This window comes from Petaurus breviceps, unplaced genomic scaffold, assembly GCF_028583685.1.
Source record: "Petaurus breviceps papuanus isolate PSGF00001 unplaced genomic scaffold, PetGlider_PUasm1.0 90887, whole genome shotgun sequence".
NCBI lineage: Eukaryota > Metazoa > Chordata > Mammalia > Diprotodontia > Petauridae > Petaurus > Petaurus breviceps.
The window spans coordinates 1,995,157-2,047,839 of NW_027187370.1; the positions used below are offsets into that span (position 1 = coordinate 1,995,157).

Here is a 52,683-nt window from a genome sequence, read left to right on the forward strand (position 1 = left end):
TCCAGCATATTGTTGCACCCATGCCCACTTTTCCACTCTCATTGCTGCTTCCTTAAATCAGTCAGTAAACGTTTATACTAAATGTACAAAGGTACAAAGAAACACAAAAGACAGTCCCTAACCTCAGGGAGCTCACAATCTGATGGATACACCATACAAATAACTATGTACAAACAAGCCAAATGCAGGATAAATAGAAAGTAATCAACAGAGGAAAGGGGGATTGGGAGGGGCTTCCTGTAGAAGATGGGATTAGTTGTGACTTGTAAGAAGCCAGGGAAATCAAGGGGCAGAGATGAGGAGGGAGAGCATCCCAGGCACAGGGGACAGTCAGAGAAGATGTCTGGAACTGAGAGATGGAGAGTCTTGTGCTTGGAACAAGGTGAAAGCCAGTATCTGGAACAGAAGAGTTCATGGGGGAAGAGGAGGGAGGGCTAAGGTGTAACACAACAAGAGAGAGGACTAGGGCACCAGGTTATGAAGGACTTTAATCTCCAAACAGGATTTTGTATATGAACAAACTGGAATTTATTAAATAGAAGTGTGGTATGATCTGGCCTGTGCTTTAGGAATATCTCTTTAGTGGCAGAATGGAGGATGGATTGATGTAGGGAGAGACCTGAGATAGACCCACCAGCAGGCTGTTAAAGTGATCCAGGTGTGAGGTGATGAGGCGCCTTAGACTGGGGGAAGTGTCAGAGGAGAGAAGGGGACATATTCAAGAGTTGTGGGGTGAGATGAGAAGATGTTTTGTGAAGGTGAAATCCATAGGCTTGGCCACAGACTGGATTGGATTGGTTCAGGTCCTTATTACCTCTTAACCAGAACTTCTGAACCAACTTCTCTCTTTTGCAATCTAATCTTTACACTGATTACCAAAATAATCTTTTTAATATAAAGCTCTGACTACATCATTCCCCCTTCCCTAGATTCTTTTCTGGCTTTCCATTACCTATCACCTAAAATGCAGGTTCCTTAGTTTAACATTTAAAACCCTCTTAATCTGGTGTATCCTGCCTTTTCAGTTTTATTTCATTTTCCTTTTACACTCCTCCAGAAACCCTGCATTCTGGCCACCTGGTCCCTAGTCCTGCCTTATATATTCTTATAGGAGCAGGCTGTCTTCCATATCTCTGCCTCCAACTTCCTTCATGTATCATGTCCTCCATGAAGCCTTCCTGGCCCAACTCAGCTGAAATTGATTTCTCCTACTCCAGATTTCTCTTAGCATTTTTCTAGGCCTTTCCTCATTCTTACCCTATTCTATCTTGTATAATAGACATTTGTGTACATTATACACTGTTGCCCTAGTTAGATTGTCAACAGATTAACTAGGGGGACTATGTTGTTTTTCATCTTTCTCATCTCAGTGCCCCTGTGCTTTGCACATAGCTGTCTTTTTGAAAATGTTGAATTTAGTTGGATTAAGTTAAGTGGTGGTTGGGGCTAGGGTGGGGCTAAGGAATTCAGGCCACCTCTGGTCCAGACCTAGAATTCTAGAATCTTATTGCTGAGAGGGGTCTCTAATCAGCCTCATTTTACAGATGGGGAAATAAAGACCCAGAGGAGTGAACTTACTTCCCCAGGGTCACACAGCCAGTTAGAATTATCTGAGCCCATATTCCCTAATTCCCAATACAATGCTCTTCCCACCGTTGTTAGCTTTTTTTGCCCCCAAATGGCCCACATATGCACATACAGAGCTCTGTGATACTTACTCCCTGCAGTGTGTGGGAGCCAGGAGTTTTGAGCCATATTGGGAGATGGGGGAGATGACCTAGTTTTTCTCCATTCACATCACAGAGCAAGAGAAATCTTCCCTGTGGAGGTAAAGACACAGTGGGGGGAGGGGGTGGCAGGGGGGAGAAGAAGGCAGGTACTGCATCAAGAACTTCTCTCCTGCATAAAGTGAAAACAAACTTGAGAAGAGATGAGCCATTGGGTGGGTGGGGAAGACTCCAGCTCAGATGGGTTTCATCTCCTTTAGAGAATCAGAAAATCTCTCTTATTTGCCCAATTAATTCTCATCCAGCTTTTAATATCCTTCTCACAGGTGTCATCTCATCCTGGGGATGAGGGTCATGGGGATAGAGGCCAGATTCTTACATTCCATTTTATTTCTCACTGATCTACAAATGAAATTTCTCTGAGTCCCTATCCAGATTTTTAAGACAGAGAGTAGGGTTGGGGTTGCTAAGAAACTCTTTGTTTTTTTCAGGCTGGACCTGCAAGGATGACTGTAAGTATGAATGCATGTGGGTCACTGTGGGCCTCTACCTCCGGGAAGGTTACAAAGTTCCTCAGTTTCATGGAAAGGTGAGTTGGAAGAAAGAATGGTGATGGGTGTGGGGAGAGAGCCTTCTGGTGAGCCGGGGAGGGTGGTGGGATGGAGTATCGTGATCTAGGAGGCTACAGTGCTAGGAAGGGGGCTCTAGGCTGTGTGTTTCTTTTTGACCTTGTTCTTATTTCTGATGGTCCAGTGGCAACTCTGTGCCCTGGCCCAAGCCTGGGAAGATCAGATGGGTGAGCTGGGCATGAGGTTCATTAGTGCCATAAGAACACAGACCTTTCAGGCATTTAAAAAAAATAAGAAGAAAAAGACTTTATAAGTAAATATGACTTTCTCTACCTGCCATCATGCTTTGAATTGTTTCTCCAGCAGTGGAGGTGGGTCATTATTATAACTGGTGATAATAAACATTTATCTTAATGATAATTTGATAAGTATTAAGTAGCTTCCAAAATGGTCTCACAGATATAACCTTTCATTTGATCCTCAGTGAAAACATGTGAGGTAGACAGGCAGATGCTGTGAGATGAGGCCCATTTTACAGATACGGTACAGTATGGAGAAATGGAAACAGAAAGGTAACTGTGAGCCAGTTATTGGGCCACAGCCACACAGCTAGTAAGTGGAAGAGCTCAGATGGGAACCCAGGCCTCGTGGCTCTCTGTCCCTGTCCTTCCCATTGCTCACCCCTGGTCTATTCCAAGGGGAACAGTTTGCAGCCCCAAGACAGGCTCTTGTATAGCTTACAGGAAAGAGTAGGGACTGAGGCTGTGAATTTGGTCAGATGCTTTATCCTCCCAACCCATCACCCAGTAGAACTTTTCACTTGGGGAGAAATACCCACAAATGTGTCTGTGATGCAAATTAATTGAATAGAACTCCCAGACCTGTTTATAGGCCCCAAGCAACATTGCAGGTTTCTCATCTACGAACCAGACCCAAACCACTGCAAGAAAACCTATGAGCATTCAGGACTGAGACCAGCTAAGAGACAGAAATGTAGAAGAGAGGCCTCCTGTTTTCCTGACGATGGCAGAAACTGTGGATGTATGTTGCAGCACCCAGGCGATGCATGACTGCGCTGCTTCTTCCTTTTCAGTGGCCATTCTCTCGGTTCCTTTTCTTCCAAGAACCAGCCTCAGCTGTGGCCTCCTTCCTCAATGGCTTAGCCAACCTGGTCATGCTCAGCCGGTATCGGACCTCTGTCCCAGCTTCCTCTCCTATGTACCACACCTGCGTGGCCTTTGCTTGGGTAGGTAACTGGGCACTAATCCACCCTGGGGCTTGATTCCTTATAGAGGAGCAGAGAACTCCTGACAGGCAGCAGCAGCATTGGGGATGGGGGTGCGGGTGTTGGAGACAGTAGGGCAGGCTGGAGTTCCAGACGCCCCAAAGAATGCTGAAGAAAAGAGACTCAGCTCCTGCTGTGTAGGAGCCCTTTTTTCTAAATGGGAGGAAATGCCAATAAATGCAAATATGCAAAAAAAAACCACCCCAAAATTCAACTTGATTGAATAGAACTAAAACACTTTTTTGTAGGTACAAACAACTGCAAATGAATCTGTGAGCACCTAGAGGACTGAGGCCTAGTAAAAGAGTGCCCAGGAAGGTAGGGTTAATTAGGAAAATCTTACTGGGAAGGAGGCAAGGAGATGAGGGCAGCACTTTGGAAGGAGGGGAAGGAGATGGACACTTTTAAAGCCCCCCCTGCACTTTGTCTCCAACCTGCCTGTCCAGGCTTATTGTCCCCTACACCCTCTAACATGGCTGCATCCTAGCTTCCTTACCCTTCTCTGAATTCCATCCCCAGCCTCTTGTCTCTGCCCCTGCCCTGGCTTTCTTGCATGCCTGGAATGGATTCCTTCACTCCACTTCTTAGAATTTTCAGTTTCATACAAGGTTTAATGAACTGAGGCAATGTCTTCCTGGAAACCTTCCCTCCCTCCTCAGGTTTTACTACATGTATTTCTCTGTTTAAATGTCTTATTGTTCCAGCAGGACATTAGCTCCCTGTCAGCAAGGACTTTGTTGTTCCGGATTTGAGGCACAATGTAGAGCACCTAGAAGGACCTTAGTAATTGCTTGTTGAAGTGCATTCAGTGCCAGGAAAGCATGGCATAGTGGACTGAGAACTGGCCTCAGGGTTAGGACAATCTGGGTTTAGGTTCTACCTCTGATACTAGCAGTGTGCCCCTGGGTAAGTCACTTACCCATCTGATACTTAGAATCTGGTACTATAAATTAAAGAGAAGGTTCTGGCCTACATTCATTAAGGGAGTTTCCTATACTGTATTCATGAAATCATAGATCCAGTCCCCATTCCTATTGTGTGCAAGTCCTGGTTGCTAGGTACTGGAAAAGGTACAAAGTTTAGGTAGCTTCTTGCCCTCATGGTATTGACATGTAAGAGGGATGGAACCCATTCAAAAATACTGTAATACAACATAATCCTTGAGGAGAGGTCACAAAGGACAGGGAAGTGGGGGACAACGTGTTGTCTAGCCAGGTTTTGTGTATCCAGTCCTAGTGTTTCCTAAATTCTCTAGTCGCACATTACCAACTTCTTCCTATCGATCTCCCACCAGATGTCCTTTAGGCATCTTAAACTCAGCATACCCCATTCATCATTTTCCCCCCTCCCTCTCCTTTTCTAGGTCACTGCCATCCTTGGAAGCAATCAGGATCACAGCCTGTGACCCACCCTTGACTCTCTGTCACTCTCCTCCTCCGTATCCAGTCAGCTGCCAAATCTTGTTCTTTCTTTCTGCACAGCCTCTTAGATTTTTTTCCTTCTCTCCATTCATATGGTCACTTCCCTATTTCAGGCTCTCACCACCTAGACTGTTAGCTCACCTTCTTCCTAACTGGTCTCCTCCTTTCAGGTCTCACTTCTCCAGTCTGTCCTCCTCTGACCATGTGTAGCACCAATGCAATATTTGCAGCGCCCATGATCACAATAAAGACCTAAAGACTGTAACTATAAGTAAACTTTAGCAACCACCTATTGTCTCCTATTGACATTTAAATTCCTTCATTGTCTTGCTCTAGCTGACCTTTCCAGATCTGTTATGTGTTAATACCTTTAATATACATTATTTTAGCCAGACTGGCCTATGTGCTATCTAAATCTTATATAGAGCTTTCTGTCTCCTCTCACCATGCCTTTGCCAAGGCTGTATCCTATACCTGGAGTTCTCTCCTTCCTCCTTTCCCCCCCTATTTTTCAGAATTCCTGGCTTCCTTCAAAACTCAGCACAAATGTCACTTCTTCCTTTCTCCAGGTCTTTTCTGATCCTCCAGTTGTTTATGTTTATCTGACGTAGATTTTGCATTTAGTTTTGTGTGTATGCATTGTTTTCCCCAAACAGCTAGTAAGTTTCTTGAGGGCATTGGAAATTTTGTTTTTTATCTTTGTATCTCAGAGCCTGGAACATAGTAGGCATTTAATTGATTAATTCTTTTGGCTGAAGCACAGAGTACCTTCGGGGAATAGAACAAGATAAATCTGGAAACCAGGGGAAGTAGGAATGCCAGGTGCTGTGAGGTCTGGAACCAGTCACTGAATGTATTCACTAAAGTTCCTATATGTGCCAGGGTAAAGACTGAATTTTTCTCAGTAATCCATCTGGAGCCATTGCAGAGCTTTGAGCAGATGAATGATAGGGAGAGATCAATGCACAAGGCAGATTCTTCTGGAGGCAGGATGCAGGATGAATTGGAGTAGAGAAAGACCTAGTAAGAAGTGGTTGCAGTAATCTAGGTGGGTAGTAGCAAAGGTCTATATTAAGATGGTAGCAATGGGAAGAGAGAAGAGAGTACAGATACAAGAAATATTATTGACAAGGAATGAATGGGTCTTGGTGATTGGCATGAGAGGAACCATCAGAGGAAGCGCCAAGGTTTCAAACATGGTGAATTATAACCCCACTGACATATGAGGACAGAAAGTATGGCAAGTTTTAAGGTGAAAAAGCTGGATTTTTGATAATGTTGAGTTTGAGGTATGGATGGGACAGCCAGGTGATAATAGCCTATAGGGGCCTAGAGCCTGAGAAGGTGGTGCAGAGCTGGAAAACTGCATTTGGAAATCACCTGAGGGGGGATGATAATTCAAGCTGTGGGAGGGGGTGAGACTGCCAAGGGGGAGAGAGAGCCAAGGGCAGAACCCTGAAGAACCCCCTCCCTGAAGTTTTCTGAAGAAGAGAAACCATTGGGAGAGAAGGGTTGACTAAATGGGGGTCTCAGAAACAAGGGACTGGGGAGAGACTGTAGATGGAGAGGGCAAATAGTATCAGAAGCTTTCAAGAGGTCAGAAAAAATGTGGACTTTATTTTTTTCCCCTTTTTTCTTTTCCTTTTCTTTTTTTCAACATTCACTTTTGTAAAACATTGAGTTCCAAATTTTTTTATCCCTTCCATTCCCCCTCCCCAAAAATGAGGGTTTCAAAGATGATTGGATTTGGAAAAGACAGTTGTCAGGGGAGCTGTTTAATACCAAGGGGTTGAGGAAAGGGTGGATGGTGCCTTGTACCTAGTAAAAACTCAGTAGATAGGGGCAGCTAGGTGTCACAGTGAGTAAAAGCGCCGTTCACAGAGTCAGGAGGACCTGAGTTTGGATCTGCCCTCAGACACTTAACACAAAAAAAACTAGCCGTGTAACCTTGGGCAAGTTACTTAACCCCAATTGCCCTCCAAAAGGCAAAAAAACCCAACAACTCAGTAGATGCTTGTTGAATTGAACAAGTGGAATCAGATTTTTTGAAGTTTGTTGATGAAGGGAAGGAGAGATGGGATAGTCACTGCAGCTGGTACAAGAGTAGTCAAGGAAAGACTTGAAGAGATCTGACCATGTTTGAAGTAGGATGGAGCCAATAGAAAGAGAAATAGGATGAGAATGGTAAGAGCTCACATTTACATGACACTTTACATTTTTTGAAGTGTGTTATATCTATCATCTGATTTGATCTGTTCAGTAACCCTGTGAGTAGGTGCTGTCTTTATTCTCATTTAATAGATGAGGAAACAGGATCAGAGATATTAAGTGACTTACTCAGAGTCACACAGATACTAAGCGTCGGAGGCAGGATTCCAACCCAGGTCTTCCTGCCTCCAGGCCCAGCACCCTAATCCCTGCAAAGACCAAATCTCCCTTAGTTTTATCCCTTCTATACCCCTTCCTCATTCTCCTGGCTCCAGGACTGAGCAGAGAGGTCCTTCAGGCTCACTGTGTCCAGCAGGGTCCCTAGGGTTAGAGAGTTCTTAATCCCACCAGGGCAGAGGACTGAGAGCAACTGAGAAATCCAGACCAGGTTCTGAATGACAGTTGGGAAAATGAGGGAAGCCTTATCTCCGAGGACATACGGAGATCAATATGTGTTAGGCCATTATAACTTCTCTTTTAGATTGATGGCCAGGGGTAGGGAGAGAAGGTGGTCAGGGAGAAGAGGCCTTGCTGAAGGGCTTCATCTGTGCCCATGTCCTCCGCTCCTTCCCTGCTTTCAGGACCCCTTAGAGAGGCCGCCTGTCTCTCTACACCTGCCTCATTCTGTTTCTGCCTGGGCTGTTTTAGCTTCTCACACCTTTACTTGTCACATGAGAACAAAGCATTCCTGCTTGTGTTCTCTCAACCCAGTTCTCTGAATTTTCCACGTGAATCATAGGGCAGGAAGGGACTCCTTGGGGTCCTTGTCTTCAGGGAGGCCAGTGACTAAGTATTTCAAATGGCTACCTGGAAACTCTTGAGTCTTTCCTCCTGGCTTTAACATGTTGGGGACACCCCCCCCTCCCCAGGACTCAGATTCTTTTTCTTCCTGACCGTGAGCATTTTCCTTTTTATTTTTTTTTTTAAAGCAATTTTTAAAGTTAAGTAACTTGCTCAAGGTTACACGGCCAGTTATTTCTGGGTGTGGGGCTTGAGTATCTGAGCTCAGATTTGATCCCCAGGCCATCACTGGAGTTGGTGCTCTTACTCGCTGTGCTACCTGGCTGCCCCAGCATTTTCCTTTTTAAAGGGATCAGGTCTTTGAAGAGAATGAACCCTGACTTCTTGGTGACAACCCTGAGATTTCCAGGGATAATGAGATGGAAAAGTGGGGCCTCTGTTCGACCAGCCTTCAAATTGGCTCATCTCAATTTGCTAAATGCTTTATTAAGATTTCTAAGACTGGGACCTGGAGAATGCAGAGAGAACTGTCATTTAAATGGGTTTCATAATTCACCTTCCTTTTTTGTCTTAATCTTTAGGCCTTTGGTTGGTTTCTAGAAGAATAAGGGATTTTATTCAGTGTAGAGTGTCATCTGAGCAGATTATTTCTAGGCTGGGACTTTTGGAAGGACCAGGGTGTTACTGACTTAAGGGGGAACTGGGAAGGTTAGTACAAAGGAATTCAGTCCTCTTCTGGACTCTAGAATCTGGGGCGGCTAGGTGGCGCAGTGAGTAAAGCGCTGGCCCTGGAGTCAGGAAGACCTGAGATCGGTTCTGGCCTCAGACACTTAACACCCCCACAAAAATACTAGCCATGTAACCTTGGGCAAGTTACTTAACCCTAACTGCCTTCCAAAAAGGCCAAAAAAAAACCTACTACACAGACTCTAGAATCTTCTTTATTAGAGTTTTGTGGACCTTGGTCTCCTCTGCTGTGGGGCTGAAGCACATCTTGTCTTGGAAAAATAGCTATTCCTATGTTGTTATCTCCTTGTTCTGAGTAAATCTACACCCTTAGGCCCAGAGCTGAACATCATCAGGCCATTCATAGCTCTGACTGAGTTGCTTTTTGGTCTGGTGGGATTGGGAACGCCCTCTGTCCCCAGGGACTAAGGCCAGGCATGGTGGGCATCCCTGCCCGATTCTAGAGCTGGGAGATGGAGAAAGGGCCCTAGAGGCATAGTACTGCCTTCACCTTCCAGGTCTTCTTTTCCATCAGCCAATACAATCCTCCCCTTTAAAAAAAGAAGAAAAAGAAAAAAAAGAAAATTGAAATTTTCTAGAAAAAGAAATTGAAGGTGAAGACTTAAGGACCTTTTCTGAATGGACCTGCAGAGGACAGACCTCTGCTAAGACAGGAATCAGAGGCAGTGGTGGACTGAGGATTTAGCAGGAAGGATGGAGGTTAGACCTTAGAAAGGACTTCCCAGCTGTCCTGTGTGGGAGATGTGACCACTTTCTCCCCTCCCCTCCGCCAGAGCTAGGGGTGAGATTCGGTGGCCTCTTGGAGGCAGGCATTCCGGATGACAGCAGCCTTCATATTTAACATTCTGACTCCCTGCTTCCCAGGCACAGAGCTATTTAAAGATCTGCTTGTCTTGAAGGGAGTGTTGGTGACAATCCTGAGCACTAGGTCTTAACACCAGGGTTTCACGATTCTTGATGGCATTGAGCACGATTTTCACCCAGCAATTGACTTCATTATTCTAGTTTTTTTTCCCCTTAATGGTCTTATTTTGCAGATGACTCAAGCAGGCTGCCCACCCCTGTCCTGCCCTCCCTGTTTCGCTGCAGCTCAGTCCCCCTTGATGCTGCTGGCTCTGAGGTCTCTTCTCCATGGTGTTTATGCAGAGCTATTGGCGCCTGCTGGGCCCCCTGTTATTTGATCTCCTCCAGCAGGGCCTTCTTATTGGCAGGGTCACCTCATCCTCAGCCCCCATTCCCCCCCCCCCCCAACTAGGGGTGGGGCACGGCTGCTAGGATAGGAGCTTTGGTTTGGACTGGGGGCTTTGGGCTCTCTCATGGCTGCCCCTCCCTGCCCTGAAGGGGAAAATAGCCAGAGCCAGTGACCCCCTCCCTGATACTCTCCAAGCAAAGTGAAATAGAATCTGTTTCTACCAGACTGGGGTGGGGGTGGGGATGGGGAGTTAGGGAGGGGGAGGGTTCGAGTGTTTGGTTCCACACCCTTGACTGCCCAAATGCTGGGCTTTGGGAGGACTCTTGGTCACCCAGACGTGAGCTAGAGTTACAGTCCTGGAGAGCATCTAGTCTGGTCCATTTTACAGCTTAATTGGAACCAGGCAGAGGTGGTGTGACTTATCCAAGGTCACATAGAGTCTGTGGCAGTCAGGACTAGAACCTGAGTTTTAAATGCCTAGGCCAGTGCTCTCGTCAGTCACCTCCTCAAAAGAATGAAACCTTCCTCATGGTAAGGATACACCCTGAACCCTAGAGGTGGAGCAGGCCGTGGGCCTGAGTGGAGCCAGGAGAGCAGCAGTGCTTGTGTGCCCAGTCCTGCCCCTGGGCCTTCCTCCTAGCAGTGTGTGCAGACCACACTGATGAAGGGGACCTAGCCCTGGGTTTGACTTCTGATGCCCCGGGAGGAGCTAAGGTCATCCTGAAAGCCCCCAATTCCATAGTACTTTCAGATTATTGAATGCAGTTCAGCCAGCATTTGTGAAACCCCTACTCTGTACCTAGGGCTGTGCTTGATGATGGGGAGTCAGAGATAAAAAGGAAGGGGTGTGGAACAGGGAGAGGTGTCATGGTTCAAAGCCTGCCTCTAATTGGGCAGTTATTTCACCTCTGAGGGCCTCAGTTTCCTCATCTGTAAAATGAGGGGTTAGACTACAAGCCTGTAAGGTCTGAGTTGGAGAAACTGAGCCTCAGAGAGTCCAGGTGACATGGTCAGAGCAGGACTTGAACCCCAAGGCCTCCTCATTGGTCTTGTTACTCCCCTGGGAAGGGGCCCTAAAGAAGAGGGAAAAGCCAGACCAATCCTCCCACCAAGTAGAGAGGTATCTGACCTTTCAGGCAGGCACAGCGAGGCACGGCAGAGCAGCAGGTCTTTACGAGTGGGAGCGGGAGGAGCATGGGATAGGAAAAGCAGTATTGCACCGTGGGGGGTCCTAAGTCCAACCCACGGAGAAGACAGGCTTCTTCTTCATTCTCAACCTCAGTCCGTTTCATGCCCCCCCTTCCTGTAGTGGTTAACAAGGCAGTTGGGTGACTGCCAGCCCAATCCCTGCCGGCTGGCTCCCTTCTTGGCTCTCAAGCATCATTGGCACCAGGTCCTCTGTTCTCCTTCCAGATTACACCTTGTCTGCTTTGGGAAACCTGCCCTACCTGACTTTCAGTGTCCCTGCTCTTCCTTCCAACCTCAAGGCCCAGCCCCAGTCACCTGTCATGTAGTGACTCCACCCTACCTCCCTCCCCCATCCCCCCCATCCTTAGAAACACAGCTTGGAAGACACCTCTGCCCCAATCAGATCAGCATCCTCAGTTGCCCACCTGGTTCCAGACAAGATGCCATCAAAATCCTCACTGTTAGAACTTTGCCCCCTTTTCCTGACCATCCCCAAAAGAGGTGGGCTGGGGTGGAGGAAAGAGAAAATTAACCTGGGGGAAGGGGGCATGAGATCTGTGCCGTGGTGGCCTGGGGGATGGTAGGGACCTGCCTTGTGATGAGGGAGAGAGAGTGGCTTAGAGTTATTGAAGATCTGAGCCAAAGGGAACTTTCAAAACCATCTAGTTCATCCCTTCTGGAAAAAATGAGACCCAAGAGACCCAGTGTCCTAACGTGCCCAAGATTACCCTGAAATGATATCTCTCAAGTCCCATCTATCAGTCAACAAGCATTTATGAAGTGCCTGCTGTATGTGAGGCACAGGGATCCATTCTAACATCTAGTGCTCATCCTGCATGTTGTCTTGAGCCCCCTGACACACACCCTTGGCATCGCAGGGCAGTGCCTGCCTGGCTTAGAGGAGGTCTGCCCACTCCTACTCCATCAGCATGTTTCTGGGTTTCCTACTCCATGGCCTCGAAAACTCCCACAGTCCGACCCTGTGTCCTCTTGTCTGTCCTTCATCTTCTCTGTCCTTCCTTATGTGAAGTCATTCTCATCACCCCTTCCTCTCCCCTCACCCTACCTTGTGTCTGTTCTGCCTTGGTTTAGCCCCTCTGCCTTTTCCCCAGCCCTGCCCCCTCTCCCCACCTCCAGGTCATTCTCAGGCCCCCACTCAACTTTCCTTGAACTCAAGGCCCTACTCTTCCCTGTTGTCACCTTATAAAGTAATTCTGTACTGTTAACTTTAAAATAATCAGTCCCATTTGCATGATGTTTAGCACCTCGTTCCTTGTAATTAATTTTCTAATTAATCCTCCTTGTCTTCCTCTCCTCCCCCCAGTCAGCCCACTTCTCCCTTTTGTCAGTGCCCCTTCCCTCCTCCCTATGGTCTCCAGTCTGGGCTCTGGTATATCAGGTTGGGCTGGCCTGGCCTGGTTGGGCTCTTCAGTATCTTTTGTGGTGGGATCAGCTTGATCTTAAAGCCTGACACACCCCAAGCTGACTGCCCCCCTCCAAAAAACCCCAAAAAACAGACTCCACCCCGGCATCTGGCTCCTTACCCCTAGCCCAGAAGCTGAGGTCACTCATCTCCCCCAAACCTGTTATCTTTGGGTGGAGGGAGCTGTCATCGACCACTGCCGGGGAGAAGAGGTGTGGCCCCTGGGGGCTGTTGTCTTAGAGGTTGGGTAACTTGGCAGTCCTGAAGAAACAGGTTCCCAGGCCTGCACAGGACCATGCCAGAGCTGCCTCTGGTATGTTCCTGGCTGGGGGAGAAGATGATGGAAAAGAACCATAATTGGGGCTAGGGATTTCTATAGTAGGTCCAAGAATTGGTTCTGAAATGGTCCTTAGCCATTTGGAAAACAACTAACTTTCCCCAGGCCAGGAAAAGAAAAGCTAAATGTTTGGAATAGAGGGTTGTGGGCAGATGGAAGGCTGTGACTGCAATAATGTAAACCACTCCCCCACCCCCAAAACCTGAAACTGAAAGCTGAATAAAAGGAGATAAGAGGCCCCAGCCCCCTCCTTTCTGTGTAGAGATGGGAGCCTCTGGGTGTCAGACTGCCTCCTCCCCCTCCCCACTGCCCTCCCTCTTTTTGGTATGGGTTTTTTTATAGGGATAGCTCACTGGGCGGGGGAGGGGGAGGACTCTGAAATGAAAGTGAAATAAAAACAAAGGTTATCAATAAAACTTTTTTTTATTTCAAATGTGAGTATGTAGAGGTAAAAGCCAGAATAGAATGCTATGTGTGAGGTGGGGAGGCCCGCCCTGAGACAGAGACTTTTGGAAACATGACCTGAGCAGTGGGAGACTAGGCTGGAGACTCTTCCATTAAATGGGGCCAACTCTAATCCCCTGCCCACTGTACTTACCCCAATCCTCAGGTCTCGCTCAATGCCTGGTTCTGGTCCACAGTCTTTCACACAAGGGACACCAGCCTCACTGAGGTGAGTACCCTTCTTGTGCCAAGGTAGGGGCTGGGGCTGGACATCCTTCCTAAGCTCTTCTGTCCTCATGTCCCAGGCTTATGTTCTCATGGCCCCATATATTTCCCGCTCTAGATTAGGGGAGTGGGATTCATTCCCCAGCTGACTGGGAAAAACACATCCACATTCTTCAGAATATTGCCTGCCTGCTCCCCCATCCTACCTTCTCACTAGTGAGGGAAGCAGGTATAAACTCTCACTCATCTTGACACATTCCCCAGAAAATGGACTACTTCTGTGCCTCCACGGTGATTCTACATTCCATCTATCTGTGCTGTGTGAGGTGAGTGTCCCCTCTACCACCAGTAAGGCCTACCCAGCTGGTCTGGGAGTGAGTTCAGATGAGGACAGATAAAATGAAAAACGCTTCTCATGATTCTCCACCCACCCTTTTCCTTGAGTTGGTTCATTTGACAAGCTCTTTGGCACCCACTGCCCATTTTCTATGCCCCTTCATTTTACATCTAGGTCGTCATCATTGAAGGGGTACAGGGGAAGAAAGAGTAGAGTAGGGCCTCTCATATGAAGCAGGCAAATGAATGAATCCCAAGGGAATGGGTGTGAGGTCCCCTTTTTCGGCTTTTTCTGTGTTAGAGGCATCAGTGGCACTCAGTCCAGTGGCCTCCAGGAAAATGGATGACTGGATCTGAGTGACTCTATGGTGGTGGTGGGGGGGGGGTGTCACAGGACTCTGGGGCTACAGCGCCCAGCTGTGGCCAGTGCCTTCGGGGGGTTCCTGCTGCTGCTGCTAGCTGCCCACATCTCCTACCTGAGCCTCGTCCACTTCGACTACGGCTACAACATGGTGGCCAACGTAGCCATGGGTGAGGCTGGGCTGAGGGTAAAGTGGGGAACCATGTGGAAGGCAGTGGGGTGTTGGATTAAGAAAGAGAGAGAGAGACAGAGCAAGACCCTAGTTTGAATTTTGTTCTTCCAACCTGTAGAAATGACCAGTTGGGCTTCAGTGGCAGAGACCCATTGAAATGGGGCAAGGAGAGGGTTGTCCTTCTACTGGGGATATTTGATGACATGGGTTTGAAGTGAAGATGGAGTAGGCCTGGGTGGAAGTTGTGGGGGGCATTCTAAGAAGTAACTTGTGTGTGTGTGTGAAGGGGAGGAGGGTCATGGTATAGGAGAGGAGAGAAATGGGTTATAGAATAAAGTGAAGCTGCAGAGTCAGGGGAGCCGGGATTAGAGAACAACTAGGGCTTGGAGGTCCAAGAAGATGTCCAGGAGGGCTGAAGGGCTCCTAGGCACCCTCACCATTTCCCTGTGGTCCTCTTTCCCCAAGGCTTGGTAAATCTGGTGTGGTGGCTGGGCTGGTGTCTTTGGAACCGGCCTCAGTTGCCTCACGTGTGGAAGTGCGCTGTGGTGATGCTTCTGCTACAGGGGCTGGCTTTCCTTGAACTGCTGGACTTCCCTCCCATCTTCTGGGTCTTGGATGCCCATGCCATCTGGCATATCAGCACTATCCCCATTCACTTCCTCTTCTTCAGGTTGGTGCCCACCATGCCTATCTCTCCCTCTCCCAAACTCATGCCCCATACACTGCCTCCACAGGAGACATGCCCATCTCCCTTTGTTAGACTCCTATGCCCCAGCCCCATGGGTGCTGCCTTAGCCCACTCCCTGTTTGTATCTCTCATGGACCAACTGATTTCCCCTCCCATGGAAGACACCAACCACTTACTCAGCTGGACTTCCCCTTTCTGACAGCCTCCTCATCTGCTGCCCAAGTTGGAGGATGGAAGAGTTCTTTCAGTTCCATCCTTAGAGGTTCATGATGTCAGTCATCCCTCACCTCCTCCTTTCCAGAGGATCCTACCTTTTCCTCCTGGGCTGATGAGGAAGGCCTCAGTCCCCCCATTTTGCCCCAGGCAGAAGAGTAGTGGGATTGGGAGCCCAGGTAACACTGCCCTTCCCTTTTTCATTCCCACAGTTTCCTGATGGATGACAGTCTCTACCTTCTCAAAGACGTCTCAGTCCCACTAAAGATAGATTGAAGGGGTGGGGGACAGCTTTACTTGGCCCTGGCCTCAGCTCTGGCTGTTGGGAGCTACAGCTCACGGGGTGGCATGGCTCCTTCCCTTTACTCCTTAAACTTGGACTCTGCTCAGCGGTGGAGAAGTGACTCCAGCACTCTCTGCCCCTTCCTCCACACTGTTGCCCTCTCGCTGCCTTCAAAATACTGTTGGACTTGAGCTATTTCCCTGTTCCCTCACCCACCTCCATTCTTCAGACATTGAATGGGGTTAGTGACTGAGCCTGATGAGCAGTTGGCACACTCTTCCACTGACCTAGAGAAATCGAAAGGCAGTGAGTGTGCACCTAGCTTAGGTCCTCAAGGTGATCTTCCTTCTGCCCCTCAAAATGCCTGCTCCACCTGCATTCTCAGTGGGCTCCCCCACATCTGTTTCCCCTGCCCTCATGGGAAGTGAGTAGGGGCTTTCCCTCTCAGGTTTTTTTTTCCAACAGGTGCCCTCCCCCATGGAACCACTAGGTGGCAATGGATGCTAGTTGTCTAGCATATCCAGGTTGGGGCTACTCTTCTCACACCCCCACCCCCACCCCTAGGAGAAATACAGAGGACCCATAGAGTGTGCCTAGAAGAAGCAGGCCCCTGCTTTGTCCACACACTCAGGAGGAGTCACCACCTTCCCTTTGCAGGGCCCCAAACCCATCTCCATCCCCCAGCCAGGCAAAGAGCCAGAGAAGCCCAACCACTGTTTGGCTCATTGTCAGACTGGCTCATTCTCTTGCTTCTCAGGGAAAAATGGGGTGTGAGTGTGTGCCTGAGTATAGATGTGAGTGTGGGCACGTTCATGAGGATTCAGTCAAACTCAGCAAAACGTGTCTTGAGCTTCCTAGCAAGGCACCCTGCTAGGCAAAGAAAGCCCTGCATTTGGGGATGGGAGTGTATAAAGGTTTTTGGATGAAGGGGGTGAGGGGGTGTTTGTATATCCTCCCCTAAACCCTCCTCTCAGTCATTACCCTCTATTTCCACCCAAAGCTCAGCACCTTGCTTCCCCTCTTCATCCCTTAGTTTGTGCAGGGATGACTCTAGTCCCATGAGGGACCCAGACTTGAGCTAAAAAAGTAGCTCTCCTTGAGGACTGTTCTGTTACTTAGCTTGGGTGCCACCAGATCCCCAGCCTCCTTGCTAGCACCAGTGCTAGAGACCATCATCTCTCTGATCCCCAAGTCACTTAACCTTCCTGACACCCCATTTCTTCATCTGTAAAATGGGGGGAATGATCCCTATAGTACCCACCTCACAGGGCTGTTGTGAGGCTTCAAGGAGATCATGTATGTAAAATGCTTTGCAAAGCTTAAGCTGTTCTCTATGTTATTTTTGTATTTTAGAGAAGAAGGGCCTCAAGGAGAGGGTGGGAAAGATAATTATTCAGGGAGGGGAGTCTTCCTGCTCTTCCCAAAGGTGAGGCCTAGGGGCAGTGCCAGCACAACTGGGCTTGAACAAAGGTGACTTCTGCCAGTTGCTGGCAGCCCTGGCACATTCCTGTGGTACAGTGGCACTTTTTAGGTCCCAGAGACTTTACCTCCCAGAGAAAGACCTAGTGATTGGGGGAAGTTAGGGCTCTTTCTCCTACACCTCTCATCTCCAGTTTGAGGAGTTTGGGGCAGGGGATCCTGTGTTTGTGCCAGTGACAATGAAAATATATGAGGAGGGAGGGAGGAATGCCTCTAGTAGACCAATTCAGTCTTGCTTTTCTAGACCAGTGCTAAATGTGAGGGAAGAGGGAGGGAAAGGAAAGAAAGGAACTGAGAACAAGGGTAAATATGTAGAACCATGGACATAAGGGAAACTAGAAACAAGGGGAGATATATTCAGAACCAGGTGAAGGTTCGCTAACTGTTGAGTATTTGCCCAAAGTAGAGAAAAAGGGAGGGTGCCCTGTGTCCCTCATTTTAATCTCCCTCATCACACCCCCAAGGTTCCTTTTCGATCCCATGATTTTCCCTAACCTGTCCCTTCCAGCCCCCCCCCCCCCCTTTTTCTTTCCTTCCTCACTTCCCCCATACCCCTCAGCTTAGGAACAGTAAGGAGGCTGATCCGATGTTATTCAGACAGCATGAAAAAAGAAAAATTTATTGAACCAGGATACTGGGTTTTTGTGCCCTTCCTCCATGCCTAGCAAAAAGAGAGGCTTCCAGACAGCAACTACAGACAGCTAAGAAGTGGGGACTATTATTTTTTATTGTGCCAGCCCAGGCATCAAGTACAGATTCTGAAATGAATGGGCACCAGACATTGGATATCTCATGCCTTTCATGCCACTATCTTCTTTGCCCACACAAAGAAGATGCCTTTGACATCATCCACACCAGTCTGTAGGTGTGCAGGCATGGTATATGTTCGGAAATCTCGAACCTGATACCCACTTTGACTCAAAGCTTCTTTCACCTCCCCCTCCTTAATGGGCACCACAGACAGCTTGGCTTCCCCTGCCAGGTACCAGGACTCCTCCAGGGCTCCTATGAGCAGGAGGTGTCCACTGGGTCTCAGCAGGGTCGTGATGTGGTCCAGAGCCCTCTGGAAGCTGGCATGATCAGGGCTCACTGCCTCCAAGCAGAAGGATGAGACCAGGGCATCAGTGGGCAAAGGGGCTGGACTCCCAGGACCCAGTGGCTGGGGCTGGTGCACATCAATGGGCAGGATCCTCTTCACTTTGGAACGAAGTTGGTGCTCCTTCTCTTGCCAGGACTCTCTGTGCAGGGAGATAGCGATGGGATGAGGACCCAGAGTAGTAGAACATAAATAACCCTTCAAAGTGCCTTTTCTCAGTGTCTTGCTCTGCCAGTATGTCCCATGGATGTCCAAATTCCAGTCTTTCTATTACCAACAAACTTTTTCCCTTCAGACCTGTCCTGATCTGATTCATAGCTCTTTCCTGTGTGATAGGTTTTACTGTTCATAACCAGCTTTCTTGAGTTCCACCTTGTGTCTGTTTCTTGAGATGAGATGAGAAATGAGATGCCTGACGTTTCACCATGCCAGTTATACCCAGTTACTGACTTCTTTCTAGTTCTTCATACCTAGTGACTACCCATGGTTAATCTCATATTTTTCTTACTATACCCATGTAAAGGCAACAGACAGATCCACCAACATCTGGTTACATCTGTTCTCTACTCCCTCCCTTCACCTCACATCTGTCTCCTTCCCCTTCTCCCCTCACGTCTCAGGTTCCTCACTCATGTTTACCCCACCTATGGCAAGTCACTCACCCTTTGCCCTCGATGAGGCAGACATGTTGACTGTAGAGGCTCCAGTCAAAGGCACCCGGGTCCTGTCGAAGCCAGACCCCCAACTCCTGGCGATTCACCTCCAAGAAGTCAGTCATAGTGATGTCCTCAAAGTGGGCACAAGCACTAAGCAGCTGGTACACGGTGGGGCCAGAGCCAATATCGATGAGGCTATGGCCAGTCACCTCACCTATGGGACCAACAGCCAACATCTTAGTCACAGTGTCCCCCCTCCTTGGCTTCTGTCTGCTTCATTCTTCACCTGTGCAAACCTCCTCTTCTAGGTCGATCCCCATCTTCTCTACTTCTCCCTGTCTCATATATTTGTCTCTGTCTCTGTGTATCTCTGTTTCAGTCTTTCTCTATTTTTGTCTCTCTCACCTTATCCTCTCTTTTTCTGTCCCTTCCCCCCAACCTCCGTCTCTTTCTAAGATTTTTTTTCATGTCTATTAATCTGTGCCCATCTGAGTTACAACCTTTCTGCAATTCTGCCTGCTTAGTTTTGCGCTCTCCTTACCCTCTCAAGCCATGCCTCAGTTTCCCCCGGCCCTTGCTGCTCACCAGTGGCAAAGGTTTCGGCTAGACATCGCAGTTTCCAGGGTCCCACGCCGTCTGCTTGGCGCAAGTCCCCTCGAGGGGGTCCATAATTGTTTCGGAGATAGGAGCGAGGATCGAACCGCTGGTAACTGGCGGCCACCGCCTCCCTACCTGGGTCCGAAGTTGCCGCAGTCACCGCGTCTTTATCCTCGATGCTCATCGTGCCTCTTGCCTGCCTGATCTCTCGCTGAGGTCAGGGCTATATATCTCTTGCTGGATCTCCTCACCCCGGTCCCATCCATCTCTTCCCCAACCTAGCCCGGCCCAGTACAAGAAATGTGGAAGGACGCACCTCCCCCTCCCACACACACACTCCCCGCCCTACCTCATCGCCCCCCCCACCACGCTGGACTGGAAGGATGGGCTGCCCCAGGCGACAGTCCCTATGCTTGTGAGCCCATCCATCTCGCTTAGTGTCAGCAACCGCTGAAGCACAGGGTTCAGGTTGAGGGGTGCGGGGATGGGGGAGGCGGGAGGAAGAAGGAGGGACGGTGCATGCCCGAGGCTGAAACACCGGCTCCAGGTTCTAATTGCACTTGGGATGTATCTTCATGGTCAGCTCCACTGCTCCCTCCCACCCAGCCCACCTTCTCGATACTTCCTCTCCAGTTCTTTCCAATTCAATTCAACCAACATTTATTAAACCCTTACTATATGCCAAGCACGGTACTAGGTACTTGGAATAGAAAGACTAAAACATCCATCAGTTCCTGTCCTGAAGGAGTTTGCATTCTCCAGCCCCCACCTCTTCAGGTCTGGCAGTCTACTCTCTGTTCCCCAGTACTGAAGCCTCACCCTCTCTCAGGGGCTGTGGAAAGAGCACTGCTTTTTAAGTAATGATTGCACTTCCAGGAGTCCAAGACCCTTCAGACATACCCTTCACTTCGTCCTCAATACAATCTTATGCTTTTTACTATCCTAGATTACTATCTCCAATTTTCTATTGTTGTTTAGTCTTTTTCAGTCGTGTCTGACTCGTTGGGCCCATTCAGGGTTTTCTTGGCAAAGATACTGGAGTGGTCTGCCATTTCCTTCTCCAGCTCATTTTTCCCATGAGGAAACTGAGGCAAACAGGGTTAAATGACTTGCCCAGGGTCAGATAGCTAGTAGGTGTCTGAGGCCAGGTTTGAAGTCAGAGAGAGATGAGTCTTTCTGACTCCAGGTCCAGCACCTTATCCACTGTGACACCTAGCTGCCCAGTTTTCTGTACACATGAGTTTCAGAGAGTTGGTGAAAGGGGCACACAAGTAAGTGTCTTGACCTTTCCTACTAGCCAGTTCCCTATCCATTACCTTTCCTCATCTGTAAAATGCAGGGGTGGGATTGTGGGGGTAGTTGTGGTTATTGATTAGGGGTCTCTTACGGTTCAAAGTCCTCAGAACCTGAGTCTATAAGACTTCTTCCCATTCATCCTACTCCTTCAGTTCCTCCCGTTTCTCTTCCCTCAGAATCTTACTATTAAACCTCAGTCTCCCTTTTGCCCAAGTTTTTCCGTCCAATTGCATTGTCCCCCACCCCCATCCCCCTTTTAATTTCTTCTGCCTCCAAGTGTCCCTGGGCCAATCCCTCCCTCTCTCCTCCCTCTAATCTCTCCCTCCTCCCCCTTCCTACCCAGTCCCACAGGACAGTCCGTTCCTTGGTGCCTCCTGTATCCTCGCCTCTGTTGCCCTGGGCCCCAAATCTGGCCAAATGGTGTCTCCCTTATCCACCTCAGCCTCCCTCCTACTCTTCGATGGCTATTATGATAGGGGAGTCAGCAGGGCAACCATGGCCTGCCAAAGCAGAGAATTGAGAGTTAATGCAGTTAGCAGGCCTCCGGGCCCCTCTGCTCAGATCCACTTATCTAGGCCTGAACATGGGTCGGAAGGGGCACAGGGGTGGAACTGAGGGCAGAAGGTTCTGTTCCAGACTGGGAAACAGGAGGGTGGGACCCTGGCAACTCCAATTCATCAGCAGCCAATGAGAGGGGGGATGGAGGACATGAGAATTCTGTTGATTCAAGTGACGAGTAGAAAAGGCTTGCTGTTAGGGGTTCTCCCATTCTCTAAGGGAAGGAGAGATAGAAGTAGGGACCACCATGGAGAGAGAGACTCTGGAGGAAATGAGAGTATCTTTTGAGAGGGAAGAAAAGGGAGGATAGGGCTAGTGCCTCACTGCTATTTGGAACAAACTCTTCTGTTCTTAAGGTTTTGTTTTTTTTTCTTAGAGCTAGTGGGGAGCCTGGATGCCTAGGTCCCTTCTCTGAGGCTTCTGGTCTCCTAGGGTTTTCTGGATTTATTTCTTAGAGCTAGTGGGGAGCCAGAATGCCTAGGACCCTTCTCTGAGCTTCTGGTCTCCTGGGTTTTTCTAGATTCCTCCTTCTGCAGGGAGAGGGGCTACCCAATGTATTCCACTAGTCACAGCTCAATTTCCCTTATACCCAGGAGAGAGGGAAGGCATATTTTGGCCAGGCAGAATCATAGAATTTAGAAGGGACCTTAGAGATAGATGTAGTCCAAACCCTACAAACTGGATAACTGAGGTTGAGAGAGGGAAAATAACCTTGCTCAGGGTCACACAGGTAGTAAATAAGAGAGCTGGGATTTGAACCCAGATTTTCTGACATTGAATCCAGTATTTTTTCCCTTATACTCACTCCCTTCTCTGAGTTGGGCCCTCCTAAGCATCCAGATTGGCCTTTCCTGCCCTGCCTTGTGTCTAGAGCCCCCCATAAGCCTTAGATTCCTTCCCCAGGGCCTAGACTTTCTGTCTCCCACCTATCTGAACAGTGTAGGGGCTAGAACAGTGGTTGCTTGGGGGTAGGAGGAAGATTTGCTGTGTGTGCGGGGGGAATAGTGAGAATATTCTCTTCCTGTCTGCCCTCCATGGCTGGGACATGAGTCAATATGACATCTGAGCACCCTGCACCCCCTGTGCCCTCAGGTTCCCTGAATTTGTGGGATCAGGACATAGCTGGGTTCCCAGAGGAGGCCCAAATATTTAATTCCATCTTCCTGAGGTTTTCCTTAAAAACAAGGACTAGGAGTCACTGACCCCTGCCTGTCTCTATCCAGCTTGACCATGGACAGCCCTAACATCAGTTCTTAGGGATTAATCTTTCCACCCATTTTTCCAGGCTCTTGGAACTCTCTGCCTGTGTCCAGTGTGGGGGGAGGTGTCGGGGGAGTGGGGGTGGGGTGGGGAAGCAGGCAGCTGCCCCTATTTACAGCTTTGTCCTTGTACCCTAGCCTTAGCGCTGCCCAGAAGCCACACTATATTTAACCTAGGACCTTGGCAGGAGCTGAAGGGCCATTTGCAGATCTGGACATCAAAAGAGTGTGGGCATTAGTGGGCTGGGCAGATTTAACCCCATGCCCTGGGGCCGGAGGGAAAGGCAGACAAATGCAGAGTCAGCTTTCACTTTTTATTTTAGCACTAACAGATAATGCTTGGGTGGGACCCCAACATTGCTCCCCCACCCCCGTCTCTTCCCATTGGGGCTCCCTTCTCCAGTCTCACATCCCCCTTCCATCTGGTCTCTTTCAGAGGGCTTTCTAGTCCCCCATTTACATCGCTCCTTTTTCCTCTAGATCCTGGTGTTCAGCCACCTAGTCTCCCATCTAACTCTTGTCAGCAATTTTCAGATGATGTTGATGTACCCTAGTTCCCCATCTTTTTACTATTGCCTCCTCCCTCTGGGAGCTCAAAAGACCCGCATGTCCACTTTTCAGCTCCCACTTCCCCAACCCAGCTCTGGGCTAACTACAAAGCTTTAATGACCAGCCCTCCCCTCCCCCCAGGTCTTAGCTGGGTAGCACCCACAGCAGGATGGGCATAGGAGTCGGGGGAGAAGGGATTTCACCCCCAGAATCCCCTTCAGCCTCTCTGTGCTTCCTGGGACAGGGATCGGGATAGAGAGCGGCGAGGGGCACCTGGCTTGCCAAACTGGGGATGGCTGGCGGCCACCACAGGAGGCAGCTCCTTTTTGATGTCAACCACCTCTCGCCGGTCCAAGCACTGCCCTCCCAGAGCTGTTTCCAGAGCCAGGAGCTCCCGAAGCTGGATGGGGGTAGCCTCGCGATCTTCCTTTAAGCCCACCTTCGAGGGTGTAAAGATGGGCAGAGGCAGTGTCCTTGCATACGGCAGCTGGTATTCCTGCAGCCTCTGGCCGAGGATGCCCATCCGCATCACCTGCAAGGGTGAACGCTGCACCAGCGCCTGGCACTGCCCCTGCCGGTGGTATGTTTCTCGGTGTTGGGTATCTTCTTCATGCACAGAACAACTGGAAAAAGAGCATTATGTGGGGAAAGGAGAACCCTGGGGAAGAGCCTTTATTCCCAAGGGTGAGAGCCTTATCCATCACAGGCTGTCTGGCTCTCCTGGGTCTGAGTGCCTGTGTGTGTGTGTAACAGCAAGGCATCCCCTTGGTGGACGTGGTTGAAATCACCGCTTATGGGCATCCCATCTGGCCCAGGGAGAGGAGGTAAGTTTTAGAGTAGGGCTGAGGGGACACTTACCCCTCCTCTGGCCGGGAAGACAGTGTCAGATCCTTCCATTCAGCCCAAAAAGTTTCCCTGCGTTCTACATTCTCTTCTGATAGCTTGCAGCTCAACTCGAATGCAGCCATGGTCACTCTAGGTCGGCTCTCTCTCAATCTGGTCCTCTCTCTGATGCTTTATATAACCCCTGCCTGCCACCACCACCCCCAATCTATTTTCAGGCCCATTGCGAAGGAACTATATCTGGAGCCCAGACTCAGGGAAGGAAGGGGGGGGCATAGTGGATAGAGTGTGCATTTTATATGAGGGGGGCAAAGGAGGGGCAGGGATCATCTACTTTCAACTTCTAGGGGCTGGGACAGGGTTAAACATTGTTCCCTCTGACTTTCCCAGGACGCCCCAGGGCTAGAAGATGGGATAGAAGTCATAGATTTGGCTTGGTATCGATTGCCCAGTCTCCTTTTGGGGAGTGAGGCAGGAGACAGACACTTCTGGAGCCCTCAGCACTCCCAATGCACCTTTAGAGGCCAGCCACATGCATACGTCACTGGGGTCCCTGCCCAGAACTGCTGGGAACAACAGTCTTGCCCTCTCTACCGAGGGAAGTTTGGGGACGTGTTTGTAAACAGAACAGCGCATGTCAGACTCCAGTAGCGCCCAGTCTCACCTCTAGGAGTTGGCAGGCTTCACACCCAAATGTCCTCCCGACCCTGACACGGTTCTCTGCCCTATGGGTTACTTAAAGGGGTTAATGGCTCTGTGTTCACAAACCCCTGGGGCCATAAGAAAAGGGGCATACTCCCCTGTTGCCCAACAGTTCCCTCCAGAGAACAGTAACCAGTTTAGGTCAGTGTTCTTACGCCTGTCCCCTTCCTTAGAGAGGCGGGGGAGGGTGGTGGTGGTGTTAATCCCCTTTCTGGTCTCCTGGGCACTGATGACCTTTGTCTGTTGTTTGTCTTTCCTACGGCCAAGCTGGGCCAAAGCAGCTGTTCCCCCAGGCAGTGCCAGCACTGGAGAGTGGCCCAGTCTCTGGGAAGGGCAGCATCCCTCAGCTCCACTTGCTTGAATATGAGGAGGTGGGGTAGCCTGGCCTTGGAGGAAGGATCAGGTTTAGGTTTTCCCCCTATCGCTACTGAGTTCTTACTAGGACCCAGGCAAGGCTATTCCCTCTTAGGATCTTACTTTTGTCCCCTGTAAAAATAAGGGGGTTGGACCTCTCTTAGATGCCCTCCAGCCTTGAATTCTGCTCCTCAGAGCAGGTGTTAATTGTTCTTCTGTTTCAGCTAGGTTCAGATGTCTGTGACCCCATTTGGAGTTTCTTGGCAAAGATACTGGAGGGGTTTGCCATTTCCTTCTCTAGTTCATTTTACAGATGAAGAAACTGAGGCAAACAGGGTTAAGTGACTTGCTCAAGGTCACACAGCTAGTGTCTGAGGCCAGATTTGAACTGAGGAAAAGATGAGTCTTCCTGCAGCATTCTTCCCACTGCACTACCTAGCGATGCTAATGCACAAGGACCTGGAGGGGTGATGGTGGGCATCCATGGCAGTGCTCTGTGGGCAGAAAGGAGCACAGATCATAGCTTTAGAGGAGGAAGAGGTCTTAAAGGTCATGAAGGCCAATCCCCTCATTTGCAAGGAGGGGAGAGTTGGAGAAATGTCCATGGCTCCCCAGTCCCTGTAGGATCAACTGCAGAGCCCTCTGTTTGCTGTTGGTCCCATCTTATATTTCCCACCTTATTCTCCATTACCCCCTTCTGTGAACTCTATAGTCTGGCCAGATTGGCCTGTTTCTCGAACCCAACACTCGGATCTCCTATCTCTGTGCCTTTGCCCAGGCTGTTTCAAAGGCCTAGAAGGCATTCTCTCCTCTCCTGCTGTCTCCCTCCAGCCCCCAGTCCCACTGCCAGCTGTAGTTGCCTGCCTGGTCACAGGTCCTACCCTCTCCAATGTCAGTGGCTTGAGAGAAAACATAAGAGCAAAGGGTCTTGAATCCAGACCCATAACCACACCTACCCGTGCTCAAATAGGGTAGTTTGTCCAAGCACGTGGAGTAGAGGAAGGGCAGACATTCTTCCTGGACTAACCAAACCCTGGGCTCAGAGACTGAGGGGGTCCCAGAGACAAGAGTGAGCAGTGGCTGAAGCTCCTCCCCATTCTCTGGATCTCCTTCCCTGGCCTCCTGGCCCCACCCCAATGACTGGCCCTTCTCCCAAGGTCACTCCAACAAAAGGTCAGTCAGGATTGTTCCATTCAGGTTTTTAATGAGCTGGGGCAAAGGCCCTCAAGGAAGCACTAGTGGGGGGAGGGAAGGGGAGGCAGGTATAGCACCCAGGCAGGCAAGGTCATATCCCCTCCCTCCACCAGTTCTTGTGGAAAAAAAGAGTCCCAGACTCTTTAAATAATTGTTATAAAAAAAAAAAAAAACTGATGAGAAATCTGGGGGACCAATGATTCCCTATTCCACCCATTGGTTACAGGGAGCGCCTGGTCCTATAACACAGGCCTGGGCATACTGGGGACACCTCTGCCCCTCACCCAAGCCCAGACCTCTATCATACCGGATACTGCTGAGGAGTCAGGAGGCGTTGCTCTCCCCTCAATTATGTCCTGCCCCCCTGTGGTAGGACATGTAAATACCAGCAAGATAGACACACCCCTGACCAGAAGAGTGAGTCCTAGAAAGTCTCTCCACCCCCTGCCCCATAACACTTTTGAAAGCTGGTCTTTGAGGGGCTGGGGCTCCCAAGGAACAGTCTGGCTCTGGGGGGCAGGGGAAGGGAGGAGCCCTAAAGCCCCCAAGCCCCTTGCCCAGGGCAGGCTTGTAGTCCTGGCTGAAGAGGAGGATGTCTCTAGGAGTGACGGATGGCCCTGCTGCCCTGTTGATAGTGATGGTTAGAGGGCCACTATGCTTGAGCACATAACTCCCCAACCCGCTGCCGGAGGTGGAAGGCAAATTCAAACATGGTGGCGGCCAGGCTCTGCTGAATGAGGTATCGGGGTAGTCGGCCCTAGTTTGGGGGGGGAAGAGAGTCACTAGACAGGAAGGAGTTAAATGTCTTTCTTGTCCCCCTCCTCCCTCCAGGCTTAGAGAGGGAGAGAGAAGGGGTCCTTGCAAGTTCTCCACCGAAGGATGCTGAGCTCAGGCTCAGACAGCATGGGCTGGGGTACCTGGTGTCAGCAGGGGGCCCCTGCTGGCCAGGCCACAAAGGGAGGGGGTTAGGTAGTTGAGGAAGGGGCCTAGCTCTGAGAACATGCTGAAGCCCCCCCCGGAGCTGAGAGGGGGTGGAACATTCCCAAGTCCCAGTAGGGTGGGGAAATGGTACAGGGGACAGAATGCTGTGCTTCTATGGGACAGGGGTCTGGATGACATTCACATAGTCTCACTTCTAAGGTACCTTGAGATCTGTGTTGAGGACCCAGACAAAGGTGCAGACTCGAGGGTTGTTAGGTGACTTGAGTACAATGAAACCACCAGGACCATTCTCACCCCTGGGGAGTAGAGAGGTAAGAGGGTAAGGCTCAGGCTGGGCACACACACATATCCCACCTGAACCCTCCCCCTCCTTGCCTCACTCATGAACCTGTGCTGGGGATGAGGGAAGAAGTGGTGAGGTGCTTCTGGGGAGTACCCAAAGACCCCAGACCCAGGGGTGAACCCAGGAGGCACTTGGCAGGGGTGAGACCCCCACTCTTGGTTCCTTCACACGAAGCTCTAGCTTAGCTCATCCACATCTCTGTTCCAGCATGACTCGATCCCAGCCCCAAAGGGACAGTCATTCTTGGTTACCCTCTTCTGAAGTTTGGGGTCTCCTGTCATCAGCCTGGCTTTCTGAGGAACATTGGCAGCAGGACTGCAATAAGGGCTTTGTAAGTTCAAGGGCCAAGGAAAAACTTAAGGCAGAGACCCAAAGGGCGGATGGACTCCAAGAGCTGTTTGCTCCCTCATTGTAGGCACTGAGGTTGAGACAGGAACAATGCTAGGGCTTAATGTGCAGGAGAGATCTCTAAGTAAAAGTGGGATGATAGCCTGGAATGGCTGACAGTCAAAGATTATGCCCTACTCTCTTCTGTGCCTCTACATAAAGAGAGACAGAGAGATGCCCAAGACCATGAAGTAGGTTCCTGCAAGTCACACAGTGGAGAACAGCTTCTTATGGCCTAGGTCTCCCCCAGGGGTAGACACTCTTCTTTCTCCAGTCACCCTGGGTTCTTGATGGCAGTATCTGTTCCCCCCTCTCCTGCCCTCCCTGAGAGGCTGCCTACTCTAGTCTCCACAGTCAGGATTCCTGACTTCCCTCAACCATCCCCCTCACTGCTGGGCTCCTGCAATTGTGTCACGGTGACCAGTGGAGAGTGTCCAGAGACATTAAGTGGGTGAGTGGTTTATCAAGTGATGTCCAGAGGATTAGGGAATAGGAACATAGGGCAGGGATTGGGGGGTATTTAAAGGACATTAATACCATACAAGTTGCCCTGCAGTTCTTGCTGAGACGCACCTGGGGACAGAGCCATTTTGATCAGAGAAGGAACTGGCTGAAATGACCATGAGGGCCTCACCTGACATATTTGTGCAGTGGGGGCTTGGCAAAGTGGGTGGTAGAGATGCCTGAGGAGAGGTATCTGTCCCTCCGCCTCTCAATTCGCCGGACATTCACAAAGTCCCTAGGAAAATAAAGGAAGTAAGGGATAAGTATAAGATCAGGAGGTCACACCCCAAGAAATCAGGGAAGATGAAGGCTGCAAGGGGAGCAGTCAGAATGGGGGATGGGGTGGTGATGGGATTAAGGAGATGGAAAGTAAAGAAGAGAAGGGAGATAGGGGAGAGAGAGAAGCAGAAAGTATGAGTGACAGAACATGAGAATTAGGGAAGTGGCTTGATTGGAGAGGGAAGGACAGAATTGGATTGGTCCCCTCCAGCTCAGGTCTTATGATTCTGTCCAATGAGGAAGCATACAGAAAGAGAAAGGCAGGAAGGCAGCCTTTACCTGGGGGAGACCACACCTCCTGCAGCCCCTGAAGATACATCATAGGTGATGAGAGTGTTGTCATCTACTCGATAAAGGATCTGCGGTTCAGGAGACAATCAATTTGACCCTTTATCAGGCATGACCTCAGGGCTCAGCATTTTAGTGCTGAGAGGAGGCTGCAAAGGGAAGGACGAGGGTCCCAGCACTTCTGGCTTCATCGAAGATTAGGAATTGAGGCCTATTCCCTCCATTCCTACCCCAGAATTTCCCCTCCACTAATCACAGGAAGAGTTTCCTTCTTGGAAGGTGAGCAGTTGGGGCAGCTAGGTGGCACAGCGAATAGAGCACTGGTCATGAAGTCAGGAGCATGTGAGTTCAAATCCAGCCCCAGACACTCCACACACTTACTAGCTATGTGCCCTTGGGCAAGTCACTTAACCCCAATTGCCTTACCTTCCCCCCTCAAAAAAAAAAAAAAGGAAGATGAGCAGTCTAAGGTCCCCCGACCAGGGGGGAGACTTGGGAATCTGGGTGAGATGGCCCTTTGGTAGATTCACCCCCAGGTAGACTCACCTGGCAAGCGTTCACGGTCTTGTTCCACAAGACCATTTTCTCAGGCTGCAGGATGACCTCCTGGTACACCAGTTCTGCTGGACACTGCAAGAATGCCTGATGGGAGAGGCAAAGGCAAGCATACAGCTTACCTGCCTCTAAGCCCCAGGGGACCAGAAAACAGTGGCCCTGCTTAAGCAGTCCCATTGGCCCATCTCTTGATCTCTCCCATCTATGAATCTCAAAAAAATAAAAATAAAAATCTCTTTATGTCCTTATATACTTTCTCCTTGATAGGATTTCAGAACTGGGGAGGACTTGGGAGGACGTTCAGTCCAATCCATAGCTAAGTAGAAATTCCTGTTACCATCCCCACCCTCCCAACCTTCAAGTGGTTACTCAGTATCTGTTTGAAAACCTCTAGAGGATGGGAAACTCACTACTTCCCCAAACAGCCCTTTCCACTTCTGGACAACTCTTACTTGTGAGAAGGTTTTCTCTTGAGTAGTCTGAAATCTGCCTCTGCACCATCCACCCATTGATCCTGGCTATGCTTTCTGGGGCCAAGCATAAAACCAGGCTCCCTTCCACATGACAGCCCCTCAAAAATCTGAGGACAGCTAAGGACCCTCTTTGGGGATCCTTGATCAGATGGTCTCCGGGACACTGGTTGGTCTGGCAGGTGCTAGATGCATGGCTAGTTGTGTATTTAGGGGTGGGGCTGCAACTGGGATCACCTCTCACCTTGAGGATGAATGTCTTGCCGTGGAAAGGAATTTCAATAGTGTACACTGTGTCCCCATACTCCTGGTGTAGAGAGGAAAGGAAATTGAAGAAAGAAGACAGCAATAAGGGGAAGGGTAGCTGAGGATGACTGTCATGGGGCTGAGAGATGAAGAGGAGTAATTACGGAAGGGAAGGCAGGGGCGGGGTTTGGGGTGATGGTAAGGCTGGCTGGGCAAGGACCCAGCAGGGAGAGAGCATTCCTGGCTCAGTGACAAGACCAGCTGGGACACTCCACCAGAGTCAGCAGAGGACTCCTCTGCCTCTTCCTATGACATCAGAGAGAGAAGGGAGGGAAGGCTGGAATCCAATCTGGGGATCACAGAGAGCATCAGTTCCTCCAACACCCAGATGGGAGGCATGGAACTTATTTTCTGGGGTAAGACTTCAGCCTTAAGATAGCAATCCTGTGCCACCACTGTCAGTCCACTTTCCATGGCCAGAGCCTTACAGCTCCCTCACCACTCCCACCTCACAAAGCCAGGGCTCGATTTGGGCTCACGTTATTCTTTTCAAACTTCCAGTTCTCTTCTTGAGCCAGGATCTGGTCCACTACCTCCATGGCTTCCTTCCCCTGCTGGATATACTCCCGATCCTAGTATGATCCATGTGTGTGTTACTCAAACAGGTCCAGACAATGGTCCCTTCCCACTCCCTTTCCGGAAGAGGCAGGTGGTGGGCAGAGGAGTGGTGGTGGGGGGCAGAGAGAAGAAAGGGAGGAAGGGAGCCTGGAATCTACAAGGAAACACAGTTCCTTCTCTCCCAGGCTACTCCAGCCCCCAGCATCACTCATTCTCCCCTCTGTAGAACAGATCCCACTTGCCTTGGCTCTCTTCATTCTTCCTCATATTTCTCCCATCAGACTTCAATGACTAGAGTTCAGTGACAACATGGACCATGCAGCCTCTTTTGTCTAAATCCCTCACTACCCCTAGCACTGCCCAGGCTGAGAAGGAACAGATATTTGACTATTAAAATACTTTTGACCCAAGACCTCTTGTCTAAAGCCCCTTCTTAATCTGTCCCTCTCAAAGACAAGTGACCCTTTTCCTCAAGGTCACTCAAGGGGGCCAGGTTTGGGGTCCCTGGGTAGGGTAATGGTGAATACCTGGCTAGAGAAGCCTTTCCTCCCAGCTCCTTCATCATCAGATTCATTGTCAGAGCCTAAAGAAACCAAGTGGACAGAGGGATCAGTGTAAGGGGGAAAGCATGGATATTCTCCCTTTGGAACCTGATATGAAAGAGGAACTCTAAGATTGCCTCCCTTCCTTCCCCTGCCCTCCCATTTCCACATGGATCCAATGACTGAAGGCCAGCTCCCTCCTCACCCAATCTCCAAGAGGGCTAGAGGAGGAAAGCAGGGAAAAAGCTACATGTCGAACCTGCAAATGACTCTGGAGGAGAATAGAACTGGCCTTCCGACAAAGCCCCGGGGAAGAGCAGGGGGCCCCGGACAGCAGCAGCCTGGGCAGCCAGATACCCTGCGGAACAGATCCACAGAAGCTTTGTTCCCTTTTCTGCAGTGCCTTCCCCATCTTCCCTTTAGCACAGTGCTAGCCCCAAGTCTATCCATGGAAAAGCACGGGTCCCACACTTATCATATTTTTTTACCTATCCCAGGCTCTATGGGTGACAGTGACAAAAAAAAATGGCAAGGGAAAAAGACTCTGAACAAAAGGAAAACCAGGAGTCTGACAGCCACTGGTGAGTGGCCATCAGCTGAGACACCTGGGAGAAAAATCCCAAGACTTTTCCAGCTGTCCCTAGATTCCTCACGAGCACCAGAAGGATTTCCTCCATAGTCATGGCACTCTTCCCCAAACTTACTCTCTCTCCTACCCAAGACACCTTCCCCCCTGGCCCTGCCAATCACTGGATCATAGGATTTAGAGCAAGAAGCAACCTTACAGAGTCTATCCAGTTTCCTCATGTGAAGATGAGGACACTGAGGTCTCGAAAGTAAAAGTAAGTTGGCCAAGATGACCCAGGTGGAAAGGGGAAGAACTAAGCTTCAAGTCCAGCCCTTGTGACTTCAATCTAGTGCTCTCCCCACTCTATTGTGCTTCCTCCTCCTGGAACTCACATCGCTCCTCCTCTGCCTCCTGTGTCAAGACCTTGAAGTCAAAAAACCAGGTCTCCAGCCAGGCGATGACGAAGGAAACGATGGGGAGCACATAGCCGAAGGCGCCTTTGCTGAGCAGCTGAGGAGAGTCGGCTGGGCTCGGTGAGGGGGTGTCCTGCCCCACCCCCAAAGCTCCACCCCTGGGAAGGCCAAACCTGGCCAGCTGTGAGTGTGTGTGAGGATGGGCCCTTTCCCTGATCTCAACAACTCAGGAGCACTCTGATTTCTCTCCACAGGGGGAGATGGGCTGGCACTACAGCAGGAGTGCCTGAGGTTAGACCTAAGGGAGAACTTCCCGATTATCAAAGGGGTGGGGATTCCTGAAATGGAGTAGGCTTTAAGAAAAGGACAGGAGACAGAAGAGGAGTTTGCTGTTAGGAAATCATTGGTCAGGACCCCAACCCCAATTTACTCAAATACAAAGGGAAAGGAGGGAGTGAGTCCAAGTAGATTGAAGCACCAGAGGGCATCCTTTGGCAACCTTTCACCACAGCCCCTAATATAGCACCCCTAACAAAAAGGGGCATATTTCCAAGCTTCTTCCTCTCTAAGATTCTCATCCCACCCCCCACAAACCCCATCTAGGATCACTGACCTGAGAGAGGATCACTTTGACAATGAGGAAGGCACTGGATACGAGTGTGGTAATCTGGCCGGAACAGGGAGAAAAGAAGCCAGGAGTTCAGGCCCCTCTTCCACCTGTTCCCCCACTCCCACTCCCCTAATGCCAAATGGGACAACGTATTCCATGGAAGGGCCCCTATATGTGAACTGGGCACGGGGCTTAGCATCTTACCGCGATCACCCACCAGTGTCGAAGCCTCAGCACGGCGTAGCCCATCAGCAGCCCCGAAAACCGAAAGAAGGCTAGAAGCTGGAAGAGGGGGCCATGGGTGGAGGTAATTCACACTCACGTGTTAGATGAGAGGGCAATATGCATCTCAGTCCTGTACTTGGTGTTCCAGGTGATACAGGATCGGACATGGTGCCCATCCCCAACCAATGGGGCTTACACTCAAACTAGACATGAATCTGTCCCCTCTCTCACTTCCCAGGTTCCTCTATGATGAGCAGGTAAATCTGATCGACTTTGTCCTCCCATGGGACTAAGGGGCTGGGGCCACACACTTCCTCTAAGCAGCTTTCCCAAATAAAGCCTGTCCACTCCAGGAGAGCCCCTGGCCCTTAAAGAGGTCTATTTACATGGTCTATTTACATGGTCTATTTACATGGTTGGGGGAGGCTCTGTATGTCTTCCCCAGGAGACTGGGAGCTTCCTAGGGGCAGAGGCTAGGTGTTCCCCCCCTTCCCCCCATCAGACTGGGAGGAAAAATGCTGAGTGAAAGGGAACAAAGGGAGAGGGAGAAGAAAAACCCAAAGGATGATCTGAAAGCCACCAATGGGCTGCTTCCTCCATGCTTGGGCCACTCACAAAAATATCAAAGAAGGAGGTTTTGAAGTTGTAGTTGATGATCTCTTCCTCTAGATTCTTCTTGATGCCCGTCTTTGTCTGGGGGTGGGAAGCACAGAGAAAGAGATGGTTAATTGGCTGAACCATTGGCCAGGGCTGGTTCCCTTGCCCTCTACTGCCCTAGACTACTCATCCCCCAACCCCCCCAATGCTTTGTCTTCTGCCAAAAATGTCAATGGGGAAAAGAAACTTGTGGTGTGAGCAGCTTAGTGGCAATTTCTAAATCCTCTCCATGACCCCTGACAAAATACCTAAACCAGGGGTAGGGAACCTTTGGTCTTGAGGCCACATGTGGCCTTCTAGGTTCTTGGGTGTAGCCTTTTGACCAAGTCCAAGTTTTATAGAACAAATCCTATTATTAAGGGGATTTGTTCTGTGAAGTTTGGATTCAGTCAAGGGCCACACTTGAGAACCTTGAGGGCCACATGTGGCCCTGAGGCTGAAGGTTCTCCACCCCTGACCTAGACCCATATGTTTCTGAAGCATAAAGCAGGCTCATTGAATAGGCAAGCAGTCCTGCACAACTCAAATCCAAGAACCTATGGCTCCAGGGTCACTCAGCTCCCAAGGAGAGAGAGTAGAAGGGGAGTCTGGTGGCAGACTGGGGACTTTTGTTTCCAAGGCAACCCAGACTGGCAGAACCAAATTTAAGCAACCTCTTGAGTTTATATGTGTGAGAAATATGCAAGATTGACCTGAGGACAGAAGAGAGATAGCGATGAGGAGATGTGGAAAGCCTCTCTTCCCCCTATGAGGATGTAGGAGGTATGATTCTTAGGCCCACCTCTCATACAGAAGGACATGGTTCCGATCTTAGTGAACACAATATTTGCATAACTTAATAGCCCTCCACCTTCCCAGCCAACAATCCATCTAGGGACTAAGAGGGGACTTGAGGGGAGGCGATGGGGAGAGGAAGGGTGCTGGGTAGTGGTTTCAGACAGAGCCCCAGGTGGTAAATCAGTTGATCAGATTTGCATCTAATGGGGAGAATCCATCACTCTGCCTGGTCGGTCAGGTGTTGTTCTTCTCCCTCATCCTCAACGACGTACATGTGGTTTAATACAGTCAGTTTTCCCCTTTCCACTAGGAAAGGACTCTGGGGAGATGGAGCCTTCTCCAATTTTGGCTAAGATACCTGGACTGGAAAGTCAGTGTGAGAGAGAGGGCATATGGAGGGCAACCCAGGAATGATGAGAGCCCAACTGCATGAGAGGGGTAGAGTCTGGCCACCACAATTCAAAGGAAGCTGCTAGTGCGAGGAAGAAGGCAGCTGCCCCCATCAGCAATGCCCTCTGTAGCACAATGGATGAAGCAAAGACCTGGGAGTTAGGATGCCTGGGCTCCAGCCCACTTACAAGATCTATGACCTTGGGCAAGTCACTTTGCCTTTGTAGGCCTCAGTTTCCTCAGCAAAAATGAAAGCACCACAAGCCCAGATTACCTCACAAGGTGGTTGTGAGGTACAAATGAAATCACATGTGGAGAGCCTTTGAAAACTGTGAAGTGGCACAAGAACTGAAAATCATGTTATTATTCTCCTCCTACTTCTCTGAATCTTCTTCCTTCTGAAACCCATAAACTAGAGCTGCTCCTAGAACTGTTCTCAGCCCTCTCTGCATGCTGACCCCTCAGAGAAATCATTTTAATTTGTTTTATTTATTTACCATCTCTGTACTGATGATAGATCTGAAATAAGGGGACCCAGGTTCTAATCCTGGCCCTTTCATTGACTAGACTGCAGCCTCTGAGGAACCAACTTCTCTCCTGGGGCCTCCCTAACCTCTCCTGGTCTCTAAGGTCTCTCCCAATTTCTTAACTCAAATTTCTGTCTCTAATCTTAACCTGTCCCAAGAGCAGAGCTACAGACTTGGGGGCTGCAGAATCCTCCCTGGATTAGCCGCCTACTCTCCTCAGTCATCCTGCTTCCAGGCTAACCTTTGGAAAATCCAGACCATCCAGCCCTCCCAGACTAGTATTACTAAAGCACAGCTCTCAACAAATTGGCCTCTGTTCAAATACCTACCTGCTGCCTCCAAGATATCTCTAAATTAATCTGTCTGGTATTTACAGCCCTTTACAATTTGGTCCCAACCTACCTTTCCAGTTTAATCTAACTCAACTCTAGTCTATTACACAAATAATCAAAAATTACTCTATTTGTTGTCTGCCAGATGTACCACGTCCATTCCTGACTTCCCATCTTATCACCCTCATGCTTCTCCCTTTGCCTAAAATGCTTGGCCCCTTCTTCTGCTTGGTGAAGACCTGTACATCTTTTGAAGCCCAGCATCCTCTGTGAAGCCTTTCCCAGCCCACCCTCACCACAGTAATCTCTACTGTCTGGGCCACACACTTCACCTCTCCTAGACCGGCTGCCAGTGAAAGTTACCTTTGTAATTTATGTATGTAAAGTCTTCCTGGAACTCTGGCATGCACCTGCCTGAGTATATGCCATGTTCCCAGAGCCTAGGTCTTGCATGCAGAGGGCACTGATAAATGTCTGCTGACGTGGTAGTCACTATAAAAATGAACTGAGTTTAGCCCATTCCTCCGGCTTGGGGAGGATGGAGTCTAACAAAAACTACACTGATGAAGGTTTCCCTAGGGAGAAGGATGAGATCAGAGCAAAAAGGGGTTGGAAGAAGAGGAACAGAGAACTGGGTTTTAGAGTCAGGGAACCAAAGAATCGTAGAAGAACTGAACTGAAAGGGACCTCAGAGATCCGACTCCCTCATTTACAGAGGAGGAAACTAAGGTCCAAAGAAAGATGTACACAAGGGGGCACAGGCAATTTCTAGATCACCTGACCCTGACCTAGCACTCTCTACATCACACGATTCTTTTACTTTCTAAGATATTTTGCCTCTGTTCTTTCATTTCATCTTTAAGCCTTCCTGGGGTGGGGGGTTAAGATGCTCTCTCACTGCTGATAGATTAAGGTACAGAGACACCAAGGTCACATAGCAAGTTTCAACAACATCAGGATTCAAATCTAGAGTCAAAGAATATGAGAGATGGGACACGGGGAGGGGGGAAATTGACAATCTCCACTTCCATCCTGCCCCCACTTTAAAAGTTAGCTGAAGCCTAGAGAGGTATGGCTGCCCCAGGCACTAGGCCCACCCACGCACATTCAGCTCAATGATCCAGAGCAGAGCAATGAAGAGCAGGTCGAAGGTGACGAAAAGGCAGAAGGTCCGGCGGACATCAGAAATGGCCCTGCGCTTCTCTGGGAGGGGCAGAAAGAAGGGTGGCTGGAAGCTCTGGCTTCTGGGCAGTGACGAGCTCAAGGAGGCCACAGCTGGAAGACTTTGTTCCAAGTCCCGTGATGAGTTGACAGGCAGCTTGGTCATCCTGGTAGGACTTCCTCCCCCTTCACTGGAGGGGAGGAAGAGCTTTCAGCAATGTATCTGTGGAGGTAAATGGGGGAGATGCTAGAGAGAACAAGATTGATCTGCTGGGATGGACAGTGACTGGGATCCAAATTTGGGCCCTTGGCACCTGTTGATACCCCATTAAATGGCCCCTAGTTCTATTCCCTCTGCTTCCTACAACCCTTCCCCCACAGCAGCTCACCAGCCCCCCTCCCTCCGCTATAGTCTTCTAGAGACAACACACAGTCCCCCCCCACCCCCGCCAGTTCACAGCAACTGCATAATTATCAGATCACACAGAGTCCCTAGAATTTGAGAATCTTTTTTTTTTCTTAGCAAATTCTATTATATCATAACCATCCTCACCCTCACTATTGTCCCTTGGGATCTGAGCTTCATCTTCTCCATACCCACTATCCCCAATCCCTTCCTGGGACACTCCCAAGAGTCCAGTCCAGTCCAACGCTGGCCTGGCCATTGTGCTCTGCCAACAGCCTGGCCCCCCTCCCTAGGAGGAGGGAGCCCAAGCTCTGTTCTTTGTTTGCTGTGGACAAAGCCACATTCCCTTCCTCCTCTCTCCTGGCAACTCTAGGGGTGGGGTGGAGGGAGGACACTTCTCAAAGAATTCTTTAATTCCTTATGTGAGTGAAGACCATTACAAGAGAGGACCAGCCTGCTAACAGTTGGTGGTGAGGGTAGAGCAATGTAATGTATAGGAGATATCCTCTGCCTCTCTCCCATGGTTATTTCCTTGATTCTGGAGGAGGAAGATGGGGACAGCATACATATCCTCAAGGTCTAGCCTGTGAAACATCAAGGGTGTGGGGCATGGCTCACCAGGGACCCCAGTCCAAGACACTGATAATATCAGCACCACAATCCAACATTTTCTTAGAGCTTTATATTTTCAAAGTATTCTCACATACAGTATCACACTGGGAGGAAGCCAATAATGGCTCATGTTCATGTAGCACTTTTATGTTTACAAAGGGTTTTTACTTCTCTGACTATCTCCTTTAAGCCACATGGCAGCCCTGTAAGGTAGGGACCATTATTACGTCTATTTTATAGGCAAGGAAATTGAGGTTGACCAAGGTAAAGAGACTTGCCCAAGGGTCACACAGCTGTTAAGTGTCTGGAGAGAGGGGGATTCTCTGACTCCAGATCCAGTAATTCATCTGCTCTGCCCCAATGCCTCTTGGGTACTGCAGGTACTATTATCCCCATTTTGCCGATCTGGAAACTGAGGTTTGGGTAGGTTGAATCATCAGCTCAATATCTAGCTTTTGCCTTGATCAAGAGTGTCTGTGTCTATAAAGTAGTTTTTGGGTAAATTAATTGGTATGGCACTAAATATATAATTTAATTTAGGTAAAATTACATATTTAGTGCCATACCAATTAATTTACCAAAAAACTACTTCATAGAGCTAGAAAAAATAGCAACAAAATTCATTTGGAAGAATAAACAGTCCAGAATATCAAGGGAATTAATGAAAAGAAATGCTAGGGAAGGTGGACTAGCTATACCAGATTTCAATCTGTATTATAAAGCAGCAGTCATCAAAACTACTTGGTACTGGCTGGGGAATAGAGGAGTGGATCAATAGAATAGATTAGACACATGAGATTCAGAAGTCAATGACTATAGTAATCTATTGTTTGATAAACCCCAAGACCCTAGTTTTTGGGATAAGTCACTATTTGACAAAAACTGTAGGGAAAACTGGAATATAGTATGGCAGAAACTGGGCATAGACCATATATCACCATATACCAAAATCAAGTCTAAATGGGTGCATGATCTAGGTATAAAGGTTGATACTGTAAGCAGTCTTGTAAAACAAGGAACAGTTTACCTGTTAGATTTGTGGAGAGGGAAAGACTTTATGACTAAACAAGAATTAGAGAACATTATAAAATGGATAATTTTGACTACATGAAATTGAAAAGCTTCTGTACAAACAAAGCCAATGTAACCAAGATTAAGAGGGAGGTGGGAAATTGGGAAAGAATCTTTACAACCTATGTCTCTGACAAAGGACTCATTTCTAAAATATACAGAGAATTGAGTCAAATTTATAAGAATACAAGTCATTCCACAATTGATAAATGGTCAAAGGATATGAACAGGCAATTTTCAGAGAAAGAAATTAAAGATATCTATAAGTACATGAAGAAATGCTCTAAATCACTATTGATTAGAGAAATGCAAATCAAAACAACTGAGGTACCACATCTCACCAGTCATATTGGCTAAGATGACAAAACAGGAAAATGACAAATGCTGGAGAGGATGTGAGCAAATTGGAACACTAATGCATTGCTGGTGGAGTTGTAAACTGATCCAGCCCTTCTGGAGAGCAATCTGGAATTATGCCCAAAAAGCTATAAATACTTTCATATCCTTTGACCCAGCAATACCACTCCTAGGGTTATATCCCAAAGAGATCATAGAAGTGGAAGGAAGACCCATATGTACAAAAATGTTTATAGCAGCTCTTTTTGTGGTGGCAAAGAATTGGAAATTAAGGGGTGCCCATCAATTGGGGAATGGTTGAACAAGTTGTGGTATATGCATGTTATGGAATACTATTCTGCTATAAGAAACAAAGAGCAGACGGTCTTCATATTTACCTAGAGAGGCTTATACGAACTGATGCTGAGTGAGAAGAGTAGAACCAGGAGAAATTTGTACACAATTACAGACACAACGTATGTGTGATGACCAACTTTGATAGACTCTTCTCAGCAATGCAGTGATATAAGTCAACCCCAAAAGATTCATGATGGAGAGAAATGTGTGCATCCAGAGAAAGAACTAGAAAGAACTGAGTTTATATCCAGATGGAAGCAAAATACCTGATCTTTTTCCCTTTCTTGTTTGGTTTTATGTCCTCTTTACCATTTTCCATTCCATCTGATACAATTCGTCTTTATAACCTGACTAATGTATAATGTGAAAGTATTTATAGATCCTATACTTGACTATATACCACCATGGGGGGGGAGTGGAGGGAGGGGGAGAAAATGTGAAACTCAAGGAATTGTGGAATTGAATCCTGTAAACTAAAAGGAAATAAACAAATTAATTTAAAAAAAAGTTTGGAAAAAAAAAAGAGTGTCTGTGGCAGGAGTAGTCTGAAGGCCGTAGATTCCCCACCCCTGGTCTAGGATCTCCTTAGAGATTCCAGAAAGCAATGATACCACCTGAAAGAAGCCTGATGCTCCTTTCTCTTTGTCTGGCACACAAAGAAGCAGCTATCCCCAACTTCAAAAGGGGATGGTTTAGGGGGCTATAGAGGGGGAAGCTCAGACAGAGAATGAAGGGTGCTGGGATTCAGTTTAAATAATGTTCTGTGGTGAATGGTCAGTCCAGGAAGATATGCTACAACCTCTTCTCTCCAGTTCTCCCTCACTTTCCCCTAAAACTATTTCTGCTCCACCTCCTTCCAAAGGGATGTAATCTGATGAATCATAAGTCAGGCATTACAATGACCACATTGAGGATCACCTTGTAGGAGAGGAAGGATGAAACTCTGGATTTTCTGCTCTTGATCTCAAGGTGCAAGATCCAAACAAACTCCCTCTAAAAGCTCATTCATCCTCAGGGCCACTCAAGGTAGGTAAGGAGAGAACAGAGAGACAAGCAGCTGGACTGCTACCTGGGATTAATCAGGGTCTGCTTCTCCCCTTTCTTTACCATACCCCTGGATCTCCCTCACCCTCAATAATAAATCATGTGATAATGGGTTGGGCAGGGGGTGGGGGTGGGGGAGGGCTCTGGAGAAGTGGGCTTATCTGTACCCTAGTCTCGGAGGAAGACCACACCTAACTCTGCCCCAACAAGTAAGAGTGATTCTGTTCTTAAAAGATCTCACATTTTAAAAACCAGTGGAATTCTGCCAAGGTAGTCAGTGAAACTGTATGGCATCCCCAAGCCCCTCAGAAAAACCTGTAAGCCAACTCCCTCTATCCTTTTTGCATTAAAATTCAATCTATATACATATGGGGAACATGGGCAGCTCCCCATGGGCAGCATTTGGGGAAGTGGGAGTAGGCAAAAGAGAGTCGTGCTGTCAGGGTATGTGTGCTCCTGTGGCTTCTAAGAATGGGACCCAGGAGTCCTGTCCTCAAGGGAGAACAAGGGGATCATCTGTGCCCCGGTCAATAACACTTCTCTCCACAGACAGAAAAAACATCCCAGGGAGGATTTTACCTCGAGTTGGGGTTCCAGCATCCGGGGTGGGGGGGTGGGGAAGGTGTGCAGCAATGGTTGACGATGGGCCACCCCAATCTCCAATAGCAGCATGAAGCATCAGAACACTGGGAAAGGCTATCCTTCATTCCCTTTGAAAGAGGAAGCTCCAGGGCTCATGACATTTCCTAACATCTCTCTTTGTCTTTACTCAAGTCTGCCTCTCCTTTCTGCTTCCTCCATGTCTCCTCCTCTCATCATGTTTCTCATCTGTCTCCTTCCTCTGTGAGTTCCCTCCCTAAGTATGTATGTCTCCTCTTTCTCTGTGTCTCTCCTTCCCAGGTCTGTCTCTGTCTCCATATTTTTTTCTTCTATTTCTAAGTTTCTCCTCTAAACTAACTGTGTGTGCCTCTCTCTATATGTCTTCTTCCTAAGTAAGTCTTCCGTTTCTCCTTCCCTCTCCCTTCAAGAGCAAATACCACAAAACAAAACAAAAAGACAACAGCTTGGGCATGAGATAGTATAGCCTTGACACTCACTCACACCCCCAGATAAACCCAGGAGAAGCGAGACACAAGGCAGGGTGGGGAGGGAGGAGGATGTCAGAGATAAGATTGGAGGAAGAAATGAAAGCAAGCTGGAGAATCTAGTTTAAAAAAAGTAGAAAGAATTGGGGGGGAGGGGGGGGAGGGCTGACCAAGTCAGAGAAAGGAGTTTCTATCATTTCAAGGCCCAACTCCCTTTCTTACACAGTGAGTTCCAATCTTTTCAGCTAGGCAGAGACCTGGCTTGGACTCAGGAAATCTGAGTTCTTCAGAGGATCATGGCTCTGGTCTGGATTCTATCATTAAGCTGTGTCCTTAGGCATGTCATTCCTCCCCTGTAAACTAAAAGGTCTGGTCCCTTATTTCTAAGGACCTGTCCACCCTGACATTCTAGGGTTCTCTGAAGTCAAGAACAACTGAATTCTCAGTCTGCAAACAGAGCTCACAGATCCCTAAGGTTTCCTTCTGGCCTACTCTACTCTTTCCATGAGGCCAGGGAAGGCAGGACAGAGGAAGACAGCAAGGGCAGCAGCTGGCTGGGCTAACCCATTAGCTGCTGTCTTTCCTCTATTACTGGGGCACTCTTTAGAATTTTCATATAACTTGCCCCAATTTGTTACTTGGGTAGCTCAGTGGGCACAAGCCTAGTTTTCGTAGTAGCCTTCTTAGATCAATCTTTGTCTTTACACATGAACAGAGTAAAAGGAAGGGGGGGGGAGTGCTGGGGTGCTAGAGACAGTCTGCTTCATGCTCACCCCTCTGGGAAGCAGTAAACTCTCTGGTCCCGACCTCAGCCAGCCTGCTGGTAATGTCCCTGTGACAGTCTCTGGTACAAGCCTGACACTCCTCCCTAGCACCGGCAGAGGTGTTATAAAATGAATTGCAGGTCGTGAATGAGTCTGCCTGGAATGGCTACAGATTTGACACTCAATTTGTTATCGGGAATTGAGCTGCTAAGGCAAGAAGGAGGAGTGTTTGAAGTTTTAACATCCTAGGGTGGAGAGGGAAACGGATGGAGTCACAGGAGCTGGGTTCAAATTCCACTTTTGATATCTGCAACCTCAGCAAGTCACTTAACCTCCCTGGGCCTCAGTATTCTCATCTGAAAAAATGAAAGGGTAGAACTGGAGAGCCCTTGAGGCCTTCCCAGCTTGAGATTTATATTCCTATAAACATCAGACTCACAGAATGCTAGAGCTAGAAGGGGGCCACTGAGCTTATCTTGGCCAAGGATTATCAATTTTGTTTTAATCATTCGCCCCTTTTGGAGCCTACGGATCTCACTGGATCCCTTCTTACAAATAATTTTTTGAAATTCACAAAATATATGGAATTACAAAGAAAATCAACTACTCTGAAATAAAGATTTAATTTTTTCCCCTATATGAGTTCACAGACCCACTGATGAGAAGCCAATGACCCCTAGGTTAAGAAGCCCTGATGGGAGCTAATTCTCTCATTTGACAGGGGAAGAGCAGTGAGGTCTGAGCCAAGCTTGACAGACAGCTAGATCTCATCAGAGAGAGATGAAAAGTCACAGAAAACAGAAACCATTTTCTTCCTTCTTTCCCTAGGAAAAGCTAAAACACAGTTCAAGATGCAAGAATAGTGGTAGAATCCCTCATGCAGGGCTTTTAACAGATTTCTGGGTGGAAGGTAATTAGCAGGGTGCCCAGAGGGGGGCAGGGCAGACCTTCGTCTTCTGTTTGTCCAAAGCTCCTAACCCAACCCTTCCCTGCTCCCATCAGGTAAGCCTTTCTGACCATTCTCCCTCATCTTTGCCTAAAGTGTGATGCCCTCCCTTAACACACACCAGACCAGCTGACTAGTCACAACTATCCTCTGAAACCACAAAGACCCTGCCTGACCCCTGACGGGGAAGTTTCTCCCAGAGGAGGAAGTGAGCTGGTTTTGGGTATTCCCATGTCCATCCATCTGGTCTATAGCCCTCTTCCTGGACAAGGACAAGAGTAAATATAACTAGCCAATCTGCATGACATTTCTATAGTGCTTTAAATTTCTAATTTTCTGATAATAATTCTGCGAGGTAGGAGCATTATCCTCATATTACAAATGAGGAACTGTACAGAGAGGTTAAGTGATTTGCCCAGGATCACACAGCTATGCTCTGGTCAGAGTGGGGATTTGAAATCAGTCCTGTCCTAACTCAGAGTCCTATGTGTTTTCTCCTTCCATGCTGTCAATGATGACTGTGAGAGACGGAAATCAGGGCCATCTTGGGTTGTGGATCCACGACCTTCAGTGACCAGCTCTGATCTCTGGCCCTAACCAAGCTTTCTCCAACTAGCTGAGTGAGGGCTGGAGGCTGCAGGAGAAGAGTATCCTTACTGCATCATGCCCTGCTTTGGGGAAGAGGGGAAGGAGCCCCTAGAACATTCATTATACTCAGCTCTCCAAGAGGCTTGAGAACAAATTCAGGCAAGTCTTAGAAGGAACAGCCTGGCTCCAATAACCAGGGACCTCCTTTTGTGTGCTTCTTTCCTTATGAGGAGTTGGGGGAGTAAGAGCCACATCTATTTTATGAGAGCTTCCCTCACAACCCCTGCCATCCCATTAATACTTTCAGAAGTTATTAGCAGCCAATTTAGCACAACTCAGCACAGGCCCTGGTTCACACCCTAAGTCAGCCTCCCCTCACCCCCTCTAAAACACACATGCTCTCTGAAGTCACACCTCAGACCCGCTCTCATATAATGTGGCTGTCAGCCCAAAATGCCAGGCTCTTCAACCCCCCACCCTGCCTCAGCTGGCTAAAGATTTCAAGCTTTGTCTCACAGGCTAATCACCCAGTCCTTACTCATTATAAACTCCACTTTTTTTCCTAATGTCTCCCCCATCAAGCCCCCAAGCCAACCAATTTCCCCTGGGTGCCCTACATTAAGAAAGAGGCTGAACTAAAGCCCTTCATCCAGGGATCCTGATCGCCAACTACTTCTTTCGTGTTGGGGGTAGGGCTCCCACAATCCACGGTGAATGATGAAGATCCATGAGTAACCAGGCTTTGTTTCCTAACCACTTTGCTCCCACAACACGGCACCCCCCCCCACCAACACACACAATGGAGCAGTAATGAGGAGCTTTGTTCCTTCTCTTTCCCTTCATCATAACTCTGGGACAAAGAGGAAAGGGGTTTGAAGCTGGAGAAGTCACACCCTAAAAAATAGTTCCCTCTGCCTCCAATAATAGAAAGGAGGTGAGATAAAGAGACATTACTGACACCCAGCATGGATGAAGTTGCTAGGGGCCTGTCTTCTCCCCCAGCTCTATACGTAGCTCACAATGCTTCATGAGGGCAGTGATGGCTGGCAAAGCAGATGGAATATGGCTAAGGCCATCTAAGACAGGCCATTCACCTAGGAAACAGATAGAACAAGGAAACTGGTATGAGTCCATGGGAGGGGTCAGTTTCTACTGGAAAAGTGTACGAAAATACACAGAGAGTTAATTTTTTTATAGCTACCTTGATCAGTCTGTAATCTCCACTTGGATAGGGGAACCACTAGAGTGTTTCTTAAATCTGATCAGGTGAAAACAGGCTAGTGGTGGAGGTTCTTCTTGCCCTGAGAGGCAAGATAGCTCCCAAGTGCCAGGGACCAATGCTGGGCTGGGGTGCTAATGGTGAAAAGATCTACTGCACTTTTCCTAGAGTTTCAAAAAAGAAACTGAGGCTAGAAATGGCTAGGCAGTAGAATACCTTTGCCCCTTCTCTCAACTCAACACCAAGGACGGTTTCAGAAAAACTTCACTCCTAGTTCCTCGGAGGATCCTTCCCTGTCCTTTTTGAGACAAATGCTTTTTCCTTTAGGCTATCTTCTATGGATCCAAAGTGGTTAAGAGTGGAGAGGGAAGCTACCAATTTTTAATGGAGCCAACCTCACTTTCCCACTGCCTAGGTTTCTCTGGAGAAGCTAAAATGCTCCCCATCACCTTTCACCACACCTTCTTTTATGTCTCTGAGAAAGCCAGCTTCCAAGGCTGAATAGGTCATGAAGCTGATTCTGGACTGCATTTCTGCACCCATTTTTTAACACGGAGATAAAGAAGTTTATGCCACCTATTCCTAGGACAGCTGCCTCCTCCCTTTTCCCTCCATCTGAAGGAGGGTTCATTCAGGTAAGCAGGAGATCATTAGAACGTGGAAGGGTAGGAGTAGAGAGGTGAGAAAGACAAGGGGGTCATGAGAGATACCAAAAGTTGAAACCCTTGTTCATTTTCCTCTCTCAGTTGTGTTTGGGAAGTGCAAGATAGAAAAGTAAAAACAGAAACCAGATTCTCAGGTCTGGTTTCCCAGATCCCATCCCCTCATCAATAGCCCAATCCCTACTGAAGGTAAGTAATTAAGAGTTAAGCACCAAGTACTCTAGCCCAGCACTGGTCCCTGGCACCTGGAAGCTATCTGAGCTTCAGAGGTGAGCTGAGAGAAACCTGAAGCCCGTCAAATTCCTCTACAAGGGCAGGACCTCCTCCCCCAAAGCAGGAAGGATTTTAGCTTTTCTAGAGAAGTTTAGGTAGCAGAAACGGAAAGATGGGCTCCTTCAAAGGTTTGTAGTTTTCCCTCCACTACATCCTTGTGAACCTGTTCCTGTTCATGGATAGGTAAGTAGGTAAGGTTTCCCCCCTCCCCCAAGTATCAGCTGAGTTCTTCAATTCAGTTGGCTAAACATGCTACTAATGAGGCCAAGGTCCTGGGTTCCTTTTCCCTAAAGGCCAAATCCCTTCACACAGGGTCAAAGTGTTCCAAGGAACAATGGCCAGGGCCAATGCCCTTCCAAATGTGTACCATGGGTCACCAACATGGGGAGCCAAACGATGACATGTGGCTGACTGAGCAGAGTTTTGAAGTCAGCACACTTGGGACTGAATTCTAGCTCCTGTTAGCTGCATGCCCCTTGACAAATCCCTTCACTTCCCCCAGCCTCAATTACCCTATCTGTTAAAATGGAGATAATTACTAGAGAAACAACTCAAAGCATCTATGCTTCTCAGGGATATATGTCAAGGGTATCACTTTCCTATGGAAAGGGCTGCATTTCTGACACTGATACACAATTTTATTGAGTTTCCAGCTCCTTGTTACTGGCTCCTCCCTGAAGGTCATGTTTTTACTTGTAGCTCCAAGACAAACTAGACTGGGTTCTTAAGCAATTTCTCCACCTGAATGCCCATGAGGTAAAGGAGTTCTAAGAGTCCTGTAGATGGTCATGTTATTTAGGAATACCACTCCACCAATTCAATCTCATTCCTCCTCTGGGGTTGCATAACTCTCCAAAGTAACTGGATGCTGGGACAAATGTCTAAGAACTCAGGCTACTGGTGCACCCTGATCTCTTGGAAAAGGAGTTACAAGGCAAGTATGTCTCCTGCTGCTCTGCATTCTAGGGGATACCATTTCTTCATGGTCCTGTTCTGTGGCTGGGAGAAGCAAACAACTTCCAGTTACTTACCACGTGCACAAACAAGTCCTTAACCTCTTCAGGCCTTGTTCACAGCCTTGATTTCCTCCTTTATAAAATGAGAGGGTTCAGTTAAATGACCCAGAGTCCTTTCCATAAGTCCTATAAGGTGAGATAACTAAGTGTTCCTGAGAATCCTGGGTTGTGCACAAGAGAGGTTGGGGGTCAAGAAGTCATTGGTCTGAAACCCAGGTTCCAGTCTCACTGGTCTGCCAGATTTCCAGTGTGGCAGGATTGTGGGTAATTTAAGGATGAGAAAAGATCATTAATCCAAGGTGGGAAAAAGGAAGCTGCTGAACCTTGTTGCTGTTTTAGTTATCCCCATTACCCAGATGGGTCCTAGCCTCCATCGAGCTTAAAGACACAACAGTCACGACACATCCCCAACCCATACACACAGATCTCTCTGTGTTAACCTATTCTAACACCATAAGGTGGAGGATAGGGGAAGGTGTCCCTGAGACTCCTGAACTGGAAGTAGGGGTTGGATGATGGCTCTTGAACTTAGGTTCCAATGACACTGCTCTCTCTATAAGTGTGTGTCTGGCAGAGTTCTAGGTGAGCAGGAGAGTTGGGGTTGGGGACAGCATTGATGATGGAGCCCTGTTGCTGCCTTATGTAACCTTAACTTCCTAACCCCCAAATGCATAAGCCCCTGATCAGGACCCCCTTCTCCTGTGAGTCCTGAGAATCCAGGAAGTCCCTATGACAGTCCTGAGACTCGGCTGGGAGTGGGCCTGTAAATTATAGGTGATTTAAGGAGTGGGTGGGGGGCGGGAAGGGGGTCACAAGTGGGAGGGGGTGTGTGGAGGAAAGGAGAGGATGCTGAGCCTCACACCCACATCTGTTACTCCAATACCCCTTTCTCCTTAGAGTACAGAGCCCCAACCCTCACAACCAGGCCCACCCCCTCCAATGGTGGGACGGGTGGGGGTCCCCTGGGACAGGAAGGTGTCAACAGCTCGGGGAGGTTAGGATGGGAAGAGGGGAAGAAGCTACATCCTTTCCAACTTGTCACCACAGTCCCCAGTTCCAGTATGACTGTCCCCTCCCCCCTCTCACCCCGCAGAATGGTGGGTGGAATGGGGGGGCAACTTCCCTTCACCTAGGGAATGGCGCACGCGCGGAAGGACCCCCCCCCCCCTTCCCAATCTCCCCTCCTAGGCTTCGGGAGGACAAGAGAGAGCCAGTGAGTAAGAGCCGGAACCTGGGAAGCGAAGGGGTGAGGGCAGGGACGGACTGAGGGAAAGAAGACACCAGGCCGGAAGTAGGGGGTAGCAGGCCAAACTGAACATCTCCACCCGCACATCACCTACCTTGGTCCTGTTCTCTTCCCCAGGGCCCTCTGGCTCCATGACGGCTGCGGCTCCGGGCCTGCCTCTTCCTCCTCCGGTCTCCGGTTGTCCAGTCCCGGCAGCGACCAGACCGGAAGTCACTAGTCTTACCGTAATCGACTCTTCCGGGGTTGAGCCCGCCCCCCGGGTCCCAGAGCACCCGCCGTGACTCTCGCTAGGTCCCGCCCCTTCTGCAATGCCCCTCCCTCTTATTCTCAGGTCCTGCCCCCGCTCCCACCCCTTGCTCCTGTCTAGCCTCAGAACTGGGAGACTAGAGCTAGCAGTTATTTAGAAGTTAGCGTTCTTGAAAGGCTTCAGTGGCGACACACCAGAATGAGGGTATAGCAAGAGCAGAAGAGATGCTAAGAACTTTCTTCCCTCTAAGGTAGTGATCTCCAAAGTGAGGGCCAGAGCCCCTCTCCCCCGTGGGTGGGTCCATGGCCCATTGGATGATCAACCAGAGGATGGGAAGATGGGTCACCCTCCAAGAGATAGTCAATCCCGAGGCTCGTCTCCATCACAGCCACACCCACCCTGCCCCGGACTGCCCATTTCACCCCTCCCCTGTACCCCCTACACGAATTAGTTATAACCTAGCCCCAAAACACTGTAGCTGCTGGGTAGATTCCTCTGGGAAAATCCCAGCTCCACCCCAGCCTACCCACTAAGGGAAAAAAAAAATAGTTTGCAGACCCCCCGCCTTTAACTGCTTTAAGGAACCAACTCATTCATTTAACAAAGGTGTTTGTTTTAGGACAGAGACCTCTGTGCCAGGTCCTGGTGCAGAGCCAAAGTTTAGATAAGAACCAGTACCTACTCACACAGAACTTACAATCTAGTAAGGGGATAAGACATCGACTTAGATTACTATATTATGTAAGTGTGTGTCGGAGTGGAAGTTGGTAAGGGCTTCTTGAAGGAGAAGCCATTTGAATTTTACTTTAAAGGATGGGTGAGGAAGGAAAGGGAACGTCATCCTAGAGCAAAATCACAGAGATGAGAGAGATAACTTTAAGTGGGCAGAGTTCGATAAGAGGCAGTGTCGGGAGTGCCGAGTTTGGAGTCAGAAGACCTTGGTTGTGTTGTGGGCAGCTAGGTGGTACACAGGACAGAGTGCTGCATCTGGAGTTAAGAGGATCTGAATTCAAATTTGACCCCAGACATTTACTAGCTGTGTGGCCCTACGTAAGTCATTTTTAACCACTGTTTGTCTCAGTTTCATCATTTATAAAATGGATGATAAAATCATCTCCTTAGGTTGTTGTGAGGATCAAATGACATAATTGTAAAGGGTTTAGCAGAGTGCCTGGCACATAATAAGCTCTATATAAATGTTAGCTGTTATTATTTCTACCTCTGACCTTAGATCACTTAAGCTCTCTGGACCTCATTTTCCTCATCTGTAAATTAAAGTTGGACTAGTTGATATTTTGTATCCCCTCCATCTTTAGATTCAGGTTCCTAAGACCAGTCTGTATAGCCCCAAATACAGTATGATTTAATTCAGTAAGGCTAACAGTGATGTGAGACACTAACTCTTGGTGCAGGTCTGGGTAAGTCACTTAACTTATCTGTAAAGTGAGCTTGAGAAAGAAATGGCAAACCACTCCAGGATCTTTGCCAAGAAAACCTCAAGTGGGGTCACAAAGAGTTGGGTATGACTAAGCAACAAAACATGAGATAAGCCTGATTGTGAAATGCCTTGAATGCAAAGGAGATTTCACTCTGGAGGCAATAGGGATCCATTGAAGATTTTTCAAAGAGGGGAGGAGTGAGTATTTTTTATGAATAACAAAAATTATTCTATCAGGGGTATGCTGATAAGTAGAATTGACTTGGTAACTTACTGGATATGAGAGATATCAGTGATAACCCCATGTTTTTAACCATGGAGTTAAATATAATAAGTTTGGGTTAGAGCATGTTCAGTTTGAGTTTCTAGTTGGAAATTTAGATAGAGCTATCCTGTTGATAGTTAGAAAAAAAAAACAGATCTGAAGCTTAGGAGGAAGGTCAGGGTTGAAAATACAGATTTGGGAGTCACCTGTGGAAAGACAATAGTCTAAGTCAGTCACTCAACAAGTATTTATTAAATACCTCCTATGTTCCTGGCATTGTACTAAGTGAAGAAGATAAAAAGAAAGGCCAAAAAAGTTCCTTTTCTCAAGGAACTCACAGTCTGATGGGGGAGACAATATCAAAACTATGTATAAACAAGATATGTATGGGATAAATGGGAGATAATCTCAGAAGGAAGAAGCATTAAAGGGGATAAAGAATAACTTCTTGCATAAGGTGAGATTTTAGCTGAGACTTAAAGGAAGCCAGGGGATCTAGTAGGCAGAAGTGAGGAAGGAGAATATTCGTGGCATAGGGGACAGCCACTGAAAATGCCATGAGTCAGGAGATTAAATGTCTTGTATGAGGTACAGCAAGTAGGGCAGCATCCCTGGATCATAGAGAATGTGGAAGGGAATAAAATGTAAGAAAACTGAAAAGGTAGGAAGGGGCCCATGAATGGAGGGTCATAAAAGCTGAGCAGAGGATTTTATTTTGATCCTGAAAGTGACAGGGAGCCACTGGAGTTTACTGAATGGGGATGATGGTGACATAATCAGACCTCTGCTTTAGTAAGGTCACTATGATAGTTATGGATATGGATGAGATGTTCAAGGGAGAGAAAATAAAAGAGCCAAGAACATACCCTTGAGGGGAAACACTCATCTTAATGCAATAAGGATAAGAAATAAGGGGAGAAAACAGAAGAGGGCCATAAGAGTGTAAAGTTTTTTAATACAAGGGTAGAAAAAGTAGTTAATAAGTAATAGTTTATGGTTATCAGTATCAAAAGGAGGCAGCTAGGTGACTCAGTGGAGAGAGGGCCTGGAGTCAGGAAGACCAGAGTTCAAATCTGACCTCAGACACGTAATAGCTGTGTGACCCTGGGTAAGTCACTTAACCTCTGTTTGCCTTAATCCACCGGAGAAGTAAATGACAAACCATCCAACTATTATTGCAAAAAAAAAAAAAAAGCCAAAACCTCATGGACAGTATTGGCATGCTATGGTCCATAGGGTCATGACTAAAGAAGAACAACATTAGTATCAAAAACTACACAAAGGTCAAGGAGAATAAGGACTGAAAACAGTGTATTAGAATTGGAAATGAAGTAATTTCTGACCTTAGAAAGAAGAGTTTCTTGCAAAGGAAGGAGCAGGTGATAATGAAGTTGAGGCATCATTAGGTACAGACAACTTTTTTTGAAAAGTGTGTGTTAGTGCACACATACCTGTGATCCAGGCTATCCAGACCACTAAGGTCAGTGGATCGCTTAAGCTCAGGAATTCTGAGCTGCAGTGTGCTAAAACGATCAGCTTATTATACTAAATCCAGTGTGGAGTCAGGTAACATCTGCCTAAGGAGATGTGGACAGAAACAGAGTGGGTCAGGGCTCCTCGAGTGATCAGTAGATAGGATTGGGTCTTGAAGGGCAGCTGCACTTTTAGCCAAGTTGAGATTAGAAGTTCATGTCTCCTTTCACCAAAGGAAAAAAAAGTGCTTTTCAACAGCTTTGTTTCTGTTATCTCCTTGCCCATAGCCGGAACACTATGAGAAAGTATCTCTATAGCACATTGCTGTGCATAAAGAGAAAACAGGAGAGACTTTTCCTCTAGTTTGTTTTGCCTGAGGCTGTGGATAACTGAGACTAACCCAGGAAAACTCTTCTTCCCAGATCCATTCTTCTAATCATTCTGGTTGGTCTTTGAGGGGAAGCAAGAAATAGAAAGTTTGAACTTCTAGCCCAGCAACTCCCATATCTGTTACTTCTGTAATAGGAATTTCTATTACACTACCCCCCAAATAAATTTTGAATTGGAAGGAGGGTAACCTATATTCTGGTCCTGACACCTGGATCAACTTCACTATGATGAGTAACTGGGCAAGTTACTCCTTATCCCTGAAGTCCAG

At 48.4% G+C, this 52,683-nt stretch overlaps 4 protein-coding genes and 1 long non-coding RNA gene across 9 annotated transcripts in view; 1 reads left to right on the forward strand and 4 right to left on the reverse strand.

Annotated features, from left to right (window-relative positions):
- PGAP3 (post-GPI attachment to proteins phospholipase 3) overlaps positions 1 to 16,883 on the forward strand; it is a 21,111-nt gene extending 4,228 nt beyond the window's left edge. Inside the window, exons 2-8 of one of the 4 annotated variants that reach the window (XM_069074270.1) lie at positions 2,219 to 2,316; positions 3,390 to 3,542; positions 13,449 to 13,511; positions 13,772 to 13,833; positions 14,238 to 14,374; positions 14,842 to 15,046; positions 15,490 to 16,883. In XM_069074270.1, coding sequence (XP_068930371.1) covers positions 2,219 to 2,316; positions 3,390 to 3,542; positions 13,449 to 13,511; positions 13,772 to 13,833; positions 14,238 to 14,374; positions 14,842 to 15,046; positions 15,490 to 15,553 — 782 coding nt within the window. In that variant the 3' untranslated portion in view covers positions 15,554 to 16,883. Of the gene's footprint in view, positions 1 to 2,218; positions 2,317 to 3,389; positions 3,543 to 3,829; positions 3,881 to 13,448; positions 13,512 to 13,771; positions 13,834 to 14,237; positions 14,375 to 14,841; positions 15,047 to 15,489 lie in introns of those variants that run through there. The other 3 variants (XM_069074271.1, XM_069074272.1, XM_069074273.1) reach the window with 3 other exon arrangements.
- LOC138150815 (uncharacterized) lies at positions 8,877 to 11,419 on the reverse strand. Its single transcript, XR_011165659.1, has 2 exons — positions 11,020 to 11,419; positions 8,877 to 9,228 (listed from the first exon to the last, which is right to left on the reverse strand). It is a non-coding gene; the product is annotated as an uncharacterized lncRNA (long non-coding RNA).
- Positions 16,884 to 17,628: 745 nt separating the features above from the next.
- On the reverse strand, positions 17,629 to 19,690 carry PNMT (phenylethanolamine N-methyltransferase). The gene is made up of 3 exons (XM_069074274.1): positions 19,377 to 19,690; positions 18,798 to 19,005; positions 17,629 to 18,277 (listed from the first exon to the last, which is right to left on the reverse strand). The coding sequence occupies exons 1-3, from the start codon at positions 19,570 to 19,572 to the stop codon at positions 17,839 to 17,841; spliced, it is 843 nt and encodes a 280-aa protein (XP_068930375.1). The 5' UTR covers positions 19,573 to 19,690; the 3' UTR covers positions 17,629 to 17,838.
- A 3,111-nt stretch (positions 19,691 to 22,801) lies between these two features.
- Positions 22,802 to 24,124, reverse strand: TCAP (titin-cap). Its single transcript, XM_069074277.1, has 2 exons — positions 23,909 to 24,124; positions 22,802 to 23,673 (listed from the first exon to the last, which is right to left on the reverse strand). The coding sequence occupies exons 1-2, from the start codon at positions 24,016 to 24,018 to the stop codon at positions 23,268 to 23,270; spliced, it is 516 nt and encodes a 171-aa protein (XP_068930378.1). The 5' UTR covers positions 24,019 to 24,124; the 3' UTR covers positions 22,802 to 23,267.
- A 2,009-nt stretch (positions 24,125 to 26,133) lies between these two features.
- On the reverse strand, positions 26,134 to 48,866 carry STARD3 (StAR related lipid transfer domain containing 3). Of its 2 annotated transcripts, XM_069074275.1 has the most exons (16): positions 48,697 to 48,866; positions 36,922 to 37,200; positions 33,749 to 33,826; positions 33,113 to 33,190; positions 32,912 to 32,965; positions 32,278 to 32,395; positions 31,577 to 31,675; positions 31,303 to 31,358; positions 30,697 to 30,789; positions 30,156 to 30,218; positions 29,433 to 29,528; positions 28,878 to 28,957; positions 28,450 to 28,554; positions 27,680 to 27,846; positions 27,288 to 27,381; positions 26,134 to 26,900 (listed from the first exon to the last, which is right to left on the reverse strand). In XM_069074275.1, the coding sequence occupies exons 2-16, from the start codon at positions 37,141 to 37,143 to the stop codon at positions 26,489 to 26,491; spliced, it is 1,815 nt and encodes a 604-aa protein (XP_068930376.1). In that variant the 5' UTR covers positions 37,144 to 37,200; positions 48,697 to 48,866; the 3' UTR covers positions 26,134 to 26,488. The 2 variants fall into 2 exon arrangements, with proteins under 2 accessions (XP_068930376.1, XP_068930377.1); XM_069074276.1 differs by lacking the exon at positions 27,680 to 27,846 and having other exon boundaries at positions 26,654 to 26,900; positions 48,697 to 48,864.
- Positions 48,867 to 52,683: the final 3,817 nt, after the last annotated feature.

Excerpts from the sequence above, each read along its gene's own strand:
- TCAP (XM_069074277.1), bottom strand. The coding sequence starts at position 24,018 with ATGGCTGCATTCGAGTTGAGCTGCAAGCTATCAGAAGAGAATGTAGAA. Across the intron at positions 23,674-23,908 it reads TCTTCCCGGCCAGAGGAGGG|TTGTTCTGTGCATGAAGAAG; the intron begins GTAAGTGTCCCC and ends CTCTTTTTCCAG.
- STARD3 (XM_069074275.1), bottom strand. The coding sequence starts at position 37,143 with ATGACCAAGCTGCCTGTCAACTCATCACGGGACTTGGAACAAAGTCTT. Across the intron at positions 33,191-33,748 it reads CCTCCTTCTTTGATATTTTT|CTTCTAGCCTTCTTTCGGTT; the intron begins GTGAGTGGCCCA and ends CCCCTCTTCCAG. Across the intron at positions 29,529-30,155 it reads GCAAGACATTCATCCTCAAG|GCATTCTTGCAGTGTCCAGC; the intron begins GTGAGAGGTGAT and ends CTCTCCCATCAG.
- PNMT (XM_069074274.1), bottom strand. The coding sequence starts at position 19,572 with ATGAGCATCGAGGATAAAGACGCGGTGACTGCGGCAACTTCGGACCCA. Across the intron at positions 19,006-19,376 it reads AGCCGAAACCTTTGCCACTG|GTGAGGTGACTGGCCATAGC; the intron begins GTGAGCAGCAAG and ends TTGGTCCCATAG. Across the intron at positions 18,278-18,797 it reads TGCCTCATCGAGGGCAAAGG|AGAGTCCTGGCAAGAGAAGG; the intron begins GTGAGTGACTTG and ends CTCCCTGCACAG.